Raw genomic sequence first — 72,089 nt, forward strand, 5'->3', positions numbered from 1 at the left:
GCTGCCACCTGGTGGCTGAAATAAGCAGTTCGGCTCTGAAATACTGTGCGCTATACTGTGTGTAATCCTGAAGAACACATCTATGTAACATTGTGACACACCCACGTGCACACGAAAAAAATAAAAAACACACACTTGTAAACACGGTATGACACTGAGCGTAAACACGGTATGACACTGAGCGTTCCCCGTACTCCCCCGAGGCAGTGGATGAGTGTATCATTGATTCAGCAGCATCTCCACACCGCCATTACCAAAACAGACTAGAACGTCTCCTATTGATCTGTGTCCCCTGTACAGCCCCAGCCATGTGACTGGCCTATCACCATGTGATTAAAGATACATTTCATAGCCATAATAAGATATTATCACTGCCTAGAGCCAGCCACTGCTTAATCCATTAAATATGCTTTCCTAATTACAGAGAACATTACATCAGAATGCTATTTATTTTCAAAATGTGGCCAACGCACTGAAACAACTCACAGGCTGTCCCAAATAGCACCCTACAGTATATCCCTACGGGTCATGGTCCAAAATAGTGCAGTATACAGGGAATAGGGTACCATTTGGAAGGCATTCATATTCCTTTTTGAGATGTGTTCTGCACACTAAAACAACACATGGTCCATTTCATTCTCAGCCCTGTGTTGCACCTGTGACAGGGTTTTCAATGAGCGTCTGACAGACCAAGGAGGATTTCTCAGAAATGGGATGCTGTTGTGGACTGATTGATAAACAGTACGACATGATCCCCTTTGTGGGAAACAAGTGGGTATTGTGGAGCTGTAATCAGATCGATAAGGAGGACTGTGTGAGACAATATACAACATCCCACGTACGGATCAATGGCTGTTTACACCGACTGCACACACACACACACACACACACCGATCGACCGACGTACCGCACCCTCACACACACACACACCCACCGATCGACCGACGTACCGCACCCTCACACACACCCACCGATCGACCGACCGACGTACCACACCTTCACACACACACACACCCACCCACCGATCAACCAGCCGACCGACGTACCGCACCCTCACACACGCAGAAAGACACATGCGCACATACTTGATGGGATCAACAGTACACAAACACTAGTCACTAGTCACTTGTTGAAACTACAGGTAAGATGAGAATCAGTGATAAATTATTGATTTGAAAATATTGTGCATTTTATTTTGTTTGCGTAACTGGTGCTGCGTATGCACACAAATTTGATAAACAGGACAGTCTGTTTGTTGGCTGTTGTTGAGTCTCCCATGCACGTCCTTGGTTGATGTGCCGTTTCCACGGGCAACCAGGGTCCTTACCACATGCAGAGAGGGTTGCTATGCCAGAAAGCCAGAGTGGGCTCAGATAGTTACATTCAAAATATAAAGCAGAGGTAGGCTATCAATTGGGTCATCTGGATCATATTCAACCAATTCTTCCTGTTTGTTTGTTTGTTTAAATGTATTTATGAGCCATGAACATTTATCAACTTCTCAACAGGTACAGTAATCTCATCATGTATATTTGATGATGTGTAGGAGGGCAGCTATTACAAGCCCTAGCATCACCTTCCACATTCAGTCTCTCTCAGACTGGCACACAGGAAATATTAGAAGCAAGGCTAATCAGAGCACATTTCAAGGGATATGTCTTCGATTTCTAAAATGGAATTTCAAAAAGACTTGGCTGAGGGAGTGAAGAGCCCATACTGCCATCTAGTGGCTAAGATATAAGCAGACATGTCCATGAAATACACAGTGTACAAACATTAAGAACACCTTCCAAATATTGAGTTGCACTCCCCTTTTGCCCTCAGAACAACCTCAACTTGTCAGGGAATGGACTCTAGAAGGTGTTGAAAGCGTTCCACAGGGAAGCTGGCCCATGTTGACTCCAATGCTTCCCACAGTTGTGTCAAGTTGGGTGGATGTCTTTGGGTGGTGGACAATTGTTTTTTTTGCTTTTTAAATGTACCCCTTTTTCTCCCCAATTTCATGATCACGATCTTGTTTCATCGCTGCAGCGCAACAACGGGCTCGGGAGGGGCGAAGGTCGAGTCATGCTTTCTCCGAAACATGACTCACCAAACTGCGATTCTTAACACCTGCCTGCTTAACCGGGAAGCCAGCTGCACCAATGTGTTGGAGAAAACACAGTTCACCTGATGACCGGCGTCAGCCTGCAAACGCCTGCCCCACCACAAGGAGTCACTAGAGCACAACGGGCCAAGTAACCCCCCCCGGCCAAACACTTCCCTAACCCAGACAACACTGGGCCAATTGTGCACCACCCTGTGGGATCGAACCGCAGGCTATAGTGATGCCGCAACATTGTGATGCAGTGCCTTAGACCACTGCGCCACTGGACCATTTTTGATACACACTGGAAACTGTTGCGTGCAAAAAATCCAGCAGCGTTTCAGTTCTTGACACAAACTGGTGCGCCTGGCACCTACTACCATACCCTGTTCAAAGGCATGCAAATATTTTGTCTTGACCATTCACCATCTGAATGGCAGACATACACCATCCATGTGTCCAGGCTTAAAAATCTTCTTTAGCGTGTCTCCTCCCCTTCATCTACTCTCATTGAAGTAGATTTAACAGGTGACATCAATAAGGAATCATAGCTTTCACCTGGTCATGGAAAGAGCAGGTCTTCCTAATGTTTTGTACACTGTGTAGATCCTCTATGCTGTGCATGTAACCCTGTGAGCAGAATATATTAGGGGAATATGTTGATTGATAAACAGTAAGACATGATCCCCTTTGTGGGGGTATTGTGGAGCTGTAGTCGATGAAGAGGGCTGTGTGAGAGAAATACAACACTCCACATACGGCTGGCTCTCTCACACACTGGGATCAGCAGTACACAAACAATAGTCACTTATTGAAACTGCAGGTAAGATGAGAACCACTGATGAATAATGGATTTGAAAACATTGAGCGTTTAGTTTTTTTGTGGTGCTGCTGATGCACACTGGGTCAAGCAAAGCTTCTGTTGGTTTGGATTGTAGGCTACCACACAATCCATCAAATCCAAGTCTATAGTTGGCATAACATTTTGCCTTGCAGAGATAAACAGATCTTTCGATTTTTTTTCTCAGGTTTTTTCTAAGGGTCTGGTGTGAAGTGTAAACATGAAGTGTAAACTGGTGTACATGACAACCACTGAAACTGTGCTCCTTACCAAGTGAAAAGACATCTGTTCATTTTCTCAACCACTTTCCACCACAATAAACAACCTTGTGAAGAATTCCACTTCTGTCCTTCAGCTGGAAAACATATGGCGAGGAATTGAAATTGTACTGTGGCAAATGGGTGTATGCATTAATACACACTGTAGCAAACCGTAGTAAAGCGTTTAGAAACAGAAACAAGTTTCTATTGGTGAATGAAGGTAGGTCCCAGCCTCTTTCGTCCCGTTTCCCGGTTCCCAGTAAATAGACACCTGTTCTCACAGAGAGGCTGTGGTGTCCAGTGGAGGACAGTCCGTTTGTTGGCTCCCATGAACGTCCTTGGTTGATGAGTCCTATGTCAGAATTGTTATTATTTTTACACTTGCTATATTGCTGTGAAGGCCTAGATCATAGTTCCGACAAACTGCTGTTCTATTTGCAACAGGCCACCATAGCTTGGGGGGGGGGGTCGCTTGCCTGACTGACATTGGTTTGGTTTCGATTTAACATCCTAAAGCTATTTTTAAAACAAGCATTTTAGTCGTTTCCATTAATTGTATTGAGTCCTTTCCACTCACCACACTGCAGCCCTAGAGACTAATTAATGGTTAGGAAACCCACAGGGTGGACCATTAGTAGATCCTTACCATGCATTAGCATCTCCTTCTCAATTCCCCCTAAAAGGCTGTTATGTTGTTTGAAGGTTATTTTTGTGTTCAGGATGACAAAAGTTTATAATGAAATCCTATTTGGACGGTGAATCTAAACTTGGATCTGAACCATCGTCTTCCTTTGAAGTCATTATCAATGTAATCTCACACAAGCCCTCTTCTTCAACCCTCACACTGCAAAACAGCAGACTCATCAAGAAATGATGAAGACAGAAAGATGGCTTCCTGTTAACACATGAATAGGTCCTGTGAATAGCAGGAAGCATCTCTGCAAACAGAAAACAATTATTCCAAGGTAGATACAGAAGGGTGAGAGGGATTTAATACGAGATTACAGTTCTGATGCGAGTTGGGATTGGAGGAGACAGCAGTGCATTCTCAATCACCACGCTCATTAGTCAGAGCACATTACTTTTCTATTGAAAAGACAGGGGAGCTTTTAATAATCATTCAACACTTTTTAAAATTTTACTAGGCAAGTCAGTTAAGAACAAATTCTTATTTTCAATGACGGCCGAGAAACAGTGGGTTAACTGCCTGTTCAGGGCAGAACGACAGATTTGTACCTTGTCAGCTCAGGGATTTGAACTTGCAACCTTTCGGTTACTAGTCCAATGCTCTAACCACTAGGCTACCCTGCCGCCCAACTTACTTCACAGACAAGTTGTGTCAGATCCCATTATTTAAAAAATATATTCTGTTTTTCTTGAAATATACATCTTGTCCACTGAATGAATAGATTCTAAAAATGCACTATAAAAATGACTTGACAAAAAAAGTAAAAATACATAATTTTGAGGGGGATGACTCAATTATTGGCACTTAATTCTTGGGATTGGTTGAATGCTCCAGTGATAATGCTGCTGATTTGTTATGTTTACAGCAGCATTTATAGGTCAATTCTTTCCTGAGAAAAATCAATGCTGATGACGATTGCATAGCCGTGCCTTTAATTACATACAGTGAGAGGTTCCATCTCTCGACTCCAGGGAGTGCTATAGTGGTCTGACTCCAGGGGGTGCTATAGTGGTCTGACTCCAGGGGGTGCTATAGTGGTCTGACTCCAGGGGGTGCTATAGCCTATGAGTCAGGTGGTCTGCTGTAGAGTCCACAGCCACTGTTCAAGCCAGTCTAAAACTGTACTGTTTCACAAAAAGTGTGAAAGTGCCAATCTATTTCAATCCATCTCAAACCCTGATTTCAGGCTAAATACTTAGCAATCATTGCACCTCGTTATCAGACTCAGAACAGTATGATTACTATAGTTTTACCTTGGAAAGGACCCAAACCCACCATTAGCAGCAGACTGAGTGCTAGACACCCTGAGGACTCAGTGAATGGTTTACAATAACACCCCAAACCTCTCCCTTTCAATCCCTCCGACCTCTGCTCAGTTCTACTGACACAGCCTGGTCTCATAGCCTAGACGTACCATAGTAAATGTAAAACTGGTCACTCAAATTAGTATGATAGGTTACGTTTGGCATGGTTACATAAGAGTGTAACGGCTTTCTTCCTGGGAAGGAGAGGCGGACCAAAACGCAGTGTGGTTAGAGTTCATGTTCTTTAATAAGAGACACAACATGAATTAACTACAAAACAATAAATGTGAAAACCAAACAGTCTTATCTGGTGCATAGACACAAATACAAGAAACAATCACCTACAAAACAGGCTACCTAAATATGGTTCCCAATCAGAGACAATGACTAACACCTGCCTCTGATTGAGAACCATATCAGGCCAAACATAGAAATAGACAAACCAGACACACAACATAGAATACCCACCCAGCTCATGTCCTGACCAACACTAAAACAAGGAAAACACAAAAGAACTATGGCCAGAACGTGACAGACAGAAGGTTGCAACCCCCCTAGAGTCGACAGACGCACTGGTGCATCAATCTAAGTTACATAACAAAAAATCCCCATCAAAATCAGTCAGTTGAAGCTAGAGAGAGTTGTTTTGCATTGCATGCATCTCAATCCACCTCATCTGCCAGTGTTGTGTTTCTGTATCTGTGGTGAAAGGTGGCAGAGCTGTGTTTTTCAGACAATGACATCCTGAAAATTGGTCTTCAAATCAAATGCTATTTGTCACATTCACCGAATACAACAGGTGTAGAACTTATAGTGAAATGCTGAATACAACAGGTGTAGAACTTATAGTGAAATGCTGAATACAACAGGTGTAGAACTTATAGTGAAATGCTGAATACAACAGGTGTAGAACTTATAGTGAAATGCTGAATACAACAGGTGTAGAACTTATAGTGAAATGCTGAATACAACAGGTGTAGAACTTATAGTGAAATGCTGAATACAACAGGTGTAGAACTTATAGTGAAATGCTGAATACAACAGGTGTAGAACTTATAGTGAAATGCTGAATACAACAGGTGTAGAACTTATAGTGAAATGCTGAATACAACAGGTGTAGAACTTATAGTGAAATGCTGAATACAACAGGTGTAGAACTTATAGTGAAATGCTGAATACAACAGGTGTAGAACTTATAGTGAAATGCTGAATACAACAGGTGTAGAACTTATAGTGAAATGCTGAATACAACAGGTGTAGAACTTATAGTGAAATGCTGAATACAACAGGTGTAGAACTTACAGTGAAATGCTGAATACAACAGGTGTAGAACTTACAGTGAAATGCTGAATACAACAGGTGTAGAACTTATAGTGAAATGCTGAATACAACAGGTGTAGAACTTATAGTGAAATGCTGAATACAACAGGTGTAGAACTTATAGTGAAATGCTTACCTACAAGCCCTTAACCAACAATGCAGTTCAAGAAAGAGTTAATAAAATATTTATTAAATAAACAAAACGTTTTTAAAAAAGCTAATCAATGATTACATAACAATTACAAGGCTATATACAATGGGTACCGGTACCGAGTCATTGTGCGGGCATACAGGTTAATCGAGGTCATTTGTAAAGTGACTATGGGGGGGTTCAATGTAAACAGTCCGGGTGACCATTTGATGAGTTTAGTTGTTCAGGAGTCTTATGGCTTGGGGTTAGAAGCTGTTAAGGAGCCTTTTGGTCCTAGACTTGGCGCTCCGGTACCTATTGCCGTGCGGTAGCAGAGAGAACAGTCTATGACTTGGGTGACTGGAGTCTGCCAATGTTTTGGGCCTTTCTCTGACTCCGCCTAGTATATAGGTCCTGGATGTCAGGAAGCTTGGCCCCAGTGATGTACTAGGCCGTACTCCCTATCATCTGTAGCACCTTCCGGTCAGATGCCGAGCAGTTGAACATACCAGGCAGTAATGCAGCCGGTCAGTCTTCTCAAGTAAATGTCTGTAGCGTCTGAACGGTTTGACCTAAAAACTATTATGACCACTGTATGGAAAGAGGAGGTTCTCGTGAGGTGCTCTACGACCTTCACAAGTGTCACGGGATGCGTCTGAAGGTAACCGCTACCGGTTTAAAAAAACAAATGGAAGTATGAAGGTAGTTTTGTGCCTACCCCCAAAAAATATACACTATATATTTCCTGACATTTTGGACAGACACTTAAAAACCTTGTTTCATTTTTTGACTAACCTTTTTGGAGTTCTTGAATGTTATTCAATTCATTTCTATGGGCTTTAGTAGTAAAGGCCCAAATCAATATTTTATGAAATAATAGGTTACGATTTTTTTGCTTCCTAAAGCAGGTCCTAAAATTCTAAATCAAATAGCTAAATTATCCATAGTATGGTCATCTTAAAACAACTCCATATTTCAGCTTAGCACCCTCCCCCCCTCAACATCTTAGACAAATTAAGGAAAAAACAAAAGGTGAGTGGTTGGTCGGGTGTATAATGTGAATGTCTGGCAAACCAAATTTTGCATGTTCAAATCTCATCACGAACAACTTTAGCATTTTAGCTAATTAGTAACTTTTCAAATTAATACGTTTAGCTACATGATCGGCACTCCTTCCCCTAATCTTTTAACCTAACTCCTATACTTAACCCTAACCCTTAGACTAGCTAACGTTAGCCAGCTAGCTAAAGTTAGCGTTAACCACCTAGCTAACGTTAGCCACAACCAATTGGAATTTGTAACATATCATACGTTTTCAAATTCGTAATACATTGTACCTTTTGCAAATTTCAAAACGTATCATATGAATTGTAATTCGTATATCTTACGAAATGTATGATGGGCATCCACAAATTAATACAGACCATAAGAAATGTAACATATCATAATAAAAGCAGTGTCTTGGATTTACGCACAGAATAATACGAAATGCTCTGACACCAGGTTGACAGACAACACTTTCTGGAAAAAGCACCAAAGAGGCCCGTAAACAATCATGCAATGCCATGAATAATGAAAGTAAATTGCTCCAGACATTAAAATAGATGTGGGAGCTGGACAGAGGGGTTGATAATTACTGTCTCTGTGTTATGTAACGGTAGCCTACTGATTTCTGCTTTGCCTTTTGTAATTAGGCATCAGGTTCCAGTGGCTCTAAATGGCCAATTATCTTCTGAAATATAGATGGGCTCCTCTCTGGCTCCATGCAGCCATTAGGCCCTTTATCTATTCATGATGTATAGACGATGAATATTAATTAAGGCTCTACGTGTTGGAACACATCTGGCTGCAGTAGCAATTCTATTATCCTCCTTTACAGTATTGGATGTTTTCAATAATATACTACATTTGTAAAGTTCTTTTCATTACAGAGCACAGTCTCAAAGTGCACAAAATGTCAAAGAAACGGAAACAAAATGGAAACAACTAGACAGGTTAACCAACGCAAAGAAGACAGCGGAGGCTACACGGGACAAGGACACCAAGGAGCACAGCTATCAACAGAAGGCTGTCCTAAAGAGAAAGGTCTTTAGGCCCGTTTTAAAGGAGCCTTCCGGTAGTAGTATTCATTAGGATCCCCAACTAGCAGCTGCCGAGGCAGTGGCTAATCTTCCTGGGGTCCAAACAGGAATCAAACAAATAAAATACTTCGCGCTTACATTTACATTACAAGTGAGTCATTTAGCAGATGCTCCCATCCAGAGTGACCCACAGCTAGTGCATTCATCTCAAGACAACCAGGCGAGACAACCACATATCACAGTCGTATCACTACATAATAAATTACATAATACACAGTCTCCGTCATGTTTTTGAATCTGGTTTTATTGCTCGTTTGAGTTACCTGGGGTGGCAGAGAGTTCCATGTAGTCATGGCTCTATTTAATACTGTGCATTTTCCAGCCTCTGCTCTTGACCTGGGGACTGTAAAGACACCTCTGGTTGCTTGTCTTGTGTGGTACCAATGAGTGTCTGAACGGTGTGCCAACTGCTTGAACAGACAGTTCTGTACGATCAACACCTCGCACGAGGCCAATAGTGATGTAGTCAATTTCTCCTCAACTTTGACATGCATGTTGACATTCGCCCTCCGTGTACATCTAAGTGCAGTACCCGCTGCTCTGTTGTGGACCAACTAGGTGCAACAAAACTAGGGTCTGTGGGACCTGTCTGGTTGATTGAGATGTCAAGAAAGCAGAGCAATGCCTTATGGACAGACCTCTTCCCATTTTAGCAACCATTGAGTTCATACGTTTTGACCATGACAGCTTGCTATCTAGGGTTACACCCAGCAGTTTAGTCTCCTCAACTTCCTCAATGACCACATTATTCAATAATAGATCTAGATGAGGTTTAGGTTAGATTAGTCCCAAATATGATGTTTTTAGTTTGAGCTATTTAGCACCAGCCTATTGTCGTGACTGTCCTGTGAGGATCTGAAGGGGTCAGATCAGCTCGGCAATGGATGACAATAACCAGACCCTCTCTCACCCACAGAAGAGGGGAGGAGGGAACTTCTGCCGGTTCCACAGCTCACACCCTGTCGATCTCCTATAAACTGTGCATAGTAAGTAGCCATTTCCCGAGTGAGGTCAGAGAGCGAGTCAGACTGATGGAACAATCCCCTCCAGCCAGGATGCATAAAAGGATTGGTAACAGAAATTAACATTTGACCAGAAAAGCGGGGAAGGAAATAAACTTGCCTCCCAGACTAGAACATCATCGGGCTGCAGCTACAGGTGTAAAGTGGTGCAAACACTATCAACACGAGGTGGAGAGAGGAGAAAACTCCCCGTTCGGACAATCACTGGTACGGCTGATTAGCGGTCATGAGTCACATATCTAGAAAAGAGAATCTAAGTGGGACCATCCTACTACTCTTCAAATCATCCTTCTTTACTACTCTTCTCAAATCACCTTAGTACGCTACTCTCATCACCCTGAGGGAACCACGAACACGGCTAGCTAGCTATCTTCCCAGGAGCATCTTCCAGAGTGAACAGTAGAAGAGACGGGTCCGGACCCTTTCGGACAATCCGAGCCTTACAAGTGTGATGCTGAAAGGCCAACCCACCCCCCTTCCTAAGGAGGGCTAGTTCTGACAGAAATAAGGCATTCACACGTAAATACATTCATGATTTTTTACTCCAAACAGGCGGTGTATCGCATGCAAAGTATATGATTACTGTGAGAATAGTTCTAAAATGAACCAATGATAAGTGTCCCTTTTTCTCTCTCTTTTCCCACCTCTTCATTCTCTGTAACAAGCCACCATATGTTGTCAGTCAGTTAGGGACCTATTTCTCATGTATTAAGTTAGTAAATAAATAATTAAACCAATTTGTGTGGTACTGAATCATGAGTGAGGCTGGAGTTTTTGCAGATGCATGAGGTTACGACTGTTCAGAATGATATGATAAGAGGTAATGATTAATACATTGACTGTTTTATGGATGTGATAGGAAAAGACCTTTAGTTTTTAATTTGGGAGATGGTAACAGTCATCAGATTAATGAAAGTAAAGTCACAACAACAAGCTGGTTACACATTCTAAAACTGACTGTAGCTCTATGTTAAAGGTGTAGGTAATTTATTTTACTGTTGTAGCTGACGTGTATACTGTTGAGTTGTCAGCGTACATAGACACACAGGTTTTATTCAAGGTCAGTGGAAGGTTATTAGTAAAAACAGAAAACAATGCACCCCCCCCCACCCCTTTGTTTTTACACTGCTGCTACTCGCTGTTAATTATCTATGCATATTCTTTTTACAAATGACCTCAACTAACCGGTACCCCCACACATCGACTCGGTACCGGTACCCCCTGTATATAGCCTTGTTATTGTTATGTACATTTATTGTGTTACTTTTTGATTGATTTGATTTCCTTCGTTTATTTAGTAAATATTTGACTAACTATTTCTTGAACTGCATTGTTGATTAAGTGCTTGTAAGTAAGCATTTCACTATAAGTTCTACACCTGTTGTATTCAGCATTTCACTATAAGTTCTACACCTGTTGTATTCAGCATTTCACTATAAGTTCTACACCTGTTGTATTCGGTGAATGTGACAAATACAATTGGATTTTTCTGGCTTCCATAAACACTGTTCTATTAGATTGGCAACTCATCCATGATGAGACAGAGGATGGAAATCCATAACACCTATGTTTTTTCCAGCAGTAGGTTATGATCAATGATATCAAAAGCAGCACCGAAGTCTAACAAAACAGCTCCCACAATCTTATACATTTCTTTCAGCCAATCATCAGTCATTTGTTTCAGTGCCAAGCATGTTGATTGCCCTTCACTATAAGCATGCTGAAAGTCTTACGTTTTTTTTCTGTACAATATCATTGTATTTGGTCAAACATGATTTTTTCAAAAGCTTGCTAAGCACCGGTAACAGGCTGATTGGTCAAATGTTTGAACTATTTGTTTGAACCAGGACAAACCACCTATTGCCTACAACCTGGTGAATTACTGAGGTTGGTAGTGGAAAACATGAATATGAAGGCTCAGCATTTATTTGAACCAGGACAAACCACCTATTGCCTACAACCTGGTGAATTACTGAGGTTGCTAGTGGAAAACATGAATATGAAGGCTCAGCATTTGTTTGCTCATCAACAAGAAAATAAAAGTGGTTGCAATATCAAAGGGTTTTGTTATGAACAAGCCATCTGCTCAATGAAGGATGGAGCTAGCTTTAGTTAGCTTTTTTGCCTAGAGTTTTATTTAAGGTACTCTAGAGCTTTTTACTATCATTCACCTTTGTTCCATAGTATAGTTTCTTCTTATTTTTGTACAGTTACATGATTTCTCAATTTATAGTATGTTTGCCAATCTTGCTGTGTTGCCAAACTTATTTGCTATTCCCTTTGCCTCATCCCTCGCAGCCATGGAGTTTTTCAATTCATCATCTATTCATTGGGATTTGGCAGTTCTAACAGTGCGTTTCTTGATGGGTGCATGACTATTGTCATGACGTGTCCCTTTCTGGGTGTAGATCGTGGCTTCCCCCTCTCTCTCACTCTCTCCTACACCCAGGTTCTGTTATTTCAGGCCATAAATTCCTGGTGGAGACTCTCTCCCCCTTGTCATGCAGAGAGAGAGAGACCACAGAGTGAACAAAGGTTGACCTCGTGGAGGGCAGGAAACACACAACTCAAATCAAATTTATATGTCACATACACATGGTTAGCAGATGTTAAATGTTAGATGCTAGATCCGACAATGCAGTAGTAACCAACGAGTAGTCTAACCTAACAATTCCAAAACTACTACCTTATACACACACAAGTGTAAAGGGATAAAGAATATGTACATAATGATATGAATGAGTGATGGTACAGAACGGCATAGACAAGATGCAGTAGATGGTATCGAGCACAGTATATACATATGAGATGTGATGAGTAATGTATATGAGGTGAGTAATGTAGGGTATGTAAACATATATATTAAGTAGCATTGTTTAAAGTGGCTAGTGATATATTTTACATCAATTTCCATCGATTCCCATTATTAAAGTGGCTGGAGTTGAGTCAGCGTGTTGGCAGCAGCCACTCAATGTTAGTGGTGGCTGTTTAACAGTCTGATGGCCTTGAGATAGAAGCTGTTTTTCAGTCTCTCGGTCCCAGCTTTGATGCACCTGTACTGACATCGCCTTCTGGATGATAGCGGGGTGAACAGGCAGTGGCTCGGGTGGTTGTTGTCCTTGATGATCTTTATGGCCTTCCTGTGACATCGGGGGTGTAGGTGTCCTGGAGGACAGGTAGTTTGCCCCCGGTGATGCGTTGTGCAGACCTCACTACCCTCTGGAGAGCCTTACGGTTGTGGGCGGAGCAGTTGCCGTACCAGGCGGTGATACAGCCCGACAGGATTCCCTCGATTGTGCATCTGTAGAAGTTTGTGAGTGCTTTTGGTGACAATCCAAATTTCTTCAGCCACCTGAGGTTGAAGAGGCACTGCTGCGCCTTCTTCACGACACTGTCTGTGTGGGTGGACCAATTCAGTTTGTCCGTGATGTGTACACAGAGGAACTTAATACTTCCCACCTTCTCCACTACTGTCCCATCGATGTGGATGGGGGGTGCTCCCTCTGCTGTTTCCTGAAGTCCACGAACATCTCCTTTGTTTTGTTCAAGTGGAGTGTGAGGTTATTTTCCTGACATCACACTGAGGGCCCCTCACCTCCTCCCTGTAGGCCGTCTCGTCGTTGTTGGTAATCAACCCTACCACTGTAGTGTCGTCCTCAAACTTGATGATTGAGTTGGAGGCGTGCATGATCACGCAGTCGTGAGGTGAACAGGGAGTACAGGAGAGGGCTCAGAACTCACCCTTGTGGGGCCACTACTGTGAGTGGAGATGTTGTTACCTACCCTCACCACCTGGGGGCAGCCCGTCAGGAAGTCCAGTACCCAGTTGCACAGGGCGGGGTCGAGACCCAGGGTCTCGAGCTTGATGACAAGTTTGGAGGGTACTATGGTGTTAAATGCTGAGCTGTAGTCGATGAACAACATTCTCACATAGGTATTCCTCTTGTCCAGATGGGTTAGGGCAGTGTGCAGTGTGGTTGCGATTGCGTCGTCTGTGGACCTATTTGGGCGGTAAGCAAATTGGAGTGGGTCTAGGGTGTCAGGTAGGGTGGAGGTGATATGGTCCTTGACTAGTCTCTCAAAGCACTTCATGATGACGGAAGTGACTGCTACGGGGCGGTAGTCGTTTAGCTCAGTTACCTTAGCTTTCTTGGGAACAGGGACAATGGTGGCCCTCTTGCAGCATGTGGGAACAGCAGACTGGGATAAGGATTGATTGAATATGTCCGTAAACACATCAGCCAGCTGGTCTGCGCATGCTCTGAGGATGCGGCTGGGTTTGCCGTCTTGGCCTGCTGCCTTGCAATGGTCAACACGTTTAAATGTTTTACTCGCGTCGGCTGCAGTGAAGGAGAGTCCTCAGGTTTTGGTTGCGGGCCGTGTCAGTGGCACTGTATTGTCCTCAAAGCGGGCAGAAAAGTTATTTAGTCTGTCTGGGATCAAGACATCCTGGTCCGCGACGGGGATGGTTTTCTTTTTGTAATCCGTGATTGGCTGTAGACCCTGCCACATACCTTTTGTGTCTGAGCCATTGAATTGCGACTCTACTTTGTCTCTATAGTGATGCTTAGCTTGTTTGATTGCCTTGCGGAGGGAATAGCTAAACTGTTTGTATTCGGTCATGTTTCCGGTCACCTTGCCCTGGTTAAAAGCAGTGGTTCGCGCTTTCAGTTTCTTTTCAGATTAGCCTTGTTAAAATCCCCAGCTACAATGAATGCAGCCTCAGGATATGTGGTTTCCAGTTTGCATAGTCAATTAAAGTTTGTTCAGGGCCATCGATGTGTCTGCTTGGGTGGGAATATATATGGCTGTGATTATAATCGAAGAGAATTCCCTTGGTAGATAATGCGGTCGACATTTGATTGTGAGGAATTCTAAGTCAGGTGAACAGAAGGACTTGAGTTCCTGTATGTTGTTATGATCACACCATGTCTCGTTAATCATAAGGCATACCCCTCCGCCCCTCTTCTTACCAGAAAGATGCTTGTTTCTGTCGGCGCGATGCGTGAAGAAACCAACTGGCTGCACCGACTCCGTTAGCGTCTCTCGAGTGAGCCATGTTTCCGTGAAGCAAAGAACTTTACAGTCTCTGATGTCTCTGGAATGCTACCCTTGCTCGGAATTCATCAACCTTGTTGTCAAGAGAGAGACTGGACATTGGCGAGTAGTATGCTAGGGAGTGATGCGTGATGTGCCCGCCTCCGGAGCCTGAGCAGAAGACCGCTTCTTTTGCCTCTTTTACGACGTCATTGTTTTGGGTCGACGGCGGGGAACCGATCCGTTGTCCTGGGTGGAAGGCAGAACACAGGATCCGCTTTGCGAAAGTCATATTCCTGGCCGTAATGATGGTGAGTTGACGTTGCTCTTATATTCAGTAGTTCCTACCGACTGTATGTAATGAAACCTAAGATTACCTGGGGTACCAATGTCAGAAATAACAAAACAAAATACTGCATAGTTTCCTAGGAACGCGAACGCGAAGCGAGGCGGCCATCTCTGTTGGCGCCGGAAGTTCGCTGTGATACACTCAAACTTACAGCACTCTGGTTACTATATCTCTGAATGTGTACATTTCTGAACTATGGGGGTTGCAATGAATGAGTAAAGATGAAACTATTTGTGAAATGATGTGATGTTAACCTTTAATTTGAGATAATTGTATTCCCGGTAAAGCTTACCTACTCAGCGGCCACACCCCGTGAGCACAGACATGATCTGCCGTCATGGAACCGCCCTTTTGTATTGTTACGAATAAAACCCACTCCTGAGGAAAATCACATCAGACCACGCAAACTCCGGTGTAAGCTAAGGTTGCAATGGTTGTTGAATACCTAACCATAGGCAATAGCTACACGGCTGGAAATGGTTAGACTCTGAGACTATCGATCCCTACAGAATATGAGCAAATCTTAGATACTAATTACTAGACTGCAGCTAGAAATTATGTAAACTTAGGATGGAATATCAACAACAGCCGAAACATCTATTCTAAGAACAACGCCTGACGTATCCATAACAACAGACACTATCAGGAGCAGCCAATAGATCTAAAGCCATGAAAGACATTGACTTCTGGGGAAGTATCCAGAGACTCTCTGATGAACTGACTCTACAGCAGACGGACCGACGATTCCAACAGAGAAGACAACAACATCATATGGGCGTAAATATATTGATTGCAGTTATTCCCGAATGAGCGAGCGTTCATGTGCAAAGGATTAGCATTTCAATTAATATAATTATCTACCGTGTGTAGTGATCCATTTTGTATTTCCCACTATCAGTCCACACCCCCTTTTCTTTGTATACCAAGCAGTCATATCTGTTTAGCCCACTAGGGGATCTTTCCTATCTTCCCACTATCTACTGTCTGTTTGTTATGCATTTCTGTCATTATTTAGTTAATTAGTAAATAAATGACTGAGCCAATTGGTTTTGGATGATTCATAGTTTAGGCTGGGTTTGGTCAGATAACCAACAATTTACGACAAATAATTTATTTATAGAAGACTAATTGATCAGATATTAAAATATCTGAAGAGTTCAATTCTGAAAATTATAACTTCGTAATCTGAAGATTTTCCATGGTGCCCCGACTTCCTAGTTAATTAAATTTACACGATTAGTTTAATCACGTAATAATAATTACAGAGAATTGATTTGATAAAATATCAGTCTTCTCCTTTAATGATATGAAAGACATGACATTATCAGTAACTGGAAGAAGCAATTTCAGAAGCAATGTTCCGAGAAAGAATTCCATATATACAGTGGGCTATTAGGCTACTTAGCTTGGCTGAAGTAGGTGCTCTGGTCTGAGTACAACCCATCCCTCTGTCTGGAAGGAGAAACTGGAGTCCAAAGGGCTTTCAGTAGCCTACAGCCTGAGAGTTATGGTTACACCAGCCAGGACCCAAGCCTCCTTACAAAGCGGACAGTTTCTATGAGGATAGTACACTAACAAATACATGACATCACCATTGCCCCCATTTTCCTAAAGTAGGACATAACAAGTACATGAGCCATAATCTTTTGCATAATGAATGATTCATTCACAGGAAATCAGCAGAGGCCCGCCCACAGACAGAGACAGGAGCTTGAGAGATCCTCAGCAGTGGCCCAGTGAGCAGCCATAGTGGTAGGCCTACCTACACCGCCTGGCTCCGGAGTTCATCTCCCATAAGCCTTTGCGTCAGCCTCATGTGCACAAACTCCTGTCTGGAAGTGGGTAACCATTCAACCCTCCATGACCACTACCCTACCCCAGCCAGCTCATGTGACTGGACCCAGGCAGTGGGCACACAGGAATGTTAAGAGTCTACAAAGGCTGATTAATCCCAGGCATTTCACATCAAGGCACAGAGAGAGCTAACTCTCCCTGCACTATTGTTCAGGCTGCAGAAAGGAGTGGATGGGGTGTTAGAGCTGTAAGAGCTGTAACTGTTCCTAACACATCTGGATCCCTGGGCTCTCCCTGCACGAGGCCTGTGGAGAAGATGGGTTCTTCACCTCACCCCCCACACACACGTTGTGCTATGGATTTGATGTGGTGGTGGTGGTGGCGGCATAGTGTAGTACACAAGTGTTACTAGATTTAGGCACACTGCAGTGGAGAAGTGATCAGTGAATCTGTTGATGTGTCTGTGTCAAACCAAATGAAGCATTATCACAGAGCAGTCAAGGACAGGCAAGAATGAATGAATGAGAGAACTATAAAACAAACTATAAAAAGAACTGGAAAAGAAAAGCAGAATTAAAAAGCTGGAAATGATAGCATTGCTCAATGCAGATGTGACGATTACCTGAAGCGCTTTTCTTGGCTCAATGCATGCACTCTACTTGAGGAGACGTGTTGTCATTGATAATAAAAATATATATTTTTACTAAATCTTGGGTCGGCGTCATTCTTCAATTGGCCCCGTAGAGTCACATGACTGCCTCGTCACAAAGACCCAATGTCCCATAGGCAGAAAACAGCTTGGTGATGAAAGATGGTGTTTTACGTCCCATCATTGTCTAACACATAGAAACATCAGGAGCTATATATAACGCATCTCTTCTCCACTGAGCTGAAGGTAATGCCTGTCTAAAGGAATATCTCTGCCTGTTGCCATGGAGCCCAGCGCCGATGACATCACGGGGAGAGGAAGAAGATGAAAGCGAGTCACGGCGACTGAACAAGAGCAACAAAGATCAGGTGACGTGTTGTGGGGTTGAGGGGGGGGGCTGGGGAGAAAAAGATAGAAGCAAGGAGCATAAGCACAGGCTGTATAGTTACAGTAGTAGATTGATATGTACACACACACACACACGTTTGTTTAACAATCCTTGTGGGGACCAAACAATTGATTCCCATTCCCATGATATCCGAATGAGAGTGACTAACAAAATCTGGAGGTCAGGGCCCCTGGGCACGTGCAGGGCGTGCCTGGACGGAATTCGGCCATGATTACTACAAAAATAGATCGCTGGCTAGGCTAACTTCCCAATCAACATTTATTTTGCTGACATGCCTAATTTATTGACTTTTACGCTAACTATGCCACATCTGTTGAAAAACAAAAATCCGCCAGGGAAACATTGTCACACACACACACACGTCAGAGAAAGAGAACATCCATACACAATATCAACAGGTCCTCTGATTGGTAATAACAGGAGAACTGGTAAGACCAGGGTTGGTCAGCTGTGGACAGTTTCAAGGCTTTGGAAAGTGACATTGATCAATCTCTTTCTCATGTCACAGCTTCAGTGGTGTATCATATAGAATTGCTAATACCGACACTGATGCTGTGCACTGACTATAGTTTCCAATCAGCTGTGTGCCTTAATGCATGCAGAAGTTTGTGTTTGTGCTCCCTGGGGTTGTAATATAAACAATGTGTGTGTGTGTGTGTGTGTGTGCGCGTGCGGGGGGGGAAGAGTCCTTCCATGAAGGTGAAGGAGTCTACACCGGCAGACTGAAAGCAAACATTGCAGATTGTTTGTGTGTGTGTGCGTACGTGCGAGTGAATACAGCACCCCATGATGACTTGGAGGTTGCAGCCACACAGACTAAGTGTGGCTGGTTTAACTATGTGGCCGGTCCAACACAGCCACCACCAGGCCCAGATCCCACCGATAAGCCTGTCTTCTCCCTCCAACAGCCAGCTGCTTCATACAGAGATACCAGACACAGTAAACAAAGAGTAAACGCTGTACAGTTCCAGGCAGAACATGAATAATATGTCCATTGTTCTCCATCACACACACATACCACAACCTCCCTCTGTTCTTCAGCGTTAACCATTTATTAACAGTGTCACTATTGTTTTTCAGTATTTCACACTGACGCAGCCGAAGCCCGCCACCCCTGCTCTCCAAGTTTTTTTTTGTTCTCATATTTTCGGGGTGCTAAAAATATACCTCCCCCAACCGTGGCGCCCAAGGGAGCCAAATCCCTGAGCCCCGCTTCACATAAATACATCTTCCTCCCTCCCTCCCTCCGCTCGTCCGTCACACATCTGTCTCTCCCTCCTTCTCTGTCATATTGTAATGACAGCTAAACTATGCAAATGTAGCCTTCCTGCACAGACACGCTGCCACAGGGATGTGCACGCATCTATAGATGCAAATCAGCGTGTCTATCATGTGCGCACATTATGCAAAATATGGTGCCCGACCCAGTCCTTAGAAAGTCCTTAGAGAATAGAGATCACTGGGTGGAAGACAATTTGGCCAGGGATGGAAGGACAGAGGAAGTAGTGAACGCTCCACAGTGTTGAAGGGTTGTGTGGCTGCTAAGGGGCATCTGTGCCAGTTCAATGCCTCCTCCGCTCCCCTGAGGTGGCCCAGATCTGACTTGGGATATGGGAACTTACAAGTGTGTGTCATAGAAGTGGACAGTAGTGGTCTATTTCTATGGAAAGTGCCAACTCATTTACATTGCAAACAGTGTATCTGGGATAACATCTATGACCAATACAAATATGTATCAGATAATCTGAACAAGTTCACACGATATGGGAACTGAATAGGTGTCTCTCACACACGTCAATTCAATGTCTATTCCATGTTGGTTCAACGTAATTTCATTGAAATGTTGGAAACATTGATTCCACCAGTCAGCCCCCAGTGGGAGGTTACTGAGGAGATTCACCAGAGAGAACCTTCTCCTAAGACTTGCAGTTCTGAGTTGTAAGGTTGTCAAGAACCAGTTCTGAGTTGTAAGGTTGTCAAGAACCTATAAACTCCCTGAAAGGTTGTCAAGAACCTGTAAACTCCCTGAAAGGTTGTCAAGAACCTGTAAACTCCCTGAAAGGTTGTCAAGAACCTGTAAACTCCCTGAAAGGTTGTCAAGAACCTGTAAACTCCCTGAAAGGTTGTCAAGAACCTGTAAACTCCCTGAAAGGTTGTCAAGTACCTGTAAACTCCCTGAAAGGTTGTCAAGTACCTGTAAACTCCCTGAAAGGTTGTCAAGTACCTGTAAACTCCCTGAAAGGTTGTCAAGTACCTGTAAACTCCCTGAAAGGTTGTCAAGAACCTGTAAACTCCCTGAAAGGTTGTCAAGTACCTGTAAACTCCCTGAAAGGTTGTCAAGAACCTGTAAACTCCCTGAAAGGTTGTCAAGTACCTGTAAACTCCCTGAAAGGTTGTCAAGAACCTGTAAACTTCCTGAAAGGTTGTCAAGTACCTGTAAACTCCCTGAAAGGTTGTCAAGTACCTGTAAACTCCCTGAAAGGTTGTCAAGTACCTGTAAACTCCCTGAAAGGTTGTCAAGAACCTGTAAACTCCCTGAAAAGGTTGTCAAGTACCTGTAAACTCCCTGAAAGGTTGTCAAGAACCTGTAAACTCCCTGAAAGGTTGTCAAGTACCTGTAAACTCCCTGAAAGGTTGTCAAGTACCTGTAAACTCCCTGAAAGGTTGTCAAGTACCTGTAAACTCCCTGAAAGGTTGTCAAGTACCTGTAAACTCCCTGAAAGGTTGTCAAGTACCTGTAAACTCCCTGAAAGGTTGTCAAGAACCTGTAAACTCCCTGAAAGGTTGTCAAGTACCTGTAAACTCCCTGAAAGGTTGTCAAGAACCTGTAAACTCCCTGAAAGGTTGTCAAGAACCTGTAAACTCCCTGAAAGGTTGTCAAGAACCTGTAAACTCCCTGAAAGGTTGTCAAGAACCTGTAAACTCCCTGAAAGGTTGTAAAGAACCTGTAAACTCCCTGAAAGGTTGTCAAGAACCTGTAAACTCCCTGAAAGGTTGTAAAGAACCTGTAAACTCCCTGAAAGCGTTTCATTTCCCCAAAAAACCTAAACCAACAATAGCTCTGCAGGATAATCTGGCTAATGAGATTAGAGAAACAAGATAATGGAATAGTGATTTTTTTTATGTCATTATGACCAAACATGTCACCATTGCCACTGACCAGACTCTGCCTCTCCTTAAGTCACCCACAACCCAATGACAACAGGCATCAACACCCAACACCCAACACACAATCATTCAACACCCAACAAACAGCAGTGCCACACAGCAGTGCCACACTCCATACAGCTGTATATTCAAACGGACAGGGAAATGCCACCAGAGGAGAATAATCTAGAGACAAGGAGAATTGTCTCCAGTTTGCCAGTTTCCTTGATCACACACACTATGATGTGATGTGTTTTGTATGCGTTTGTGCCAAACACTCAAGAAACACTTGAAATTCAAATATTTAACACTACGTTAAAGTAACAAAAGTTAAGGAACAAAGACACTGGGAATTAGCATGGTGGGAAAATCACTGCCGTTATACCACCGTTTCACAGTGAAGTGTGTCACACCTTGTGAAGTAAAACAAAAGTTAAACAGAAGGATACATTTTGGAGTTTTCCCCAGCAAGCTGGGCATGGCAGCCAGTCAGCATGTGACATCAGTGTGACATCAACATGGCATAAAGAAACAGGATGGTAAAACAGAAAAATGATGACTACACAGGGATGAATAGATGAGGGTGACTACATGACACAGGGATGAATAGATGAGGGTGACTACATGACACAGGGATGAATAGATGAGGGTGACTACATGACACAGGGATGAATAGATGAGGGTGACTACATGACACAGGGATGAATAGATGAGGGTGACTACATGACACAGGGATGAATAGATGAGGGTGACTACATGACACAGGGATGAATAGATGAGGGTGACTACATGACACAGGGATGAATAGATGAGGGTGACTACATGACACAGGGATGAATAGATGAGGGTGACTACATGACACAAGGATCAATAGATGAGGGTGACTACATGACATAAGGATGAATAGATGAGGGTGACCAGAGGAAATGCTCAATCTCACCTGCAGTAAGTTGACTCCCTCCCCCTTTTCACCAACTGCAACTCAGGAGAGCACTGAAGACGCCAGGTTCACTGAATGGTTTGTAAAGGGTTTTATTAGCAAAATTAGGGAATGAGTGTACAAAGGCTCCCCGTCTGTTGGAGAACACACAAACAGCTGTGGCTGGTTACAGACCATAACCATGTGTTTGTTCCCCATCCATTTTTACCTTGCTTTACAATTGTGAGTCTGCAGTGATCGCAGAGACCAAGTCCCCGAAATCTCCTTAAATAAATCTTAAAATATACAGTAAAATATGACTCTGGTTTAGCTGTTCTTTAATTCCACAGCATAACGTAAGCTCCTTGACCTAGCTAGGGTTCATATTGGATACACATTTGATATGATGTACTGTTAAAAACCACATCCCTTTGTCAGTATGGGACAGCCTGTGGGCGGGGCTGCGTTGGACACCATCGAGACACACACAAACACACCTTTGGACCAAGGGGAATTCCGCCACTAAATTGGTTGGGAATGTGCACAAAAGATTGTTACTATCCCTAAGGAAACGTTTCACGTTTTATGTTGGAACAATTTTAGCAGGCAAAAAAATAGCAATTTGGTCAGTGACCGCAGAGAAAAGGACATGCAAAGGAACAGTACCAACAAACTGAGCTCAAATCAAATCCCTTTCCCCTAACAATTGGGGAGGGAGAAAATAAATATTTCCACCAAAAGGCAAGCTTCCTTTTCCAGAGAGCATAAAAAAGGAACAAACTAAATAAAACAAGCTTCCTTTTCCAGAGGGCATAAAAAAGGAACAAACTAAATAAAACAAGCTTCTTCCAAAAAAGAAGTGTGAAAATGATTTTACAATGACAAACATCAAACACAAATGTTTAAACACAAATTCAAAATGTTCCAAGATAAAAACATAAATAAATCCATTAAAAGTGGAATACAGTACAGCAATGGTCCATAATTGATTCTCCCCACTCAGATTCTCCTGATCTTCTCCCCGAAAATGCACATTATGCTGGCTTTTCACCGCCTAGAGAGAGAAATAGAGGAAGACACACCATTAGATCTTATTGTCTGCCTGGCAGTACAAATGGCCGTTCCATTCAAATATCCTGAAAATATCCTGAAAATATAAATACTCCCGAATAGACTCCAGAGGGCCTTGATTTCAGATGATTAGATTTAACAAGTAGTTGATAATGAAAGGGTTAAACTGCATCTCAAATGCAGCCTGGGAGCAGAGCAATTCAAACACTTCAATTGATTCTAAAACATTTTAAGTTGGATGCCAGTCTTCAGAAGGTAGAGATACACACGACAACAAGAGCTCCTGAGGATAACTCTCACCATCTGGGAAAGCTAGCATACTAGTTTAGCACAATGTGGGCAACACGATGCAGCCTGCCTGAAACCGCCCCTGGCTATGACTGCAGCATGCTAGTGTAACGGATCTCAGTGTGCTGCTAACAGTTTGGCTTCCTCCACTCTCCCTGTCCCCATACTGGGCTTGAACCAGTGATCCTCTGCTTCGCAACACACGTGACCTCCCACATTAACAACGTACCAACCGTTTGAGCAATCGAACTGGTGGTTGCGACATTTGAAGCTCGCTGTGGGGTGAGCTTACGGTATGTTTGTAAGTCCTCAACACTGGCACTGTGAGCACTCATGGCAGTCACCAGTCAGACATGTGCCCTCAACCATGTAGCGCCAACATCGATCCCCGAGCACTCTACACATACGGACACAGGTTCACAGTGCGTAGGCAGGGCTATGTTGCACAAGGAGAAGCGATGACAATGGAGAGACAGAGGGAAAGACTAATGGAGAAAGGTGGGCTCACCAGAAAACTTCCATCGCTTAAATCCAGGTCTTAGAAGAGTCCACAGTCCTTCAGGTTGTTCTTGATGATGACGTCAGTGACGGCGTCGAAGACAAACTGCACGTTCTTGGTGTCGGTGGCGCAGGTGAAGTGGGTGTAGATCTCTTTGGTGTCCTTCCTCTTGTTCAGGTCCTCAAACTGACACTGGATGTAGGCCGCAGCTTCCTCGTATGTGTTGGAGCCTGGCCGCAAGACAAGAAAACCCCCACATTTGTAATGGTGTTCCTCATAAGGGATGAATCCCAACCACTGCTTCAGTCATTCTCACTATGTCATGAATTGATGTTAATAGGAGACTAAGTGAGAATAGAAGAGCAAGTTAGAATTCATCCCATAGTTAAGACAGTACATACAGTTGAAGTGGGAAGTTTACATACACATAGGTTGGAGTCATTAAAACTCAATTTTCAACCACTCCACAAATGTCTTGTTAACAAACTATAGTTTTGGCAAGTCGGTTAGGACATCTACTTTGTGCATGACACAAGTCATTTTTCTAACAATTGCTTACAGACAGATTATTTCACTGTATGAGAATTCCAGTGGGTCAGGCGTTTACATACTGTGCCTTTACACAGCTTGAAAAATTTCAGAAAATGATGTCATGGCTTTAGAAGCTTCTGATAGCCTAATTGACATCATTTGAGTCAATTGAAGGTGTACCTGTGGATGTATTTCAAGGCCTACCTTCAAACTCAGTGCCTCTTTGCTTGACATCATGGGAAAATCAAAAGAAATCAGCCAAGACCTCAGAAAGAAATTGTAGACCTCCACAAGTCTGGTTCATCCTTGGGAGCAATTTCCAAACGCCTGAAGGTAACACGTTCATCTGTACAAACAATAGTACGCAAGTATAAACACCATGAGACCACGCAGCCATCATACCGCTCAGGAAGGAGTTCTGTCTCCTAGAGATGAACGTACTTTGGTGCGAAAAGTACAAATCAATCCCCAGAACAACAGCAAAGGACCTTGTGAAGATGCTGGAGGAAACAGGTACAAAAATATCTACATCCACAGTAAAACAAGTCCTATATCGACATAACCTGAAAGGCCGCTCAGCAAGGAAGAAGCCACTGCTCCAAAACCGCCATAAAAAAGCCAGACTACGGTTTGCAACTGCACATGGGGACAAAGATCGTACTTTTTGGAGAAAATGTCCTCTGGTCTGATGAAACAAAAATATAACTTTTTGGCCATAATGACCATTGTTATGTTGGAGGAAAGCTTGCAAGCTGAAGAACACCATCCCAACCGTGAAGCATGGCTGTGGTAGCATCATGTTGTGTGGGTGCTTTGCTGCAGGAGGGACTGGTGCAATTCACAAAATAGATGGCATCATGAAGCAGGAAAATTATGTGGATATATTGAAGCAACATCTCAAGACATCAGTCAGGAAGTTAAAGCTTGGTCGCAAATGGGTCTTCCAAATGGACAATGACCCCAAGCATACTTCCAAAGTTGTGGTGAAATGAAAACAAAGTCAAGGTATTCGAGTGGCCATCACAAAGCCCTGTCCTCAATCCTAGAACATTTGTGGGCAGAACTGAAAAAGCATGTGAGCAAGGAGCCCTGCAAACCTGACTCAGTTGCACCAGCTCTGTCAGGAGGAATGGGCCAAAATTCACCCAACTTATTGTGGGAAGCTTATTGAAGGCTACCGAAATGTTTGACCCAAGTTAAACAATTTAAAGGCAATGCTACCAAATACTAATGGAGTATATGTAAACTTCTGACCCACTGGGAATGTGATGAAAGAAATAAAAGCTAAAATAAAATCACTCTACACTATTATTCTGACATTTCACATTCTTAAAATAAAGTGGTTATCCTAACTGACCTAAGACAGGGATTTTTTTTACGAGGATTAAATGTCAGGAATTTGGCTAAGGTGTATGTAAACTTCCGACTTCAACTGTTCACAACAAGCATATGTCATCCATACAAAATAAAATAAGAAACCAACCATGAAACAAAAGATCAACATTTCTTATACTCCCCAGTATAGACAACACAATTACACAGGAAGTGACCACATGGGAACTGTGTTGAAATGGGATATCCTCCCTGTGGTGTTATGGAGGAACAGGTGATAGAGAAACAATATGTCCTGCCTCCTGGCTTTCCGCTATTTGTGTTGTTCTCGTTGGTCTCTTTAAAAAGGTAGAAGTGACTAATGTCTGTTGAACGTCTCCTGTCACAACACTGATGCGGTGGAACATACCATCTGCATATGTTCAGTAACTATATTACCGGCGCTATATGTTTATATGAGATCCTCTTTCCACTCATGGAGACATTCAGTTCTATTTGTTCAGTTGTGCAAATGACAAAGAAATCATAGAAAATGTACAGACAACTCCAGTGATAAGTCAAACACTCATCACCAATCATTCAATAGACAGTCTACCATGGCTGGTTGGCTGTGTTACTGTACCTGCGTATTCTGGGTAACAGATAGTTAGAGGACTCTTCTTGATCTTCTCCTCAAACAGGTCTTTCTTGTTGAGGAAGAGGATGATGGAGGTGTCTGTGAACCACTTGTTGTTGCAGATGGAGTCAAACAGCTTCATGCTCTCGTGCATCCGGTTCTGGGGAGAGAAAACGGCAACATTGGACAATGGTTTTTGTGGGGCTTCGAGCTACAGGCCTTCATTTTATTTATTTTTTTACCTTTATTTAACTAGGCAAGTCAGTTAAGAACAAATTCTTATTTTCAATGACGGCCTAGGAACAGTGGGTTAACTGCCTGTTCAGGGGCAGAACGTCAGATTTGTACCTTGTCAGCTCGGGGTTTGAACTTGCAACATTCCGGTTACTAGTCCAACGCTCTAACCACTAGGCTACCCTGCACTGATGTGGAAAAACGGGACAGGTGAAAGCAAACACCTGCTAGGATGTCCACCATATTGCTTTATCCTATGTTTTCAGATCAGTGCAGATGAAGGAAAGGAGTTGAGGAGAGAAAGCCTATTTAGACTATCGAGATATACTCAGAAACATGTTTGGACTTGTAGAGACAGTTTCACAGACCCAGAATGAAGCTTAGTCCAGCACTAAAATGCATGTTCAAAGTAAATATTATATTGAGAACAATTTATTTGTTCAGGACTTGGCTGGTTTCATACAGATACACAATACCAGTCAAACGTTTGGACATACCTACTCATTCCAGAGTTTTCCTGACAAAATAATAGTGAAGACATCAAAACTATGAAATAACACATATGGAATCACGTAGTAAACAAAACAGTGTTAAACAAATCAAAACATATTTTATATTTGAGATTCTTCAAAGTAGGGACTCTTTGCTTTGATAGCTTTGCACATTCTTGGCATTCTCTCAACCAACTTCATGAGGTGTTCACCTGGAATGCATTTCAATTAACAGGTGTGGCTTGTGAAAAGATCATTTGTGGATTTTCTTTCCTTCTTAATGTGTTTGGACCAATCAGTTGTGTTGTGACAAGGTAGGGGTGGTATACAGAAGATAGCCCTATTTGGTAAAAGACCAAATCCATTATATGGCAAGAACAGCTCAAATAAGCAAAGAGAAACGATAGACCATCGAAAGTTTCTTCAAGTGCAGTCGCAAAAACCATCAAACACTATGATGAAACTGCCACAGGAAAGGAAGGCCCAGAGTTATCTCTGCTGCAGAGGATAAGTTTATTAGAATTACTAGCCTCAGAAATTGCAGTCCAAATAAATGCTTCACAGAGTTCAAGTAACAGACATCTCAACATCAACTGTTCAGAGGAGACTGTGAAATCAGGCCTTCATGGTCAAATTGCTGCAAAGAAACCACTACTAAAGGACACCAATAAGAAGAGACTTGCTTGGGCCAAGAAACACGAGCAATGGACATTAGACCGGTAGAAATCTGTCCTTTGAGCCAACAAGTGCTCAGCATATGTGGGAACTCCTTAAAGACAGTTGGAAAAGCATTCCAAGTGAAGCTGGTTAAGAGAATGCCAAGAGTGTACAAAGCTGTCATCAAGGCAAAGGGTGGCTACATTGAAGTATCTAAAATATATTTTAATTTGTTGAACTCTTTTTTGGTTACTACATGATTCCATAGTTATGATGTCTTCACTGGTATTCTACAATGTAGAAAATAGTAAAAATAAAGAAACCCTTGAATGAGTAGGTGTTTCCAAACTTTTGACTGGTACATGTACACTTATTTCATGTCCATTGGTTGGACAGGAACTCACCATCTCCTCATCCTCAGCCAGCACCAGGTCATAGTCGCTGAGCGCCACACAGAAGATGATGGCAGTGACACCCTCGAAGCAGTGGATCCACTTCTTCCTCTCTGACCTCTGACCTCCAACATCAAACATCCTGAGGAGGAAGTGGAGGATAATGCACCAGACAATGTAAACGGAGCATGTTTCCATGCACGTCACACACAAGACAAACAACTTTATTGGCCATTGGCCACTAGGGAAAACATGGGTTTAAGTGTTAGATGGTTAAACAGGCCACCAGATGGAAATGACAGAGAATACATGCAATTTTATTTTTTTGGAGGCTTTTCTGTGTTGTGGAGAGATGGTACACAGTAGAAATGCTCAACACAGAATAAAATATTTAGAAGGGAGGGTATAATTGTTTAATATTTTTTTGTGGGGTATAAATGTATAAACTTTGTTAAATGTAAGGTTTTTGTATTTTAAATAACATTCTTGTTTATACCCTTAACAATTTGCACTTTGAGCTGTATAACACATTAACGCAACCCAAGGGAACAAGCCCTAATAATGTCACCCGCTTTGTGAGCCTGTTTCCACCCATTGGCACACAGACGGCTGTGGGGCTCTAATGTACTTAGATATGGTTTGCATTGGAATGGCTCCACATAGTTTTCTCTGCTGAGTTGCACTGAGTGGCTTGGCTGAACAAACTGTTGAGGAAGAGCATTTTTAAAGGGCTTGCTATCCGATTGAACGTGGAGTGGGGGACAGACGTGAACAAACAACTAAATATGCGGTGTTGGGGAAGTTACTCAGAAAATATAGTTTACCAAGCTACCAATTACTTCACACTGAAAGAAGTAAAGCTACACTAATGCTTCAATTAAGGAAAATATAATTTTTTTAACTAAAGTTACTTTTAATATGTAATTTAGCCTATTTAACACAAAAAAACTGTTTCAAGTGACAATTAGGCAGGTATTATTTTTTCTTTTTGCAAAATAAGTAGTGTGCAGTTCCAGTAGTTAGCTACACCACTACATGGTAAAGAAGTAGTGTAGTTCCAGTAGTTAGCTACACCACTACATAGTAAGACAGTTAACTACAGAAAACACAACCTAGATTTGAATATAGTAGAACTACCACCAAGCTACAGTAAAATGCAATTCAATTACTAGTTAAACTACATGTAGTTCACTAATCCCCAACACTGGAAATATGGGTATTGACCAGTGAGCCAACCGTTCCCCTTTCCTCTCTGGCATCAGTCAATGGAATTCTAGAACATATATGATTCACTGCTGATGTCGTATGGTCAGCTCTGTCATCCAGTCACAATGAAACCACTGGACTAAGGACATTTCTATGGGTTTGAGAGATTCAATAGGCACAGTAGGGAAGTAGATTGAGTTATCCTGTTTAAAGTAGGGAATATGACTACACTTAAAAAGGGATTTGGAGGAAGTGCTCACTTGAAGTGGAGGTCCTTGAAGGTGAAATGTGTCTCCACAATGCCTGTGGTTTTGACTCTGGTCCTCAGGACATCCTGCTGGGTCGGGATATAGGTGGCTTGGGATATCCTGTCCAAATCGTTTAAGTAACTGGAGAATGGGGGGAGGGGGAGAGAGAAAATGTTTAGATGGGAGTCAATGCATCCAATTCACATATATCAATGGAACAATAGGACAATAAGCTATTCAAATAATAAACAAATCTTGTTTGGCCATGAACCATGTCTGCTTCTATATCTTGAACTGGTTAAAACAAGTGACATTTTTCCAACTCTCTTCCACACTATCAGTGCCCCCCAGAATGGTCCCTATAAGCCAATCTTTCCAAAAATAGTCCACATAGGGCTCAGTTCTGGATTTGTCGCACACACCTGCCCCCTCCTCAACAGTAAATCTACAGTAGAACCCCCCCACACATCAAACACTCTACCCTGTATTACTCTTCCAAAAGATTATGGCAGCAGTCAATGCATCCAACACACTATTCAGCACAGGTGTTTTAACCCAAACAAACAGCAGAGATCGGGGTCAGCAGCCTCGCTGTGGAGGCTGGTCGGCAGGCTACGTGACGCTGGTCTGTGGGTGTGGGTGTGTGTGTGTGTGTGTGTTAGTCCTGGCCAAAAGGATTCTGGGTATTGATTTGGAAATTGCCAGCAGCTACGGCACTTGAGGCCAGAGAGCCAATCGATGACGTCTGTTCCGTTCCAAAACTAGGTGGAGGGGTTTCTCATGACACCGCAGGGGCCGCCCCTCTGGTGACTTCATTGGCTAATGGAAAGGCTGTGGCACAATGCGGACGAAAAAAGAACAACCACTTCAGAAAAAAAACAACTGAACCGAGGGAGTTGAGCTCAAACGCTGCCTACTGACAAAGGGATTTGGACATGTTTTCTAGCTCTGCTGTCTGTGGTGTTTTGCTACCAGGGTTTGGTAAACACAACAGCCCTGGCCAATCTGCTGTTAGACAGCTACATGAGATAAATGCTAAGGTTAAGGAATCAGCAGACAATGCTGCAACCTGTGTGTTACAGTCCTACTACAGGGGTGACACCCCCACACAAAACAAATATTGACAGTCTCACTCAAGATTGAAACACCAAGCAGACTGGACTGTAGGCAGTAGAGATATACATGTCTGCCAGAGAGTGGGCGGGCATCTGTAATAAATGGACTGCTCGAGGCCTTTGGTTATTGCAGAGGAATGAGAATTAGGGAGGAAGAGGAACTGCAGGAGCTGTGTGTGTGTGTGTCAGACCAAGCTGAGCAGACTGTGTGAGCAGGACAAGGTGGTGTGTGTGTATGTGTGACCCACTATGCTGCAGAGTCGTTGAGCTGGTACTCTCGTGAGCGGCTGAAGCAGGCCTGTACCCCTCCGTCCTTCCACAGGCGTTTGATGACCCCGGCCAGCTCCGCCGTCATGAAGCCTTCCTCTGCCGACCCCGCCAGCACAAACAGCTGTCTCGCATCATCCTGTGAGAGAGCAGTCCGTCAGCACAACCATCACTATTACCATCAAATCGTCACCATCAGTTCCACTGTGAAAATCATCCCTACCATCATCACCATCAATAGCATTAATAATACTGCCATGGCATCAGTGTTGGGCATGTGATTGGGTGTGTTTATAGTTTTAGTCAGAAGGCTTTGATAAATGCAATCCATCATCATCATGTCTAGCCCACTCACGGCTCTGGCGGCGTCTCCAAAGTCGATCTTGAGTCGTCCCATGGCTCTGATGACAGCGATGATGGACTGGATGGTGTTGCTGTAGACCACAGCCCTGTACTGTTTACACTCCTCCTCTGAGTAGCCTGCCTCGTGGATGATCCTGACACACGGGACGGAGGACACAACTACAGTCAGCCACCATGAAGAACACAACTACAGTCAGTGAGTCACCATGAAGAACACAACTACAGTCAGTGAGTCACCAAGAAGAACACAACTACAGTCAGTGAGTCACCATGAAGAACACAACTACAGTCAACCACCATGAAGAACACAACTACAGTCAGTGAGTCACCATGAAGAACACAACTACAGTCAACCACCATGAAGAACACAACTACAGTCAGTGAGTCACCATGAAGAACACAACTACAGTCAACCACCATGAAGAACACAACTACAGTCAGTGAGTCACCATGAAGAACACAACTACAGTCAGTGAGTCACCATGAAGAACACAACTACAGTCAGTGAGTCACCATGAAGAACACAACTACAGTCAGTGAGTCACCATGAAGAACACAACTACAGTCAGTGAGTCACCATGAAGAACACAACTACAGTCAGTGAGTCACCATGAAGAACACAACTACAGTCAGTGAGTCACCATGAAGAACACAACTACAGTCGACCACCATGAAGAACACAACTACAGTCAGTGAGTCACCATGAAGAACACAACTACAGTCAACCACCATGAAGAACACAACTACAGTCAGTGAGTCACCATGAAGAACACAACTACAGTCAGTGAGTCACCATGAGGAACACAACTACAGTCAGTGAGTCACCATGAAGAACACAACTACAGTCAGTGAGTCACCATGAAGAACACAACTACAGTCAGTGAGTCACCATGAAGAACACAACTACAGTCAACCACCATGAAGAACACAACTACAGTCAGTGAGTCACCATGAAGAACACAACTACAGTCAGTGAGTCACCACGAGGAACACGGAGCAACACAAATACAGTCAACCACCACGAGGAACACGGAGCAACACAAATACAGTCAACCACCACGAGGAACACGGAGCAACACAAATACAGTCAACCACCACGAGGAACACGGAGCAACACAAATACAGTCAACCACCACGAGGAACACGGAGCAACACAAATACAGTCAGTGAGTCACCACGAGGAACACGGAGCAACACAAATACAGTCAACCACCACGAGGAACACGGAGCAACACAAATACAGTCAGTGAGTCACCACGAGGAACACGGAGCAACACAAATACAGTCAGTGAGTCACCACGAGGAACACGGAGCAACACAAATAGTCAACCACCACGAGGAACACGGAGCAACACAAATACAGTCAGTGAGTCACCACGAGGAACACGGAGCAACACAAATACAGTCAGTGAGTCACCACGAGGAACACGGAGCAACACAAATACAGTCAGTGAGTCACCACGAGGAACACGGAGCAACACAAATACAGTCAGTGAGTCACCACGAGGAACACGGAGCAACACAAATACAGTCAGTGAGTCACCACGAGGAACACGGAGCAACACAAATACAGTCAGTGAGTCACCACGAGGAACACGGAGCAACACAAATACAGTCAGTGAGTCACCACGAGGAACACGGAGCAACACAAATACAGTCAGTGAGTCACCACGAGGAACACGGAGCAACACAAATACAGTCAGTGAGTCACCACGAGGAACACGGAGCAACACAAATACAGTCAGTGAGTCACCACGAGGAACACGGAGCAACACAAATACAGTCAGTGAGTCACCACGAGGAACACGGAGCAACACAAATACAGTCAGTGAGTCACCACGAGGAACACGGAGCAACACAAATACAGTCAGTGAGTCACCACGAGGAACACGGAGCAACACAAATACAGTCAGTGAGTCACCACGAGGAACACGGAGCAACACAAATACAGTCAGTGAGTCACCACGAGGAACACGGAGCAACACAAATACAGTCAGTGAGTCACCACGAGGAACACGGAGCAACACAAATACAGTCAGTGAGTCACCACGAGGAACACGGAGCAACACAAATACAGTCAGTGAGTCACCACGAGGAACACGGAGCAACACAAATACAGTCAGTGAGTCACCACGAGGAACACGGAGCAACACAAATACAGTCAGTGAGTCACCACGAGGAACACGGAGCAACACAAATACAGTCAGTGAGTCACCACGAGGAACACGGAGCAACACAAATACAGTCAGTGAGTCACCACGAGGAACACGGAGCAACACAAATACAGTCAGTGAGTCACCACGAGGAACACGGAGCAACACAAATACAGTCAACCACCACGAGGAACACGGAGCAACACAAATACAGTCAACCACCACGAGGAACACGGAGCAACAACTACAGTCAGTGAGTCACCACGAGGAACACAACTACAGTCAGTCACCATGAGGAACGACACAGTCAGTCAGTCACCATGAGGAACGACACAGTCAGTCAGTCACCATGAGGAACGACACAGTCAGTCAGTCACCATGAGGAACGACACAGTCAGTCAGTCACCATGAGGAACGACACAGTCAGTCAGTCACCATGAGGAACGACACAGTCAGTCAGTCACCATGAGGAACGACACAGTCAGTCAGTCACAAGGAGAAACGACACAGTCAGTCAGTCACCATGAGGAACGACACAGTCAGTCAGTCACAAGGAGAAACATTGAGCAACAAGAGTCAGTCACAAGGAGAAACATTGAGCAACAAGAGTCAGTCACAAGGAGAAACATGGAGCAACAAGAGTCAGTCACAAGGAGAAACATGGAGCAACAAGAGTCAGTCACAAGGAGAAACATGGAGCAACAAGAGTCAGTCACAAGGAGAAACATGGAGCAACAAGAGTCAGTCACAAGGAGAAACATGGAGCAACACTTTGTTTGTGAGAACATGTTCATTTTTATTAACAGCAAAAAAATAACACAGAAAAATAGCAGACCAATAACCCCAAACCCCATGGCAACCTTTCCATCATAAAATGACAGGAGAAAAAAACCTGAACATTGCTAACAACACTATCCAGGTAACAATGTTTACAGCATCTGAATTGAATGGGGCACTAGGACAATAACAATGACTCATTTCTGAGAACTGTCCACACAGAAGGGCAAAAACAATGGTTTGTTTTGATGGTGTGGCAGATATGGCATCTGGAAGAATGGAAGGAACATACTCACTTCATCTGCTTGACTATTGTGCTCTTCCCCGACTCACCAGCACCTGAGAGAGAGAACACATTTACCAAACCAGTCAAAGCCTATAATGGAACTAATTGCAATTATGCGATAAGAGCGATGTGTTCCGAATTTGCAGTGGAATTTCAAGCCAACAATGATCATAATGTTGATTGCCTGGTATTTTTTAAATATATATTTTAATGGGATTATGGGATTACACTAACGGACATACTGAGAAAGAAAAGTCAAATTGTAAAGAGCTACTCATTACAGGCCATTATCCAACCCCATTTTAATTGGAGCGTAGTGGAGAACCCCGAGGTGGTCAAACACACTGATCATTTCCCTTCCTGTGTTTCTGTATTGACATCTCTGACCCACAGCGTTGCTCTGCAGCCGTCCGGTTGATACAGACTAGAGGTCGACCAATTATGATTTTTTTCAACGCCGATTCCGATAATTAGAGGACCAAAAAAAGCCGATACCGATTAAAATCTGCCAATTTTTTAAAATGTATTTGTAATAATGACAATTACAACAATACTGAATTAACTTATTTTAACTTAATATAATATATCAACATCAATTTAGCCTCAAATAAATAATGACATGTTCAATTTGGTTTAAATAACACAAAAACAAAGTGTTGGAGAAGAAAGTAAAAGTGCAATATGTGCCATGTAAGAAAGCTAACGTTTAAATTCCTTGCTCAGAACATGAGAACATATGAAAGCTGGTGGTTCCTTTTAACATGAGACTTCAATATTCCAAGGTAAGAGGTTTTTAGGTTGTAGTTCATATAGTATTTATAGGACTATTTATCTCTATACCATTTGTATTTAATTTACCTTTGACTATTGGATGTTCTTATAGGCACTATAGTATTGCCAGTGTAACAGTATAGCTTCCGTCCCTCTCCGCGCCCCTACCTGGGCTCGAACCAGGAACACATCGACAACAGCCACACTCGAAGCAGCGTTACCCATCGCTCCACAAAAGACACGGCCCTTGCAGAGCAAGGGAAATAACTACTCCAAGTCTCAGAGCGAGTGACGATTGAAATGCTATGAGCGCACCCCGCTAACCATTTCACATTGGTTACACCAGCCATTAGGCTGATAGGCTTGAAGTCATAAACAGCGCTGTGCTTGCGAAGAGCTGCTGGCAAAACGCACTAAAGTGCTGTTTGAATGAATGCTTACGAGCCTGCTGCTGCCTGCCATCGCTCAGTCAGACTGCTCTGTCAAATCATAGACTTAATTATAAGATAACACACAGAAATACGAGCCTTAGGTCATTAATATGGTCGAATCCGTAAACTATAATTTCGAAAACAAAACGTTTATTATTTCAGTGAAATACGGAACCTAACGGGTGGCATCCCTAAGTCTAAATATTCCTATTACATTGCACAACCTTCAATGTTATGTCATAATTACGTAAAATTCTGGCAAATTAGTTCGCAATGAGCCAGGCAGCCCAAACTGTTGCATATACCCTGACTCTGTGTGCAATGAACGCAAGAGAAGTGACACAATTTCACCTGGTTAATATTGCCTGCTAACCTGGATTTCTTTTAGCTAAATATGCAGGTTTAAAAATATATACTTCTGTGCATTGATTTTAAGAAAGGCATTGGTGTTTATGGTTAGGTACAGTCGTCCAACGATTGTGCTTTTTTTGCAAATGCTCTTTTGTTAAATCAACCACACTGCACACTGCCCTAACCCATCTGGACAAGAGGAATACCCATGTGAGAATGCTGTTCATCGACTACAGTTCGGCATTCAACACCATAGTATCCTCCAAGCTCGTCATCAAGCTTGAGACCCTGGGTCTCGACCCCGCCCTGTGCAACTGGGTGTACTGGACTTCCTGACGGGCCGCCCCCAGGTGGTGAGGGTAGGCAACAACATCTCCACCCCGCTGATCCTCAACACTGGGGCCCCACAAGGGTGCGTTCTGAGCCCTCTCCTGTACTCCCTGTTCACCCACGACTGCGTGGCCACGCACGCCTCCAACTCATTCATCAAGTTTGCGGACGACACAACAGTGGTAGGCTTGATTACCAACAACGACGAGACGGCCTACAGGGAGGAGGTGAAGGCCCTCGGAGTGTGGTGTCAGGAAAATAACCTCACACTCAACGTCAACAAAACTAAGGAGATGATTGTGGACTTCAGGAAACAGCAGAGGGAACACCCCCCTATCCACATCAATGGAACAGTAGTGGAGAGGGTAGCAAGTTTTAAGTTCCTCGGCATACACATCACAGACAAACTGAATTGGTCCACTCACACAGACAGTATCGTGAAGAAGGCGCAGCAGCGCCTCTTCAACCTCAGGAGGCTGAAGAAATTCGGCTTGTCACCAAAAGCACTCACAAACTTCTACAGATGCACAATCGAGAGCATCCTGGCGGGCTGCATCACCGCCTGGTACGGCAACTGCTCCGCCCACAACCGTAAGGCTCTCCAAAGGGTAGTGAGGTCTGCACAACGCATCACCGGGGGCAAACTACCTGCCCTCCAGGACACCTACACCACCCGATGTTACAGGAAGGCCATAAAGATCATCAAGGACAACAACCACCTGAGCCACTGCCTGTTCACCCCGCTATCATCCAGAAGGCTAGGTCAGTACAGGTGCATCAAAGCTGGGACCGAGAGACTGAAAAACAGCTTCTATCTCAAGGCCATCAGACTGTTAAACAGCCACCACTAACATTGAGTGGCTGCTGCCAACACACTGACACTGACTCAACTCCAGCCACTTTAATAATGGGAAATGATGTAAAATATACACTAGCCACTTTAAACAATGCTACCTAATATAATGTTACATACCCTACATTATTCATCTCATATGCATACGTATATACTGTACTCCATATCATCTACTGCATCCTTATGTAATACATGTATCACTAGCCACTTTAACTATGCCACTTTGTTTACATACTCATCTCATATGTATATACTGTACTCGATACCATCTACTGTATCTTGCCTATGCTGCTCTGTACCATCACTCATTCATATATCTTTATGTACATATTCTTTATCCCCTTACACTGTGTATAAGACAGTAGTTTTGGAATTGTTAGTTAGATTACTTGTTGGTTATTACTGCATTGTCGGAACTAGAAGCACAAGCATTTCGCTACACTCGCATTAACATCTGCTAACCATGTGTATGTGACAAATAAAATTTGATTTGATTTGATTTGGAGTTGCATAGATCATATGCAACGCAGGACACGCTAGATAAACTAGTAATATCATCAACCATGTGTAGCTAAAACTAGTGATTATGATTGATGGATTTTTTTTTATAAGATAAGTTTATTGCTAGCTAGCAACTTACCTTGGCTTCTACTGCATTCGTGTAACAGGCAGTCTCCTTGTGGAGTGCAACGAGAGGCAGGTGGTTATAGCGTTGGACTAGTTAACTGTAAAGTTGCAAGATTGGATCCCCCGAGCTGACAATGTGAAAATCTGTCGTTCTGCCCCAGAACGAGGCAGTTAACCCACGGTTCCTTGGCCGTCATTGAAAATAAGAATGTGTTCTTAACCGACTTGCCTAGTTAAATAAAAGGTATACATTTAAAAAAATGGGTACAATCGGCACCCAAAAATACCGATTTCCGATTGTTTTGAAAACTTGAAATCGGTCCTAATTAATCGGCCATTACGATTAATCGGTCGACCTCTAATACAGACCCTCCCCACCGCTCCCTTTATGAGCACATTTCGACAGCAGCGCTAACTACCTACTGCAGCAGGAACCAACGACACATCCCAGGCAGCATCGCAATAATCACTGAATGAACAGCACCATAGCAAAACTCCGTAACATTCAGAGAGTGCAGAGTGATGAGTGAGAGAGTGTGTGTGTGAGTGAGTGCGGTGGGAGTACAGTGAAGGGACAGAGGTGAATACAGTATCCTCAGTATTATTGCAAAGGCCAAATCACAAGCAGTACAGTCCTCATCATCTACATTAACCGCAGTGAAGCATGCAGCCTGCAGAAGTTCCCAGCAACCACTAACACACTGGGTCATTGGGTCTTTGTACATTAAATGAGTTAGTTGTCAGCTCTGCTATACCACCAGAAAGACAACGATCCCTAGTTGTAACCAGTTTGCCTTAAAGGGCCTATGAGCACATATTGTGTTACTTCAAGATGGTACAAGCCTTCTATATCGAAATGACAGATTACTGACTGATAGGCTGTGTAAACCACTCACACGGGGACAAGAGCCAGGAGGCTGGACACTAAGCTAGCAGCCAATGAGTGAGAGGTGGAGAGGTGATTGGCAATACTCCTATGAGAAAGGCAGGGAACACAGAACAAGCGTTGCTTGGACCTGGCTGCTGCTAGGGGCTCCGTGCCTCCGTCACACTGCCATGGTAACCGGGTCCGGTACCAAAGCGCTCGCCACACGGTCACCTGAGGAGGGTTGGTGGCGGTTGTGTAGCGATGGCTCATCTCCATAGCCAGGGCATGTATTATTGATAGGAAAATGTCCCCAAAATGTACGCAATGTCCCCATAACGCATAAGTAGAGGATGTGTCATGGAGATTGACTAAGGCAGGCCCCTCCTCCTTGACATAAAAGGACGTTTCCACTCGGGGAGAGTCAGACCACTGGGAAATATGGGTTGACCCTGTAAACAAACTCATGATGTTTTCACTTGATTCGTGGGCTTGCTAAGTCCCTTCCCATAGGGGTTGCTCAGCACAGACACAAACACAGTCAGAAAAAAGGGGAACTGTAGCCATGTCAGTCTAAACTTTACTCATTAGTATTACTTTTTAATTCTATAGAAGTTCAGTAGTGGAATAAGAAAGTCCCAAATCATGTTGTGTAATTACAAACGCCATTACCAAAGTAGTATATCACATTTTAATACAATGTTGTGTCTACTAGTGTGATTAAAGTTCTTTACTGTTTATTCAGAACTGTTCGAACACCCATTAGATTGGCCAGGAGGAAGCTATATCTGTAACACCCAACCTTCCCATCTCACAAGAACCAGCTAGTATTGCAATACAGCAAGACAATGAGCACATGCACGCCGCACCACACACACACCCACTACGTCAGGGCTTCTCGTTGTGGCAAGTGAAACTTAGGGGCCTGGAACTTTCCCTAACGCAGAAGAGAACCTGAAACCAACATGTAGAAGTGAATTCCTGTGGACAAGCCTTTCTCCAGAGCCTTAGAGCATGCTGATACAGAGTGTGTGTGAGAAATGTGTGTGTTTTAACAGTGTGCAAGCCAGGCAAGTACCTCCTACTGTTCAGCCTAATGGAATGGCTTTCACCGGAGGACAAATTGTTTTAATTACATGTCACTGCTGTGGTCCTGGCCCCAGAGAGGAGAGGACTAACATGTCTCATTACTCAGGAGCCAAAAACTAAGAACCCCAGAGGGACTACGAGACAGCAGACACACGTGCACTGTAACACACATAAAAACAAACGTGCGCGCACACAGACACACAGCATCGGCAGCAGGTAAAGTCACCTCCCTCCTTCTGCTAAGGGCCTCGGTGCCAAGGCAGCGTCACAACACAGCATTTAACTCCCTACCACACTGACTGGCTGCCTCTCAATCTAGAATAAACATACCCTCTTTACAGGCCGTTGTGTGTTCACTGAACCCTCCCTCTAGATATATGTTTTACTGTCTGACCGACACACTTGATTTCTCAATATGGAACACAAAACCCTGCATAGGGTCAACAAAATGTATGCTAGCAAGTCATAGGAATAATTATTGGATGATATCGCCAAGGTACTGTTCCCTCATGACATTTCTTTAAGTCAGTCCAGACTGGAACGTTTGTTTGCCTAACTGACCTTGCCCTATCCTTCAACTCTAGTGATGTCATAGGGGTGTGGCCCCACCCCAGTAACTTTAAAGTCTGATTTGAGCCATATGGGCCATTAGAGAAAGTAGAGACAGAAAAGTGGACCTCATGGGCTGGGATAGACAGAGTCATGTTACCCACCCACAATTTGATACACCCATCAAAGAGCCAGACCAAAACCACAGTGAGGCAGCTGCTTTCTGGCGGTTGGGAAACGACTGTATTTTAAGAAATGTAAGAAATTGTTGAGGCCTGCAAACAAAATGGACGTTTATAGAACAGTCCTTCTAAAGCCCACCAACCATCCAACCCATCTCTCCTTGAAATTGCCCCAAGGTAGTTTTCCACAGAGTGAAAAGAGGACATGAATGGAATGCATGTCAACAACGAAGGAACGTTTTTCAAAGTGCTGTGGTGGGATTGGCTACAATCAGGTCTTCATTCCAAATGACAGCTCTGTTGTATTTTAATCTTAAATTACGATTTAGTTGGAGCTTTTATATAACACTAGGGTGGGGATAATAGCTTTTGGAGTTCCTCCCACTCTCTCTCTCTCTCTCGCTCTCTCTGCCTGTCACGGAGTTGAGGAGGGCTTTCAATTGAGCCGAGGGGTCATCTGTCTGGGTCACTAGAAGAAACCAGGGCCTGTCCTGCCTGGGTTTCAGTTAGGCTGGCCAGGTCATACAGTCCTCTGGCCAGGCTGTCCTGGTAAACAGGGAGCGAGGGACACGGCTGAGAGGGAGCGAGGGACACGGCTGAGAGGGAGCGAGAGACACGGCTGAGAGACAGGGGTCAGAGCTGAACGGGCTTACGGCTGGGCCTGGCTCACTCTCCAGGAACCACATTAGCGGCACCACATTAGCGACTTGAGCTGGCACCATCCCCCTCTCTTTTCCTCGTTACCATCGGGAGCTGTTGAGCCTCTGAGTGACTCACAAGGGAACCCAGGAAGTTACAGTAGCATTAATTAACCAATCAGGGAGTCATGTAGCTAAATCAGCTGGATTCATCTGCCCACATCCAGACCAATGGATAATAGAATGTTTCCTCAAACTCTATGGAGGCCGATACTTTACTGGAAGAGACCAGTAACAGTAGTAGATCTAACGGGACGGTGCTGGAGAAGTGGAAGCTATTGAATTCCTCATAATTCATAAGCACTTCAGTTTACAGTAGGCCTACATGAAATCACCAGATGTGATGAATGACATGGTAAAATAGCAGATACAGTGATAACCTAGGAATTGCTTGTTTGTTTATTTGAGAGTTATTGCTACACATTTGGTAACAGGTAATTAACCACCATGTGTTGAACTATTTGAAGTACAAGAAATACAGTTTCCTATCAAACATCCAGGAAATACAAGTGGAAGCATTAGTACTGTAAAATAAAGGCCTACCCGTAAAGCTTTACATAAAATGTTACATAGACCACCTACAGAAACCTCTCCACACCAACGTGGTTGGGTTTAGTCAGCCTAATATAGACAAGATGTTGCTTGTACAGACTTGACAGCATACACCCAAACATTCATAGCACTCCTCAAATGATTGTTCCTCTGACAGCAGGATGTTGGTATACTCTGCTGACAGACTGCTCATTATGCTGTGTGTGTGTGTGTGTGTGTGTGTGTGTGTGTGTGTGTGTGTGTGTGTGTGTGTGTGTGTGTTATTAGCCGCATGTACAGGATACACATGGTATACACTGGCCAATTAAATGCTTACATGCATCTGGACAACGCAACAATTGTTTTATGCGTGCGTGCGTCCTACCGTATGCCACCCCCCATGAAGTCCACAGCACAGACATAGTCAGGCCATCAACGCCACACAATGTAAAACACGGACGTTTGATGGTTGGTGTCCTTGAAGTGATTTAGTAGTTAATATTCACCACCGTTTCTGGAGGCGCTGCCTGTGCCGATGTATGCACTATCAGCATCACTGATATGGCTGTGACCTCTTGACCAGGATGTAATTAAACAAAGTACGTTTAGTGGGGCGGCTAGGAGGCAGATGAGAGCAATTGAGACTTTTGTGATAGAAGTATAGTAACTGAAGAGACTAATATGTAATCAAACAGCAACCAAACATATTTTTCCTCTCCATGAGTACACCTTCTCAATTCATAATGAGTGTTAGAGTTTAGACCTGATCTAGAACATTCCTTCCTGTTGCTCCTCTATTAGCATATCTCACGGTCATCTGACGAGGCTGTGTGTGTTACCTGGTTACCAACCTGAATGGCTGACACAGGAAGCAGGTCAGGGTGCCAACGTGCAAACAAGTTTCAATGTCACGCGCACAAGTACAGTGAAATGCCCTTCTTGCAAACTCTAACAAGCTGACCTTGCGTTTCAAAATAAATTGACACGTACATATGAACTTAGTTAGATTTTTGACGTGCTGCAAGTCCCACCTCTCCCATATCCTCATTGGTTTTAGGAGCATATAGCCATGTGGGTGATTGAAAGAGGAACTGCAGTCCGCACTCCAGTCAGGGGTGGTAATACACCTTAAAGTTTGTTGCCAACTGGCAAAGTCCGACGACATATTAGTATTAGGAATAAGGTGACAAGGCATCAGGAGATATGATTTAAAAAAAGTAGCAGCAGCATAAATGATGATTGTATGCAAGTGTGTGTGCGCGTGTGTAGTCCATATAAATGTGTCTGCGTTGGAGTGTTAGTGTGCGTGCAGAGTCCTATGAGTGTGCATAGACATGGTCAACTCATTTAGTCTGTCTATCCATTCTGTTAACCATTTAGCAGTCTTATGGCTTGGGGATAGAAACTCTTCAGGAGCCTGTTGGTGTCAGACTCGATGCACCGGCACCGCTTGCCGTGCGGAAGCAGAGAAAACAGTCTATGGCTTGGGTGGCTGGAGTAATGATTTTCCGGGCCTTCGAGTCACACCGCCTGCTATAGAGATTCTGGATGGCAGGGAGCTCGGCCTTTTTGATGTACTGGGCTGTCCGCACCACCCTCTGTAGCACCAAGCAATCGAGGGTGGTGCTATTGCCATACCAAGCAGTGACACAGTCAGTCAAAATGCTCTCAATTAGAGGTCGACCGATTATGATTTTTCAACGACGATACCGATTGTTGGAGGACCAAGAAAGCAGATACTAATTAAATCGGCCGGTTTAAAAAAATTATTTATTTGTAATAATGACAATTACAACAATACTGAATGAACACTTATTTTAACTTAATATAATACATCAATAAAATCAATTTAGCCTCAAATAAATAATGAAACGTGTTCAATTTGGTTTAAATAATGCAAAAACAAAGTGTTGGAGAAGAAGGTCAAAGTGCAATATCTGCCATGTAAGAAAGCTAACGTTTAAGTTCCTTGCTCAGAACATGAGAAGAGGTGGTGGTTCCTTTTAACATGAGTCTTCAATATTCCAAGGTAAGAAGTTTTAGGTTGTAGTTATTATAGGAAATATAGGACTATTTCCCTCTATGCCATTTGTATTTTCATTAACCTTTGACTATTGGATGTTCTTATAGGCACTTTAGTATTGCCAGTGTAACAGTATAGCTTCCGTCCCTCTCCTCGCTCCTCCCTGGGCTCGAACCAGGAACACGACAACAGCCACCCTCGAAGCAGCGTTACCCATGCAGAGCAAAGGGAACAACCACTCCAAGTCTCAGAGCGAGTGACGTTTGAAACGCTATTAGTGCGCGCTAACTAGCCAGCCATTTCACATCGGTTACACCAGCCTCATCTCGGGAGTTGATAGGCTTGAAGTCATAAACAGCGCAATGCTTAAGCACAACGAAGAGCTGCTGGCAAAATGCCCGAAAGTGCTGTTTGAATGAATGTTTACGTGCCTGCTTCTGCCTACCACCGCTCAGTCAGATACTTAGATGCTTGTATGCTCAGTCAGATTATATGCAACACAGGACACGCTAGATAATATCTAGTAAGATCATCAACCATGTGTATTTAACTAGTGATTATGATTGATTGACTGTGTTTTATAAGATAAGTTTAATGCTAGATAGCAATGTACCTTGGCTTACTGCATTTGCATAACAGGCAGTCTCCTTGTGGAGTGCAACGAGAGAGAAAGGCAGGTCGTTATTGCGTTGGACTAGTTAACTGTAAGGTTGCAAGATGGGATCCCCCGAGCTGACAAGGTGAAAATCTGTCGCTCTGCCCCTGAACGAGGCAGTTAACCCACCGTTCCTAGGCCTTCATTAAAAATAAGAATGTGTTCTTAACTGACTTGCCTAGTTAAATAAAGGTGTAAAAAAATGTATATATATTTCCCCCCCAAAAATTGGGTGTCCAAAAATACCGATTTCCGATTGTTATGAAAACTTGAAATCGGCCCTAATTAATCGGACACTCCAAATAATCGGTCAACATCTACTCTCAATGGTGCAGCTGTAGAACTTTGAGGGCCTATGCCAAACCTTTAACTTCCTGATGTTGAGGGAAAGGTTGTTATCCTTGCACCACACTGCCAGGTCACTGACCTCCTACCTGTAGGCTGTCTCCTCATCGCCGGTGATCAGGCCTACCACAGTCATGTCATCTGCAAACTTGGTGTTGGAGTCGTGAGTGGCCACGCAGTCGTGGGTGAACAGGAACTACATGAGGGGACTATAAACAGGCCCCTGCGGGGCCCACGTGTTGAGGGTGAGCGTGGCAGCCTGGGGTCAGTCCGTCAGGAAGTCCAGGATCCAGTTACAGAGGGAGGTGTTTAGTCCCAGGGTCTTAAGCTTGGTGATGAGCTTTGAGGGGAAAATGGCATCGAATGCTGAGCTGTAGTACATGAACAGCATTCTTACATAGGCATTCCTCTTATCTAGGTGGGTGAGGGCAGTATGGTGTGCAATTATGATAGCATCTTCTACTGATCTATTTGAGTGGTATGCAAATTGGAGTGGGTCTAGGGTGTCTGGAATGATGGAGTTGATGTGTGCCATAACCAGCCTTTCAAAGCACTTCATGAATACAGAATGATGGAAGTCATCTTAAAATGTGGGGATTACAGACTGGGACGAGGAGAAGTTGAAAATGATGCCTGCCAGCTGAATATGTGAATATGCCTGCCAGCTGATCTGGACATTCCCTGAAAATGAGCCCTGGAATACTCTCCGGACTCTCCGTTTACCTGATTAAAAGACCTTACTCGTGTCGGCCTCGGAGAGCGTGATCATCAATGAAGCAACAACATGTACGTAGCACCTATTTGTATGAATTTGGGAGAGACCATTTCTTTTTCTTATTAATACATTGAACAAAAATAGAAATGCAACAATTTCTAAGATTCACTGAGTTACAGTTAATAGGAGGAAATCAGTCAACCAGTCAGTATCTGGTGTGACCACCATTGGCCTCACACAACGCAACACATCTCCTACGCATAGAGTTGATCAGGCTGTTGATTGTGGCCTGTGAAATGTTGTCCCACTCCTCTGTGTGAAGTTGCTGGATATTGTCGGAACTGGAACGCACGGTCGTCCGTACGCGATCCAGTGCATCCCAAACATGTTCAATGGGTGATATGTCCGGTGAGTATGCAGTCCATGGTAAAACTGGGACATTTTCAGCTTCCAGGAATTGTGTACAGATCCTTGCCACATGGGTCTGTCTATTATCATGTGGAAACATGAGGACATGGTGGCAGATGAATGACACAACAATGGGCCTCAGGATCTCGTCACAGTTTCTCTGTGCATTCAAATTGTCATTGATAAAAGGTAATTGTGTTCGTTGTCCGTAAGCTTATGCCTGCTCGTACCATAACCCCACCATGGGGCCCTCTGTTCACAACATTGCCATCGCAAACCGCTCACCCACACAACGCTATACACGCTGTCTGCCATCTGCCCGGAACAGTTGAAACTGGGATTCATCCATGAAGAGCACACTTCTCCAGCATGCCAGTGGCCATGAAAGGTGAGCATCTGCCCACTGAAGTCAGTTACAAGGCCAAACTGCAGTAAGGTCAAGTGGTGAGGATGACAAGCATGCAGGGGAGCTTCCCCGAGACGGTTTCTGACAGTTTGGTCAGAAATGATTGTGTTGTACAAACCCACCGTTTCATCAGCTGTCCAGGTGGCTGGTCTCAGACTATCCCGCAGGTGAAGAAGCCAGATGTGGAGGGCCTGGGCTGCCATGGTTACACATGGCCTGCGGTTATGAGGCCAGTTGGATGTACTGCCAAAGTATCTAAAACTGTTGGAGGCAGCTTATGGTAGAGAAATTGCACACTCCCTCAAAAGTTGAGACATCTGTGAGATTGTGTTGTGTGACAAAACTGTACATTTTAGAGTGTCCCTTTATTGTCCCCTGCACAAGGTGTACCTGTGTAGTGATCATGTTTAATACAGCTTATTGATATGCCACACCTGTCAGATGGATGGATTGTCTTGACAAAGGAGAAATGCTCACTAATAGGGATTTAGTTTTAGAGAAACATTTTAGAGAAAAGCTTTTTGTGCGTATGGAAAATTTCACTTTACATGTTGTGTTTATATTTTTGTTCTGTATATGATACTGGGAGAGACCATTTTCAAAATATTGGATGTCACAGGTCTGGAATTGACTTTACACAAACTTTATCATTTCACTCAGAGGAATATTTGGAGACCTAAGTCGCAGCCTGCAGCCATAGTACTTGACCCGACTTGCTTCAAATCAGTTTCATCATTCATAGCAAGGCAGGTGAATGTAGCCTAGGCTCTCAACAACAAGGAAGAGGTTTATACCATATAACCATACAAACCTCCGAAGTGCCTTATTGCTATTATAAACTTTCCAACGTAATTAGAACAGTAAAAATAAATGTTTTGTCATACCCGTGGTCAGCCAATCAGCATTCAGTGGTCTAACCACCCAGTTTATAAATGGTAAATATCAACATGTAAAACCAGAAGAAAATAGCAGAAAAACAGAACAGGGACAATGTCCTCACCAAAAGCTTTCATAGCCATCTACTGACAGGCCTACAGTTATACAGGCATTTCAGGACAGCCGTTCTCGCTCATGGCATCAGTGAAGAATACCCGTATTAATAGAGAAGGCACATCCAGTCCTTGTGACCAATATTCAACATGAAAATATTATATGACATGTCAACTCTAGAGCTCTCTTCCCCAATGGAATGGATGGTAGAGCAGTATTTAAAAAACAATCACTAGTTTCTGTCCAGGGAATGGGCTCGTTTGTTTGTCAATGGAATGTCCACGGTTTTAATTGATTTTAGGCAAAACATATTGTGCAGTAGGCCACGCTCAGGGATAAGTCCATCTATTATCCCACCAACCAATGAGGGTAGCGGTAAGAAAGAACCTCAAGTTTAATTTAGACCTCTTTATCTAAGCAAAATGCCTGAAGTAGCAAAAAAGGTGATTAAGTCTCAAACAAAAATGTTTTGAACATAGTATAGTACTTGCAATTCTTTATTCCAACTGTTTCTGGGCTAATTACCAAATTGATAACATCATATGCACTCAGCTGGACTTAGCATTCAAACACAATGCTGCTGACAGGCGACAAGGTGTCAAATACTGGGAGGATTAAGCCAATGCATATGGCCCATAGAAACCATTTGGGTTGCTGGATAACAAAAGGGGTACTTAGTTGCAACTGCCTGCATGGGTGGTGACACACCGAAGGCTGGAACTGATGAGCCAGCGTGGACAACAACATTTGTTCTGCCTATATGCTAAATCGGAAATGATTCTTCAACTTTTGTTAATTAGGCAATCCACTGTAGCCAATGTGCTTTGTGATTTCAAGGTAGTCTATGCAAAAGTTGACAATGTTTTAATTTTGATGACGATAGCTTGTCTGCTATGCGGAATTGTATGAAATCGTGCAATAATTCTCAATTCAAATTGTTGCCATTGTGCAATAATTCTCAATTCAAATTGTTGCCATTATATGTATGCAGACCAATTGTATATCACTGTAAATAGTGCGTTTGACATTTAGTTACAATGTCGCAATCGCATATAATATTGCAGTCATTGAAGTTCACGGATAACCATTGTTTCGTCCCACAATGTATCACGTTGCGGGACGAAGCAAGGACAACCACTTCCCTTACCGAGGAGCAGTAGCTTGACCTCTCTTGCGGCTTTCTCCCCGTCGTCCCGCAAATTCCTGTCGATCATTTTACTGCGCTCCACCGCCGCTTTATCGTCCGTGCTCAGGGTGCACCCCATCCTCAAGCAAATCCTCCGGACCCAAGTGATGCAAAAATATAAAATATATACAGTAACAACATGCAAGGGATAAAAAGCGACCCAGTGCTCCCGAGACCCACACACGCCCTTGTGTGAAAGCTATCGGGTCGCTTGGATTTACACTTTTATTAAAGATTTTTTTTTTAAGGACCAGGAGTGTGCTTCTCCAGTCCACTATATTCCTATACTTTCAGTCAGTGTAAGCTATTTCTCTCGTCGTGGCATAAATAGTTTTAATTGAAAACAGTTCCACCGCGAATTTCTCTGTCTCAGGGCGTCCGTCCTTCACTGCCACAGTGAGCTCTGCTCATTCAACTACAATTACCACCAGCTGGCTACACGAATACTTCCTGGGTTTTTTTTCTGTCAAAATACCAGACTGACCTTGAGTCAATATATTGTGGTCTTTGGCCTAATACTGTAAGTGACACTTGATATCCCCTGAGAAAACGATGTACTGTACTTTACTGTTTTCTTTTCTGTGTAGAAAATATTATAGGGTACACTGGGGCCATCCCACTTCTGACACAGATATAGCTAAACCAAGGAAAACACGCTATTCACCCCCAAGAGAGACCTCAAGAGATATAGCATACGGTTATTATTAGGCTACTAGGGTGTTATAATATATTTTCATCATCAAGCCATGAGGGTTACAGTACAAATATAATGAATTAAAACGTTTTTAATTCCCAGAATAAAACAATATCAAAAGGGTATGCAACACCTGAGTTGTAGTTGTATTTCTGCCACCTGGTGGTTTTATAGAGAAAAGACATCTCCATGGACAGACCCCATCTCCACCTTCTGATAGAGATACCATATGAATAGTATGCATCACAGGAGACTGCTGAGGGGAGGATGACTCATAACAACGGCAGGAATGGAGTGAATGTAATACACGTTTGATACCATTTCTTTCTTTCCAGCCAGGCATGCCGGGAACATTTCCAGCATGCCTTTTACATAACATTTTACTTTCAAATGGGGATGTTTAGGAGGACATGCAAAAGAATCGTTTCCTATAAACAGATTTCCCTTTGTGACCACAGATACAGGCCAGGTGCTGAGGAGAGTAGAAGAGGTAGATACAGAATTGTAATGTGGTATGAGACAGCTCCAAACAGCACTACAGCTTGGCTAATGGAAAGCCACAGGACCCATTTTTCAACTAATCTGTTCTGGGTGATACTTTCTTTGTTCTCGAATATCCATGCACAGTTGGAGGTGGTTCTCCACCTGTGGTCTGTCTGTCTAACAGAAAAGCTAGGAAGATGTGAAGGAGATGGTGAGCCTGGCCAGAGAGACCATCGAACCAGTGGCTGCTTTCAGGAAGGTGCTGATTGTCAGACGACTCCCCAAGACCAGCTCTGGGAAGATCCCCGTGCCAACCTCGTCAACGGGAAGCCATACTGTAACTCCCTTCACCAGCCATTCACCTAAACTACATTTAGGATGAATTCAACATGCCCATTGAATCATATAAAAAAAGCGAGACATTCAGGCACACTTTGAGGGATGGTTGCATAGAAATTAATAATGGTTGTTTCAGGACAACAAAGGTGGAATTATTCAGTAAGATTCCTGTACAGCTGCCAATTCAGTTTTCACAAGCATTTCGCTACACTCGCATTAACATCTGCTAACCATGTGTATGTGACAAATAAAATTTGATTTGATTTTGATTTGATTTGATTTGGTGAGCCAGTTGTTGGATAAATTGAATTCATACAAACAAATTGGATAAAAGTCTGAGGATCATATCAAATATAATTAAATTTAAACTGATTTAATATATAAAAAAGGCTGCTGTGGAAGCCTCTGTCTCCACAGATCACTCCTACCATTGAGGACCCAGATGTGGGCATGGACATTGAGAGGATGTTGAAACAGGAGCTGAGACCTGCTGGACAGTGACTCTATAGGCTGCTCCTGTAACCTCTAACCTGGGCAACAGTCTATTTAGCTATAGTGTCCTTCGCCTGAGTTGTGATGCTGTGAATGAACATTCTACCCTACTTCCTACAGTAGGTGGCCATCTTCACAAACCAACACTCAACCCCAAGCAGTAAGCTAACCAACAGAATATGCTTAAGTCCTCAGCAAGATCCAAAGTAAAAAATCTTGTGATTGTAATGAACACAAGGGGAGACAGAGAGCTGGTTTCAAGCGCAGCAGGTTGTAACGGCATTCTTCCTCCTCTTCCGAGGAGGAGTAGCGAGAAGGAACGGAGGACCAAAGCGCAGCGTGGTAAGTGTTCATGATGATTTATTCAAAACGACCTGAACACTGAAATACAAAACAATAAATGATGTGAACAAAACGAAAACCGAAACAGTACCGTGTGGTCCATACTAAATAAAGACAAAACAATGGAAATAAAGGTCAGATTCGTGACACAAATGTTTATTGCAAAGAACAACAGGAGGAAGCAGAAGATCATACACAGGGTAAAAGGAGTGTGGGTAAAAGGAGTGTGGGGGGTGGGGACCAAAAAAAAAAAGAAACCAGCACTCTGAAAGACGTGTCACAAATCAAACAATACCTCACAGTGATGGGTTGCAAAGAACTGAACTAAATAGTGTGTGATAATGACATACAGGTGAGTGAACAGGTGATTAGGATTCAGGTGATTGGGATCTGGAGAGTGAGCTGCGTTCAGGGGATCTAGATGTTTGAGAGTGTGAGCTGGAAAGTGAGCTGTGTTCAGGGGATCTAGATGTTTGAGAGTGTGAGCTGGAAAGTGAGCTGCGTTCATGGGATCTAGATGTTTGAGAGTATGAGCTGGAGAGTGAGCTGCGTTCAGGGGATCTAGATGTTTGAGAGTGTGAGCTGGAAAGTGAGCTGTGTTCAGGGGATCTAGATGTTTGAGAGTGTGAGCTGGAAAGTGAGCTGCGTTCATGGGATCTACGTGTTTGATGGTGTGAGTTGGAAGCATATGTTACAGTGATATCAATTTAAAAAATGAAACTTGGCCATGAACAGGATCCTTTTCACTTACTAATACACTGGAGCCTTCAGTGGCCTCTCATTTAAACTGCACAGGATCATGCTGGTGGCCATCTGGTGGAGAATACAAGTGAAGAGAACATAGTGATGAATACTCATTTGAAGCTCTGAACCCCTGAGTTCTTAGATAGCTCAACAGGTTAGTGCTAGAGATCAAGCCAACTCCAACGCAGGTTTGAATGCTGTTAGATCACCGCCAAGTCAAAAAAACACTCAGACATTTTTCCAGCCAAAAATAGGAGTCACAAAAAGGAAGCCAAGCTCTGTAGACGAAGGATCCAACAGGTGGACTGTAGTGTAATAACACACAATTACACATAGCTGTTGTGGTGATGGTGTCATTCTGAAGTATCTTAATGTGTGAAAGACAGTCATTTCAACCAAAATTTTACTGACAGTAGTTTTGTTGTTGTTGACAATTTACATTTGCTTGACCAGCCTCTTTCAGATAGCAGTTTATTATGTAGAATGCACATGCTGCTTTGGTCTTTGAACAAGGAATCACACATAAGCTTTATTTATGTTTGGCCCTGGTTTGTGAACCTGTTTTAGGGATTCTTCAGGTGGAGTTTGATGCCCCCCTGTGAATTAAATGCATTTAAATAAAAATGTACAATTTAGCAGACGCTCTCATACAGAGTGACTTACAGGAGCAATTAGGGTTTAGTGCCTTGCTCAAGGGTACATCAACCGATTTTGAATTTAGTCAGCTCAGGGATTCAAACCAGAAACCTTTTGGTTACCAACTCACTTAACCACTAGGCTACCTGGTGCCCGTAAAGGGGAAGAGCAGGGTGTGGCAGGTCAGGAGGGCAGAGGAGGCTGGTGGGAGGCGTCATAGGAGGATGGACTAATTGTAATGGCTGGAATGGAATATATGGAACAGTATCAAAACATATGGAAACCACACTTTTGAATGCGTTCCATTAATTCCAATCCAGCCATTACAATGAGCCCATCCTCCTATATGTCCTCCCACCAGCTTCCTCTGGGTCAGGGTGGTTAGTAAAGTAGAGATATGGATGTGGGACTGAGGGTCACCTGGAGGGAAGAGGAGGAACCTATTAACTCTAAGATAACAACACCTAAATAACGCATGTCAGTGCGGTACTGCAATAATAAATACACCTGTTCAACAAAAGATGTAGGTCTGTATTTGTAACACTAGGGGGCATATTTGTGACACAGAATCTCCCACATACTGAATGACCTGACATTTGACCAGAACCGAGGGAGAAGATAACTCCAATATCACTCAAATTTATGGCTGTCATAAACATGGTTTGCCATAATCATATAATCAAGATTAAGCTTCTCCTTCTTCGTTATCAGCATGGGATTAATAAAGCTCTGCAAATTCCATTGAAAACATACAGTTGTGGATATATTCTCTGAAAAGTACCCAATTTGTCTCCTCCGACCCACCTCCAACAGTGACCATCTCATCTCTTCCTCTAAGCAGGGGGAGACTATAAAGCAACCCACATCCCACCAGGAAATAACATTATAATAGAATATCCAGTTAACATGATATACAGAGACCTGTCTGTATTTAAAGGTACAGAAATCACAGTTCCTCTCAGAGTATCTCCTTCCTTCTTGACTCCTCTTCAGTTAAGCAGAGCTCTAATCAGCTGCCATATAGTGTAGTGATACCTGTAGGTCAGGAGTCATCATCACCCAACCTTCAACCCCCAACATTATTATATACCTCTTATCAGTAGGTGGCCTGGTTTAGGACCAGCTACATCTGTCTGTACTTGTCCTTCAGTCTCAGTCTCTCGGTCTCTCCACTGGCACGGCTGCTGCTGGGACCTACATACACCACAGACAGAAACACACACCACCATGGGTTGCTGTAACAAGCTGTGTGGGCTAAAGGCTGGAATTGGGGCTGGAATTGCGGTGGCCGTACTAGGTATAATCCTTATCCCCGTGGGGAACAATATCATCCGTGAGACTGTTACAAAGGTGAGTGTCAGCTGGCTAGAGCTGTAACCATTGTGGATTTCTAAAAGGTCCATTTCGGGAAAAGGGGTTTGCTGCTAGCGAGAAACGGACATGAGAGTAGATTTCTGAATAGTAAGTGAAAGAAACATCTTCATTTGTTCAATCTCTTACATTGCTATGTCCCAGGTCATATTTTCCAAATGCATCTAAAATGTTGACAGCCACTTTGGTCATAACTTAAATAAATGAGTGCTGCTTTACTTAAAACCAGGGCACTGTGTAGAAAGTGTTGCTGTCTGTCTGGTGAATGCAGGAATCGGTCATCGAGCCTGGAACCACAGCCTGGGACAACTGGGTGTCTGCAGATGCACCTGTCTACAGACAGTTCTGGCTCTTTGATGTGCAGAACCCACAGGACGTGGTGGAGAATGGGTCAAAGCCCAAATTGGTGGAGAAAGGGCCCTACACATACAAGTAGGTCCCTACTCACTCAGATGCCTCTAAAAGATCAACAAAATGATGTATATAAGATGATAGGGGATTTCAATGCTGTATCAAGGAAGAAAAACTATGGTGTTCATCACTTTGTATTCTAAATAGAATTGGATGACTTTGAATGATAAATTGCTCTTTAATATCTACAATTAATATAGATGAAGAGAAAACACCTATAGTTTAATAAATCTAATCTAGAATCCAATTTAATATGATATAATGTACGAGAGATGAAAAGTCACTGGGTGAGAAAGCAGGAAACGAAAGGGTGGGTGACACTCTTTCGTGTGTCTCGCTCTAACCATCAGGACGCGGTACCTGCCCAAAGAGAACATCACGGCCAACCCAGAGGACTACACCATCTCCTTCCTGCTCCCTGCGGGGGCCATATTTGAGCCCTCCATGTCTGTGGGGTCTGAGGAGGACAGTGTCACCTCCCTCAACCTAGCTGTGGCTGTAAGTGGGTGACAGCTCATACCTTGTGAAGGCTCTCTACCTGTCTGAGTGGATGTTGTGTATTCCACCTCTGGCAGAGGTTACATTGTCTGGAGTAGAGAAAAAGGACAATAAGGAGAGCTGGGGTTGAAGTGAACCAGGTGTCTGGATTATATGAGCACAACATAAGTTATGGGGCCCTAGCTTTCACTGTTTTTACAAACCACCATTTATTTAGTTGTGAGTCTGGCTGTGGTGGTCTCACAACATTCCAGTGTTATTGTGAATGTTTGGTTTGAAGTGAACATGTACAGTGCCTTCACAAATTATTCAGACCCCTTGACTTTTTCCACATTTTGTTACTTTTGTTACTTTACTTTGTTACATATTATTCTAATATGGATTCAATCGTTTTCCCCTCATCAATCTACACACAATACCCCATAATGACAAAGCAAAAACAGGCTTTTAGAAATTGAAATATCACATTTACATGCACTACCGTTCAAAAGTTTGGGGTCACTTTGATATGTCTTTGTTTTTGAAAGGAATTTTTTTTTTTTTGTCCATTAAAATAACATCAAATTGATCAGAAATTTGATGGTTAATGTTGTAAATGACTATTGTAGCTGGAAACAGCAGATTTTTTAAATGAAATTTCTACACAGGCATACAGAGGCCCATTATCAGCAACCATCACTTCTGTTCCAATGGCACGTTGTGTTAGCTAATCCAAGTTGATCATTTTTTAAAACATGTATCCAATTGGTAGTTACAGTCTTGTCTCATTGCTGCAACTCCCGTACGGACTCAGGAGAGGCGAAGGTCAAGAGCCATGCATCCTCCGAAACACAACCCAACCAAGCCGCACTGCTTCTTGACACAATGCACATCCAACCCGGAAGCCAGCCGCACCAATGTGTAGGAGGAAACAACATGGTCAGCATGCACTGCACCCGGCCTGCCACAGGAGTCGCTAGTGCGCGATGAGACAAGGATATCCCTGCCAGCTAAACCCTCCCTAACCCGGACGACGCTGGGCTGATTGTGTGCCGCCCCATGGGCCTCCCGGTCACAGCCGGCTGCGACAGAGCCTGGGCTCTAACCCAGAATCTCTGGTGGCACAGCTGGCACTGCAATGCCGTGCCTTAGATCACTGCGCCACCCGGGAGGCCCAAGTTGATCATTTTCAAAGGCTAATTGATCATTAGAAAACCCTTTTGCAAATATGTTACCACAGCAGAAAACTGTTGTCCTGATTAAAGAAGCAATACAACTGGCCTTCTTTAGACTAGTTGAGTATCTGGAGCATCAACATTTGTGGGTTCGATTATAGGCTCAAAATGGCCAGAAATAAAAACCTTTCTTCTGAAACTCGTCAGTTTATTCTTGTTCTGAGAAATGAAGGCTATGCCATGCGATAAATTGCCAAGAAACTGAAGATTTCGTACAACGCTGTGTACTGCTCCCTTCACAGAACAGCGCAAACTGGCTCTAACCAGAATAGAAAGAGGAGTGGGAGGCCCCAGTGCACAACTGAGCAAGAGGGACAAGTACATTAGAGTGTCTAGTTTGAGGAACAGATGCCTCACAAGTCCTCAACTGGCAGCTTCCTTAAATAGTACCCACAAAACACCAGTCTCTACGTCAACAGTGAAGAGGCCACTCCGGGATGCTGGACTTGATTGGGGGAGTGTGGCAGAGATGGTTGTTTTTCTACAAAGTCTCATCCCCACAGAGGAACTCTAGAGCTCTGTCAGAGTGACCATCGAAAATCTCTGTCAGAGTGACCATCGAAAATCTCTGTCAGAGTGACCATCGAAAATCTCTGTCAGAGTGACCATCGGAGAAAAAAAGGATGATCAATGGAAACATGATAGACCTGAGCTCAGTTTCGAGTCTCAGCAAAGGGTCTGAATACTTATGTAAATAATGTATTTCTGTTTTTTTATATGCAATACATTTGCAAATTAAAACCTGTTTTTGCTTTGTCATTATGAGGTATCGTGTGTAGATTGCTGAGGATTTTCTTTATTTAACCCATTTTAGAATAAGGCTGTAACCTAACAAAATGTGGAAAAAGTCAAGTGGTCTGACTCCTTTCCCGGAGGCACTGTAGATAACAAATTGTGACTTTTGTATCCTATATGTTCAAGGATCTATAAGGTTAGAGGCAATGAATACAACCGGGTTGTAGGACACAGCCCTCTCTCGCACGTCACCTTATCAGTCATAAAACGTTGCTGTTGTAATCTTCTAGCTATGAGCCAGGGAAGCAGTAATATGCAGGTGTGCTGACATTATGTAATGTACTCGTTTTGAATAATGGAAATGCAAATTCCTTTTTCTTCTCCTTCCTTTCAGGGTGGGTACAAGTTGTTTCCCCCATGGGTACTGGAAGCTGCAATAAAGTTAAACAATGTCTCCCTCTTCCAGCGAAGGACAGTGAGGGAAATACTCTGGGGTTACAAAGACCCCATTCTGAAAGGGACACTGGGCCTCTTTTTTCCTGTAAGCTCACCAGCATATCAGTTTCAACACCTTCCCTATATAGAATAATACAAATCCTTTATTTTCATACACCTTCCCTATATAGAATAATACAAATCCTTTATTTTCATACACCTTCCCTATATAGAATAATATAAATCCTTTATTTTCATACACCGTCCCTATATAGAATAATACAAATCCTTCATTTTCATACACCGTCCCTATATAGAATAATACAAATCCTTTATTTTCATACACCGTCCCTATATAGAATAATACAAATCCTTTATTTTCATACACCGTCCCTATATAGAATAATACAAATCCTTCATTTTCATACACCTTCCCTATATAGAATAATACAAATCCTTTATTTTCATACACCTTCCCTAATATAGAATAATACAAATCCTTTATTTTCATACACCTTCCCTATATAGAATAATACAAATCCTTTATTTTCATACACCGTCCCTATATAGAATAATACAAATCCTTCATTTTCATACACCTTCCCTATATAGAATAATACAAATCCTTTATTTTCATACACCGTCCCTATATAGAATAATACAAATCCTTTATTTTCATACACCGTCCCTATATAGAATAATACAAATCCTTTATTTCATTTTATATGTACATTATTTTAAAAAGTTACCAATTTAGATAATTTATGTAGACATTCACTGAAAATGTAAGAATAACTTAATGAAACGTAATGTTGTGTAGCTACCTAACTGTACTATGGTGTGATGTGCTCTCTCCTCAGTACAACGGCACCTATGATGGGCCATACAGTGTCTTCACAGGCAAGGATGACATCTCTAAAGTGTCTATCATTGACAGCTGGCAGGGGGAAAAGTGAGTCTATCTTGAGCCTCCACACACTGAAGTTGATGGAGAGTTGTTGTGAGGGTTGAATCCAAATAGTGCAATGAGTACACACTAACCTTCCCCCCATATCATAACAGGGACCCATGATGTAATTCCGTAATTACTGTTTTTCTGTTACCGGATGTAAATCCACTTCACCTACTGTAATATCAATAAACAAAATAAAAAATAATTATACCGTAATTCTGTTAGAAAAATTTGCATCTGCACAGTTCTAGTAAATTGTTCAAAGTAGTCCTTGTGCATTGAGTTTGTTATTAAACTTTGAAATCAATGCTTTTTGTTTGGCGTACATTTTAAAGTGAAACATCTGAGTCTGTTACCGTTGGGTCCATATTGTCAGTTCAGTCTAATGACATCATGGATTTACAGCATCATCTGTAGAATTCTCCTTGCAAACCACGTAAAACCACAGGTCTTTGGTGATTGTAGGCAGGCGCGGACTGGCTATCTGGTATTTTGGGCAAATGCCAGATGGGCTGGTCCATTTGTAGCCCAGTGGGCTTGTCTAACTAGTTTTTTTGTTGCCCCAAATAATTATCTGGCTAATAATGGGGGCCTCAAAGAAACAAAATAGGCCTGTGTGGGGACCTCAAGGGGAAAAAAATTGGCCGGTGTGTTTGAAATGCCAGGGCCAATTTATTGTCGCAGTCCGCCCCTGAATGTAGGTCGTTTTTGTCTGGGTCCTATTACCCAATAACTGATGGTTTCACTGATGAGTCCATTTCTCTCTAATAGGAAGGTGTCTTTCTGGAACAACACATACTGCGACATGATCAACGGCACAGGTACAGTCACCCAAACACCCAGGCAGCAGACAACTTGCATTGCATCCCTGTCTTGTTGAATGACATTTTACTCTATCATCACACAACCAAAACATTTCAAATGTGTAAGAAATGAATTAAGAACACTGTAGAATCGTTACTAAGTCATCTTATACTCCCATGGTTAATATATTCAATTCTATGTTCTTTACCATTGTTCTGACTATTTTCATCAGATGGCTCGTCATTCTCTCCCTTCCTGGACAAGAAGAAGCCTCTGTACTTCTTCTCCCCTGACATCAGCAGGTGGAGTGATCTGTTCTTCATTTACCTATTGGGGTGGATAGTAATGTTCAGATCTCATGTAGACTGTGGTGTTGTGGTAAACAAAGACAAGTGGAGATGATAACTGATTTAGGTTTTGCAGTGGCCCCAATTTCTATCAGCTTTAATCCTGTTCACTGCCGTCATACAGCCAATAGAAATGTACTACTTGTTTATCATACCCCTTAAAGTCTGGAAGGAACTCTTCACTATGTCCATTGGCCTAATATTCACAGACACTATAGTCAGATCTGGGGCCATATGCAAATGAGCATTTCAGAGTTGTGCTGATCTAGGATCCCCCCTCCATGCAATCTTATTCATTCATCTAAAAGGCTGAACTGATCCTCAATCAGCACTCCTACTCTGAGAAGCTTTATACATACATTAGGGCCCCTGATCTTTTATTCCCATCCTCACTTTTGAGGATGCCTTTCTAATCATGACCACAAGAGGTCAGGCCCCAGCAAAAACAAAGAGCCTTGTCTCCTAAAAGCACTGTTCTTCAATGTCTTCAGGTCTGTGTCAGCTGAGTATGAGAGGAGCCTGGACCTGAAGGGGATAGAGGTGTACCGGTTCAAACTGCCCCCGCTCACCCTAGCCTCCCCTGCAGTCAACCCAGACAACCACTGCTTCTGCACGGACTACGTGGTCACTAAGAACTGCACATTGGCCGGAGTCCTGGACATCAGCTCCTCTCGTGGTGAGGGACACGGGCAACAGTCACTAACTGGTTCCTGCACTGCTGGACATCAGCAGATAAAAATCATATTATGATCTAATGATCTATTAGCACAGTATGAATGGCACAGAAGTCTAATAAATTCATATTTTGTCATGTTAGCAGACGCTCTTATCCAGAGAGACTTACAGGAGCAATAAAGGGTTAATAGCAACTAGCATTTACTGCAGTTCCATCGGACTACAAGCAGGTCCCAGAGTTTTTCCTGGTCAGGGAAAATTGTGGGTTCTACACAGACTTGTTGCATCCTCGACAACTACTGTGATTATTATTATTTGACCATGCTGGTCATTTATGAACATTTGAACATCTTGGCCATGTTCTGTTATAATCTCCACCCGGCACAGCCAGAAGAGGACTGGCCACCCCTCAGAGCCTGGTTCCTCTCTTGGTTTCTTCCTAGGTTTTGGTCTTTCTAGGGAGTTTTTCCTAGCCACCGTGCTTCTACACCTGCCTTGCTTGCTGTTTGGGGTTTTAGGCTGGGTTTCTGTACAGCACTTTGAGATATCAGCTGTAAGAAGGGCTATAAAAATACATTTGATTTGATACTGTTTGCATGTATTGTGTACAGTAACAGGTGATCAACGTGTCCATCTTTGATATTCTCAACCAGGACAACCAGTCTACATCTCCCTGCCTCACTTCCTGCATGGTAGTCCATACCTGGTTGAAGATGTGGAGGGCCTTGGTCCTAGTGAGGAGCATCACGCAACGTTCCTGGATGTGGAACCGGTGAGAGCCCTGCGTCCATTCACCTTTCACCTCTGACCTCTAGGATATGTCAAAGGACCTTCCCAACTATGCAGTCATCTGTGAATACGCTCCCCAAAAAGTCTTAACACACATCTTGTGCTGTTCTCTCAATAAGCGACATCCTTTTGCTCTCGCATCTATTTAGATTTTGACAGCTCATGATTGTCTGTTGCTGGCGTGTACTGTACAGTAGGCCTAACTGCTGTGGGAATACATGTGTTTGTTGTTTGTTTCTGTCAGACAACAGGGTTCAGTCTGAGGTTCGCTAAGAGACTGCAGGTGAACATGATGTACGGCCCGTCCAAGATCATCACGTAGGTTTAATATCTTGGTCTATTATTTTCCCGTACTTTAGTATTGTATGTACAGCCACTCATCCAAGGATATCTCTCTCTCATTACATATTCTCCAGGGTGTTAAAGAAAGTGAAGGACTACACCATACTCCCTATAGTTTGGCTAAACGAGGTAAGTCATTTAAGCTGTACTTTAAAAATATATATATATATATTTCATCTTTATTTAACCAGTAGGCTAGTTGAGAACAAGTTCTCATTTGCAACTGCGACCTGGCCAAGATAAAGCATAGCAATTCGACACATGCAACAACACAGAGTTACACATGGAATAAACAAAACATAGTCAATAATACAGTAGAACAAAATAAAACAAAAAGTCTATATACAGTGAGTGCAAATGAGGTAAGATAAGGGAGTTAAGGCAATGAATAGGCCATGGTGGCGAAGTAATTACAGTATAGCAATTAAACACTGGAATGGTAGATGTGCAGAAGATGAATGTGCAAGTAGAGATACTGGGGTGAAAAGGAGCAAGATAAATAAATACATACAGTATGGGGATGAGGTAGGTAGATAGATGGGCTGTTTACAGATGGGCTATGTACATGTGCAGTGATCTGTGAGCTGCTCTGACAGCTGGTGCTTAACGCTGGTGAGGGAGATGTGAGTCTTACTGCTGCCAGGTCTTACTTCTAAAGCTTTAACTTGCCTTTGTTATTGCATATTTCCAAAGTATTTCCTGAGTATATAACCTCTCGTTTCTGTACATGCTATACCTCAACGACTGTCTGTTTCTACAGACGGCATCCCTGGATGACGAGACAGCGGACAGGTTTAAGAAGGAGCTGTTATCTCGTGTTGACATGCTGGAGACGGTGCAGTTCACGCTGATAGGCTTAGGGTCAGCAGCCTTGGTACTCTGCACAGTGGCACATTGTTTGGTAAGCAGAAACAACAACAAGCTTGTGTGAGAGGGACAATGCTGCTGTGCAACAGAGGAACAGCGGGGGTACAAGGACATCAGTGTGCTGTAACTTGTCACTTTTAATATCACGCACGTTCTTAATTTCAGTGTTATTTACGATGGGAACATTCTTGCTCTTTTACATAGCGAGGATATATTGTAGACATTGTGTGAGTTAGAAAGTACTTTTTTTGTACAAATTCTTATAAATTGTTCTTTCATGTTGTTGTAATTTGATTTGCACACACCTCCCTGCTAGATTTTGGTCAGGGATCTTGAAAGCTAGAATATAAAGCAGGTTGAAATTGCTATGACATTAATGTAGTGAACATTCATGACTCCAATAAAAAGAAATCAAGCTGATTCAAATGTATTCAACTTAATCTCGGCTCACACTGAAGTTGAGCCATGAATATCAATGGAGGCAGGAACGGGGAGGAAGTGAAGTTATTTTATGATACCCTGCTTCTCAAGGGGTCTTAAGTAGGGTTATGACACGGCATGAGTCTTGCAAAACTGGCCCACGTCCCCATGGGAAGTAACCAGCTTAGGTTCTCTCATTGCTGGAACAAACCGCTCTATTGTACATTTGAAGCCAATTTATTTAGTTTCCCTTTCACCTCATGTGGCCCGTAAATCAAAGTGAGAGTGAAAACACCCCCATACGGATGATTATTCTGTGGTTTCTGCATGGCACTCGGGTTTGTTTGGTGAGAAAGCACTGTTTTTGCCCTGCAGGAAACCTCTCTTACTTTTAGGGGGTTTTAAATGACCATTTGCCAATTCCCGGGGCTCTTTGATACTTCTGTCTACTCTAGAGAGTACAGTAACAGTGGAAAGTGAGATTGAAGGAGACATCTCTCGCCTTCTCTGCACCAGTTCACTCTGTAAGGAAGCCATTTTCTTTCTAAGCCATATTTTCTAAGATGTGTGACTGTTTGTAAATTAATATTAAATACCGAGTATAAATCTACAAATGGACACTAACCAATATTCAATGCTAGTTCTAACAACAGCTACTGATATCTTCATTGAAATATTCTGAAGGAAAGTAGGCCAATTTGTAAAATGTTTAAACTTGTGGGTACCTAATAAATCACATTGTAAGTCTAGTCAGCTATCACTTGGAGTCATTACATTGTTTCCCAGAATTCTTACCCGTTTTCCATATCCACCCCATTTGCATGGGCAGCTTCTTCCTACCCATAATTCCTCAGAAGTGACCCCTGACCTTTTTCTCAGTATTAATGCCGTGTTCACGTGCTAGTCGGAACTAGGAAACTTACATTTTCGACTTGCTAAATGGTTGTAGTTATTATACACGTGCCGCGTTCAACCAGTTAGCAAGATGGACATTTCAGAGCTCCGACTAGCACATGAACATGGCAAATATTTAGCCAATAGAACAGTAATGTGATTGTTTTCAGTCATCATACAATTTCATATGTGGAGGCTTCTGTGGGGAGGACGGCTTATAATAATGGCTGGAATGGAGTCAATGAAATGGCATCAGACACATGGAAACCATGTGTTTGATGTATTTGATACCATTCCACCTATTCTGCACTAGCCATTAGCACAAGACTGTTCTCCCCAATTAAGGTGCCACCAACCTCATATGAATTTCATACATTCAATAAATCAATGTAATTCCTAAGCGTGACTGTAAACAGTGAAAGTGTATCACATCTGAAGAGATAAGTGAAATATGGGGACTTCCTGCTCCTTGGAATGATCCTGCTGTTCCTCTCCTGTCAGATTCCTCTCTGACTACTTACAACCTAAATGTAGGAAATTCAAAGTAGTTTCTAAATGCATTTATTCAGGCTGTCATTACATTAATAAATAGAAATACACCACTTTTATGACAACATGGAAATGACATTGAACATTCACCATGGCGACACTTCTTTGTTAAAAGTTTGAATCGATCTCAAAACTTAAACGAGTCATCAGTCTAGAGATTTATGTTATTTTGTCAAAATGAAAATAGTATCTCTACGATTTGCAGATACGCTCGAGAATATCTGATGAAATATGTTAAATTATATACACTAGGGTCACATTCCAAAGCGCAGATCCACAAAAACTGGACACAATGACATAAGTTATAATGATGAAAATATAGAATGAAAAACCCTCTGTACATATAACAACCATGAATACATCTACACAGACTATACTTCTGAGACAAACAGGAAAGAGCTATTCACACCATATAAACAGAGTGTACCAATCTGACCATCTCACAAACTGTGAATTAAATGCATTGTTCAAAAATGATTAGAATGATATTCAGGTTAAAAATGGTCATCATGGTTATTTTTGATCGTTCATGTCTGTCTTGCTGTACGTGACATTAAAACTCCGTAAGGAGATGAAATATATCTCATCAAATCATGGATCAAGAAAATGCAAACCCCAAAATCAGGAGTGTACATGTACCTGAATACAAAAGCTAGGATGTGCATCACTGCTATACTCCATCAGTATAAAACCAATCCAGCGATGTATTGTAAATAGCCACAAAGTTTAGATGGATTTTATATACATGAACATGCTTATGTGCTGACAACACAGCATCATACACTATCAAAGAGATCATGGAGAGATGCTTGTGCAGTATGGCACAATGTCCCATACCATTTAAGAACATAAATGTTCCAAGTAACGTGAATAAATACAGGAAAGAAGACAGAATGTAAGGATGCTGTGACCTAACATTTTACATGACCTTTGACCTATTCAACGTGATGTTTAGAAAATGACTGAGAAAGGATTGTGAACATTTCGGGTTCACTGTTATAAATTGTGCAGAATTCCTCCCAACAAAGGTTCTTTGCTCACACAGCGCTTTGTGTTCTAGTGTAACGGTACTGTCCATATGGGTGGCAGCTGAGCTGGAGGTGTACTTTGGCCTAGCCACTATGTTTTCATTTCCAAGGCTGGAATATTTTTATTGGGACCACTTACTATGGACAATATGCCCTTTGTATAGACAGTGCTGTCATTTTATCTGGTGTTAGGAGGGATAGAGTTCCTCCATAGAGACAAAGCTACAATGTGAACATAGAAACGGGTCATACAATGATGGATTTGTTTTGATCTCGATGATAACCCTGTCGTTTTGTCAAATGTGAAACTGTAATAGGTGATAGTTGTAAACAGTGTTCATGTGGAGGAATATGATATGAATATGAGTCAAGGTTCAGTTGCAGAGCAGAGTGTAAACAGCTAGGGTGCTCGCTATAAAACATCCCTCTTGGATATGCAATGATAATACGCCAATGATTTCCCTACTCAAATCACAATCTTCACCATCTGTAACCCCAGGTTTGTTCTCCTTGGACCAGACATCCATTCATATTAAGCCATTACATACTGCCTGATAAAGTTCCCCATTCTGTAAATGTCTATACTGCAATATACTACATTACTGCTATCAGACCATTGCCTACTGTATAGCGTGACTACAGTATACATGTGTGGCAAGTATTATCATACAACTACGTGAGCAACAGTGAATGCAGTAAGTCATCCTGTGTATGTAGCCTATGACACCTGAACCCGATGCCTAAATCCACACATCTCTATGTGTCCTGATCCAGGGTCAGGATTTACACCTCTGTCTAAATGGCGAGTGTGACAGGGTGTGAGGTGTGTATGTATATCACAGTAATCTGGTCAGCGTACCTCATGCATATAAGACTACAGACAGCCCCAGGCAGGGTGAGTCCCACTTCCTCCTTGTAAACCTATAGTAGCTAGAGCTGGGGAAGCGTTCAGTTCAGGTCCATTGCCTCTGGGCAGGGCGGGAGCTCGGGGGTTGTGTGTGTGTGGCCAGGTGTGTGTGTTCATGTATACCCCCCTCTCCACAGCCCTGTTAACCTCTTGTATCCCCCAGTCAGACATCATCAGGCAGTTCCAGGTGGTTTCTGCGGTTGCGGCTCTTCCTGAGGTCTAGCAGGGGCTTGAGCTTGGCCATGTCTCCCCGGAGAGGAGGCCCTCCCCTCGGCCCCTTCTGCTGCCTGGCCCCTTGCAAGCTCTGGAGCTGCTTCCTCTCCTTACAGTACTGCTGTACGGCCAGGCTCTCTGCAGGGCTGAAGGCTGAGAGCAGGGCCTTGGGGTGCAGGGTGCTGGCCCAGGCCCAGGGAGACTGCTGTTTGTCCGTCAGCACTGACACCATGGCCTCACTCAGGACACGCAGGCGGAGCTTGGCCACGGTGCGCTTGAAGGTGTTCTCCGTGGCCAGGCAATAGTACAGGCCCTGGTCTGACAGCTGGACGGAGCGGATGAGCAGGCCGTGGTCAGTGGCGACCACACGGTCACCCAGCTTCACCTGGAAGGGATGAAAGAGAGGTGTCAGTAGAATGGTCTTAATTGTCCTATAGCATAACACATCATCCCACAGCATGATCTGTAGTCAAGTAAATCAAGCAAAGATAACTCAACTTGAAGTGGCACTCCAGTCTCCTTTTCACTTCATTTAACACTGGATTTACTTAACGTAAGGCACATCTCAATAGGTGGTCCTGGTATGTCATGACATAGCACAAGGAAGGGGGAGGGCTTTCCTCTTTTATTCTCTATTGTTCCTCAAGCAAGGGGGGAGGCCCATGACATTGTGACTTCCCATCAGCCATTAATGTCCTAATGTTTGCAGTTGTGTCTAAAAAACACAATTTTGCTGAAAACAAACATTTTTTTACCCTCTAGTGTGTCCTTTACTGTATGAATACTGGGGATATCGCTTTTCAACTGTAAAAGGTCAAAAATCACTGGAGGACGTCTTTAAACAGTTCACCTGGAATACTCATTCTCATAGAATCTCTGATATAAGTATTATTCATGAGCTACAAACAATGAAATCTGTAAAAGATGTGAATCCTTATAAGAGCAGGTTCTCTTTGCACAGCCCCGTATCATTTCTCATGGCCTGATGGACAGCAAGAAGTCTCAGAGGGTGTCAGTAATGTGAAATATTTCCCCCGTTGAGAATAGACTCATATTAGTTAGGTCCCATATCACATGTGATCTACACTACTCATTATCTTGTTACACAGCCAATAAATACTTTACAACGTCATCCCCAAGGCATGACATGATAGTGGTCTGATATTACTTCAAACACATCGTCACAATCTAAGGATTGTGTTCAAATGCTTTGTTCTAGTTCCAACTAGATCAAGGCATTCGACACAATTATTCGACACAATCATTCGATTGTAAAGACGTGTTTGATAATGTAATCGACCACCAACAGCCTTTGCACTCAGTCTGTCCCGTGTGTTACAGACTGAGGAAAAACGATACCCCCTCAAGCCTCCTTCACGTCATGGGATTCCATAGTTGCTTAAAAAGTCATTGATTTGCAAGAAACTGGAGTCGGAATTGAGCCAATTGAGCCAGCTCTGACGTTGAACCCATAGAATGAATCATTCCATTTCTGTGGTTCAACCCAGCTTCTCAATTAACTTTGACTCGCGAAGTTGTTGTCTGACCTCTTTCCTCCTGTCATTGTCTCTGTGGATGAGCCAGCGGACGGAGGCCTGAGGGGACTTAGGAAGACACTCTAGGAAGGTGGTGTTGTTCTTCACTCCATACTGGGTCATCTCCACAGCGTTCCTGTACGCTGAAAGAAGAGCGTTTCACACACATCAACTCACTGAGACATAAACCATACAGTTGTATGAAGTAGGTCCCAAGAGTCAGGGTCAAAAGTTGACCTGAGGGTTAGTGACACCTGCAGTACAACCAAACCCTCCCAGTCACTAGGGGGTGAATCCTAACTTCCACTGAAGTCTAATTTTCACGTAGTCTCCCATTGGCTTCAATGTACTAAAGAAATTTGAAGTTAAGATTATCCCCCAAGTATGCTTGTTTGTCAGATTGCATCCAACACTGAGATGCACTTCATATCTGTATAGTAGAACAAGCTTGGTTGACCTGGTCTTTAACTGACAGCATTGTCATCTGATGTGTCCCAGCCAACTAGCTCATCCCCATGCTGGATGGATGACAGGGAATAGACTAATTAGCACCAGTGACCATATGGTTTAGTCCCATGGCATATGTTCATTTACACAGACTAATACTGGAATGTAGCACTATGGGGACCGTAGCGCCTCCTGTTGTTAGACAGCTTGCCGACAGCTGATTGAGTGAATCATCTCTGTATAGTCTGTTTGCTTACTCACACACACACACACACACACACACACACACACACACACACACACACACACACACACACACACACACACACACACACACACACACACACACACACACAGTCTCAAGGGGACAATACAGTAAAACACTATGCACCTGCTGCTGAACCACGAAAGGGCCTGAACTCAAATGACCCATAAACCAACAGAATCTATGTTAGACCCTTTTAGAGTAAAATGAGTACAGCTGGGATAGACCAGCCACAGAGCAAATGAGTCGAAGAAATCAGATAAATGTATTAGCATACCAATGCCCTCTGTTGGCCAATTCAACAGAGCTGTGGGTTTCTCAGGCATTTGGTGCACGTTGGCTGGATGTTGTCATACCTTTCAGGTTGAATCCTCTGCACTGAGTCAGTGGGTTGCCATGGATGATGTCCTGTCTTCTGCTCCTTCTGTGTAGAAACCATAATCATCCATAAATATTTCCAATGCCACAATACAGTCCCGTATATATATGTTATGTACTGTGAAATGGCATAAACGTTGAATCCTGTCAAATATATTGTATATCTAGTTTAATGGCCTACACAAACTAGCTGGAGAATACATACATTTCACAAAGCCCAGTAGCTTAGAAACACGGTTGTACCAACCCTCCAGCCCATTATGAAAATCTCTAAAATCCCATAATATCAACAGTGAGGAAGGACCACTGAGCCAGACACAGCGGTGTGAGGAACATTTGACAATGTTATTCCACTGTATGGTTCAGTCGCTTCCCATCCAACAGCTACAGGGAGAGAGAGCTTAAACAGCAGGCACATTTCCAGCAGGTTTTCTGAGGAGTAAAGGGGCAGAGCCTCTGTTCCCTAACCAAGCTAAACTTGAACTGCGGTTGACTGCAATGGCAGCTGAACAGCCGGTGAGGAGGGAAACCAGAGGGGGGACTGTTCAAAGTGGAACAGTATCACTCACTGCTACAGCTGTGTTATGGCTATGGTTGGATCAATTCAATAATACATGGTGTATACCAAACATTATGAACGCCTTCCTAATATTGAGCTGGATGAGCTGGATGTCCTTTGGGTGGTGGACCATTCTTGTAAGAACCGACGCTGATGATGAGAAGCAGGTACGGAGAGTGAACGTTTAATCAAGTACAGACGAGGAGCAGGACAGGAACAGCGTCAGAAAAGGGGGAACAAAACGACATGACGACAATAATGCTGAAGCAGGGAACAACCTGGGAACAGACAGATATAGGGGATGAAATGAAAGCAGATGATTGAGTCCAGGTGAGTCCAATGAATCACTGATGCATGCAATGAGGGAAAGGAGTGTGTAGTGCTGGGCAGCCTGGCGCCCTCGAGCGCCAGAGAGGGAGAGTGGGAGCAGGCTTGACAATTATTTATACACACAGGAAACTGTTGAGCGTGAAAACCCCATTTGTGTTGACGCTTTTGTCACAAACCGGTGCTCCTGACACTTACTACCATACCCCGTTCAAAGGCACTTAATTATGTTGTCTTGCACATTCACCCTCTGAATCGCACACATACACAATCCACGTCTCAATTGCCTCAAGGCTTAAATATCCTTCTTGAACCTGTCTCCTCCCCTTCATCTACACTGATTGAAGTGGATTTAACAAGTGACATCAATAATGGATCATAGCTTTCACCTGGATTCACCAGGTCAGTCGGTATGGATGTTTTCTATAGTGTATGTTATCATAATGACCTGCAGATATATTGTATAACCAGCCTAATACATTGCCTTATGCCAGTGGAATAACCTAGCTATGTAATTACAGTAACATTAGTGTATCGTTAAGCTCAAACCTTTTGGTATTTTGGGGAAAACCAAACAAACAACTAAGAGCTGTATAATGACTCATTCCCCATGAATAACACCTAAGCTATGTGAAGTGTTGCCCTATACTGTAACAACCTGGGTCCTCAGCACCAATGTTTTACGAGTAAAAGCAGACTGCACCATAGAGTGGAATAACACTGTAAAATGTTAATTGTGCCGCTCGGTTTGCTTCAGAGCGCTCCTTTCTCACAGCTGGTATTGTACTGTCTGATGTTGACCCAGGGTCTGTAGTACCGTACCTCTTGCCAGTGGGGTAGAAGCGGGAGCAGCTCAGGCCGTCCCAGGCACAGTAGGGGTCTCTGGCCAGGCAGCAGTCGGCGCAGGCTGAGCCGTAGGCATGGCAACGGTGCAGAGACACTTGGGACACGCCGTGCTCTGAACTTACGTACAGCTGTTGCTGCAAGGCAAAACAGTTCAAATGTCAACCACACTGTTTGTTTTAATAAGTGGAAGCGTGACTTAACTAAGTTAAGATCACAGACAATTATGGCTTATTATCTGGCTTTCCGGCTGAGTCACAATTTTAATGCAGAAAATAAACTATTGCACTAGGCAATAGCAATGAGCTAATCAGAAGCATTTTGAAACAATATTGAGATACATTAAGCACTGCTTGCAAATACTTACTTTTTTGGAAGATATTCTCAAGTTTGTCACTGGAGCTTGGTTCTGGGAAGAGAGAAACATGCCACCATGTCAATAATATTATGTAACAAATGTTGTGACCCTATCTCATAAAAGTAATGGACCATAATAACATTCTTATCTTATCATATTACATAAGACTGTAGGTGTGTTTGAGCTAGTCCTTGTTGCACACCGTGAATCTTAGGAAATTCATTTGGTCCTTTACATTCTGTGGAGGGATCTTTTAATCAACGCTCTCACTCGTTCATCACACACTCAGGTTATCTTGCATCCTATTGAATACCATGTAACCTTCCACCGCGCGGCACTAGTAGGAACACAATGTGAGATCTCCATGACACAACAAACCACACTAGTGGGAGATTGGGAGACCGGTGTAGTCCAGGTGCAGAGAGAGATTAGCTTGGTTGGGCCTTGATCACATGGATGACTTGCTTTGTTTATCAGGCTGAGATAAAACAGAGCGTGTGAGGGTTGGTATGGGTGACTGGCATCGCCCTCTAATGTCAGTATGCTTCCCATCAGTCTTGTGTGGTGGTCTAGTGGCCGGGTCATCACTCTCCTGAATGCCCCTCCCTTAGGAGTACAGTCTGCAACCCCTTGTGAAGAAGCCAAGAGCTCCTATTCTGTCTGCCTTTGATGTCTGTCTGTCTGTGTTTGAGAGAGAGAATTCAAACCTTAAACACTTCCAGCTCTTCCAGTATCAAATCCTGGTCCAGGGAGCGGTTTGTGGGGAGAGCGATGACCTTTTGCACTGTCCCTTTGTCTGAGGACACACACACACACACACACACACACACACACACACACACACACACACATTTTGATTAGATTCTTTAGACAAAAGACTTGACAATTGAAATACATTTAAAAACATGAACATGTAGTGTGTGTGTGCATCTATCGGTTCCATATACATGTCAGAGAATGGAGACAGTTCGCGAGCAGAGGGAGGAGAGTTACAGCAAGATCTCCTGGAAATCCCTGAAAAAAAACTCTCCACATCCCTGAAACAAAGCCTCCACCTCTCCGCCCTGCAGTCTGACATTACTGGCATGTGTTCAGGAATCTTGGAGGATTGGAAGGCTGATAAACATAAACAGCTGTGAGTGAGAGAAAGGAGAGAGGCTCCCTGGGATGCAAGACGTACAGCCAGCTCCACACTCCCCTCTGTGTTGCTCAGACCTTTCCTCTTCCTCTTCCTCCTCTTCCTCCACCCAGTGGGCTGCTTCGCCCTCCTAAACGTCTGTTTGTCTCTGTTGCAGCTCATTATAGTGCAGTTATTGTTCTATTCACTGAAGAGTGAGACAGACTACTTATCTTGAGTTCATATCCCCTCTGTAATCATTTGCCTATGAAATGCCTGTGTTATGGCATTAGAGAGCAGAGATAGATTATTACAAAATAGAATATAATGGAATTAAGTGGGTTATGTATAATGAGGGCATTGTGGTGGCGCCACCCCCTGGTGACAGAGAGAACAGGTCATTTAGGCTGTCATGCTGGGGCCTGGAGATCTGTTAGCATCCGTAGCCAACA

General features: G+C 43.2%; 3 protein-coding genes across 3 annotated transcripts in view; 1 reads left to right on the forward strand and 2 right to left on the reverse strand.

Moving 5' to 3' along the window:
• Positions 1-22,193: 22,193 nt before the first annotated feature.
• LOC112264583 (guanine nucleotide-binding protein G(i) subunit alpha-1) lies at positions 22,194-49,163 on the reverse strand. Its single transcript, XM_024441284.2, has 9 exons — positions 48,589-49,163; positions 34,633-34,675; positions 31,399-31,540; positions 31,025-31,182; positions 29,674-29,802; positions 28,220-28,349; positions 26,440-26,593; positions 23,964-24,184; positions 22,194-23,150 (listed from the first exon to the last, which is right to left on the reverse strand). Exons 1-8 carry the CDS (start codon positions 48,704-48,706, stop codon positions 23,994-23,996), a joined length of 1,065 nt encoding a protein of 354 aa, XP_024297052.1. The 5' UTR covers positions 48,707-49,163; the 3' UTR covers positions 22,194-23,150; positions 23,964-23,993.
• Positions 49,164-53,446: 4,283 nt separating this feature from the next.
• On the forward strand, positions 53,447-62,966 carry LOC112264581 (platelet glycoprotein 4-like). Its single transcript, XM_024441283.2, has 12 exons — positions 53,447-53,707; positions 54,000-54,160; positions 54,490-54,637; positions 56,981-57,127; positions 57,882-57,973; positions 58,745-58,794; positions 59,010-59,079; positions 59,616-59,800; positions 60,453-60,571; positions 60,833-60,906; positions 61,005-61,059; positions 61,691-62,966. Exons 1-12 carry the CDS (start codon positions 53,585-53,587, stop codon positions 61,859-61,861), a joined length of 1,395 nt encoding a protein of 464 aa, XP_024297051.1. The 5' UTR covers positions 53,447-53,584; the 3' UTR covers positions 61,862-62,966.
• A 690-nt stretch (positions 62,967-63,656) lies between these two features.
• LOC112238750 (semaphorin-3C) overlaps positions 63,657-72,089 on the reverse strand; it is a 49,560-nt gene continuing 41,127 nt past the window's right edge. Inside the window, exons 13-18 of the mRNA XM_042300406.1 lie at positions 71,228-71,316; positions 70,530-70,571; positions 70,142-70,299; positions 68,412-68,479; positions 67,356-67,486; positions 63,657-66,193 (exon numbers count right to left, since the gene is read on the reverse strand). Of these exons, the coding sequence (XP_042156340.1) occupies positions 65,759-66,193; positions 67,356-67,486; positions 68,412-68,479; positions 70,142-70,299; positions 70,530-70,571; positions 71,228-71,316 (923 nt within the window). The 3' untranslated portion in view covers positions 63,657-65,758. The remainder of the gene's footprint in view (positions 66,194-67,355; positions 67,487-68,411; positions 68,480-70,141; positions 70,300-70,529; positions 70,572-71,227; positions 71,317-72,089) is intronic.

Source organism: Oncorhynchus tshawytscha, linkage group LG17 (assembly GCF_018296145.1).
Source record: "Oncorhynchus tshawytscha isolate Ot180627B linkage group LG17, Otsh_v2.0, whole genome shotgun sequence".
Classification (NCBI taxonomy): domain Eukaryota; kingdom Metazoa; phylum Chordata; class Actinopteri; order Salmoniformes; family Salmonidae; genus Oncorhynchus; species Oncorhynchus tshawytscha.

Excerpts from the sequence above, each read along its gene's own strand:
- LOC112264581 (XM_024441283.2), top strand. The coding sequence starts at position 53,585 with ATGGGTTGCTGTAACAAGCTGTGTGGGCTAAAGGCTGGAATTGGGGCT. Across the intron at positions 53,708-53,999 it reads TCCGTGAGACTGTTACAAAG|GAATCGGTCATCGAGCCTGG; the intron begins GTGAGTGTCAGC and ends TGGTGAATGCAG. Across the intron at positions 57,974-58,744 it reads GACAGCTGGCAGGGGGAAAA|GAAGGTGTCTTTCTGGAACA; the intron begins GTGAGTCTATCT and ends TCTCTCTAATAG.
- LOC112264583 (XM_024441284.2), bottom strand. The coding sequence starts at position 48,706 with ATGGGGTGCACCCTGAGCACGGACGATAAAGCGGCGGTGGAGCGCAGT. Across the intron at positions 34,676-48,588 it reads GGTCAAGCTACTGCTCCTCG|GTGCTGGTGAGTCGGGGAAG; the intron begins GTAAGGGAAGTG and ends TCTCTCTCTCAG. Across the intron at positions 31,183-31,398 it reads TTGGAGACGCCGCCAGAGCC|GATGATGCGAGACAGCTGTT; the intron begins GTGAGTGGGCTA and ends GCTCTCTCACAG.